The sequence below is a fragment of the Mangifera indica genome, chromosome 2 (assembly GCF_011075055.1).
Source record: "Mangifera indica cultivar Alphonso chromosome 2, CATAS_Mindica_2.1, whole genome shotgun sequence".
Lineage (NCBI taxonomy): Eukaryota > Viridiplantae > Streptophyta > Magnoliopsida > Sapindales > Anacardiaceae > Mangifera > Mangifera indica.
Window position 1 is genome coordinate 12,699,559 of NC_058138.1, and position 70,331 is coordinate 12,769,889.

Sequence of the window (70,331 nt, forward strand, 5' to 3'; positions counted from 1 at the left end):
ATTTCTAATAGTTGACTTCCTAGAATCCTTTTCTCTGGCTGAAGCATATCAATGTTTGCCTAAAATCATTGAACGAAGACAAATTGTCTTCCTCTAACAAAAAGACATAGACAATTCATCTTCGTTCGAAAAAAATACATGTCGTTGCTTGATCTTTGGTGGGAGAGGAAAATACGATGAAGGTCGGTTGTCGACTAAGATGGAGGTTGTCATTGAAGAAGGGAAAAAAAAACCCTAGAGAGAATTCAGTCACTTTTCAAATCTTGGATTTGGAGAAATTTGTTAGATTTTTAAACATAAACGAAAATATAATAAATTTTTAGTTTTTAAATAGTCTTGTTAAATGATATTTTTACCCCTAACCCTAATAATGAATTTTAATAGAAAGGTGAGTATTTATGTTTTTTAAAATTAATATAGTCATTTAGCCTAATTTTAATGACAACTTCCACTATTAAAGAGTTAAATGAGGTTAGTCCCATGATTTATCAAAGAATAACAAATTTTTATCCAAATTTCAAAAGGCCAAATGACTATATCCCACCCAAGGTTTGATGAAATGACAATTTTTATTCTGTTAGATTTAAAAAGTTAAATTTTCACTCATTTGTCAAAACTAATAGTTAATTTTAACAATAAAACGGTATTTATGTTATTTTATTTAAATATTATAATAGATATATATTGTGAGGTATCAATGTTCTTGTTTAAAAACTTATTAAGGGTAAATATATATTCTTTCTATCTTATTTAGAAAATTATCATATTTACTTAATATATTTTGAAAATAAATATAGTATCAAAAGTTTGTAATATGACATTTATATCTCTTATTTATATGTATTTTGGGAGTGTGATTGTCAATTTTGAAACTATTAAAAAAATATTGAAAATTTTAAAAAGTTTAAAAACACCCCAAACCTTTTTCAAATTTCAAAGAAACCCCTTAAAAATTCATTGACACTGCTTAAAAATTCATTAACACTCCTGATATTTTCAAAAATTATAATCTACCTCAAAAATATGATTAAACATCATTGACACACTTATAAAAAAAAAATTATTGAAACATTAATCTAGATTTGTATTATATTTTTTTATTATTTTTAATTTAAATTTATGTAAATTATGGTATAAAATTATTTAATAAAATTTTGAGAGTAAAATGTTATTTAGCTAGAGGGTTTTTTGTCTTTTCAGTAATTTTATAAAAAAAATTAACATAATTTATTAAAAAATTTAACATATGGTTGGATAATTGATTTTTCCAAACTTAATCATGGGAATTTGTTATTTCACTAAACCTTGGGTGGGAAATAGTCATTTGGTCTTTCAAAAATAATTAAAATGTTTATATTTTATAGGTAAATTAGTTATATTTATTCACGTATAATAACTTAAATTTTAACTACTCACTCATAATTTATTAATAGGTTATTTCAAAAATCTCAAAATAATTTTTATTATTATAAAAGTAATTAGGAATGGTAACTCAATCTCCAAGCCCGATTCTCAACCTGCCTCTTCCTTAATAGAAAGAAGATTTTCATATAGGAATGAAGACAGGGATAAGACAATTAAAATTTTAGCAATCAGGGACATAATAAGGATGGGGATAAATATATACCCAACAGATTCTCTCCTTGGCCCTCCCCCTCCCCTACCTATCCCCCTAAACCCTTAAATATTAAACTACCTTTAAAAGTTTTAAATTACTACAAATATAATATAATAGTTAATAAATTTTCACTATTTTTCTATCAGGAGATGGAAAGGAGAAAATGCGGTGAATTTTTCCCGTGAAAATGGCACATAAGGTGAGTACCAAACCAAATATTTACAGTTTTTTGCTCAGTTTCAGATTATCAAACTTTTGGTTGATTTGAGTTTTCTAAGATTTGATTTTATTATATTGAAATAATATTTTGGTAGGTTGAAAATTGTTTATGATGTATGATTTGGTTGACTTGTTAATGAAAATCTTAGTTTTTCCGATTACTTTTGTAATGGTTGGGTTGCTCGGGTGATTAGCTAGGCTAGCCAACCACTTTTTTTTGGTAGAAAATAGTTGTTGACCAGTTACCTTTTTTTTTAAATAAATTGTCTTGCCTAGCTGACCAAACACTTAGCCAATCATTTTTTTTTTTTTAAGAAATTGTTTTAGTTGGTCAAGCTAAGCACTCGACTATTCACTTTTTTTTTTGATATTTTGCCTTGGCTGGCTAGATAAGCATCTGACCAATCACATTTTTCATAAAATGTCTTGGCTAGTCAGTTAAGCACCGAGTCAATCATTTAGAAATTTCAAAAATTCAAAACATGAATGAAATTATTCAAAACGTCACATTAATTTTTCAAAAAGCAATGGATTACATAAATTATAATGAAAAGAAAACATAAATTAATGATTTTACAAAGAAAATCAAGAAATTTGTTTGTTTACTAACTTAGTTGTTCTTTTTGTGGTTTATTTCAAAGATTAACAAGATGGTGAGTCTAGGTTCCATGTTGCCCATAGATTTTAGGGTCATGTGACTGTCAGAACATACTTAGATGCATTTAAGAGAGTTCGCTCTAACATAGATATAACTCAGAGAAAATGGTCAAAGCAACAAGTTTTAGGATTAAGCATGGAAGAACATTGAAAGAACTTTATACTCATGCACTTGGCACTATTCCATCTTATTAACCATGTGGATTCTATAAGAGAGTTGTGGTTTATAGTAATTGGTGTTGATGTTTGTTTTAGCCCGATAGAGTTTACCTTGGTGACAAGGCTAATTTTTGGCAATGATACTGAAGTGTCATCATATGTAGTGATTTCAAAGGTCCCTTAATTGGAGCGACAATACTTTCCTACCACTGCATCTATTAATTATAGTGATATGTAAACACCGATTAAGTCACATTGTTAGGGTGATTATGATGAAGATACGATGAAACTAGTTGTCCTTTATTTTTTGCATAATGTATTTATGGGGGTGGATAATGAGAAGGTCATCCAAGATAGGCTCATACATTTAGCTGACGACCTTAACGCATTTAGTCGGTACCTGTAGGGTTCCTTTATATGGAATGCAATGACCGAATTGTAACATCTATAGGTAAAACCAATGACATTGTGGCATTTTTTCTTACATTTAATTGAGTTTAATAATGAGATTTTAGTAGGTGCATGTTTGTGTATGTTGGTATACACAACCATGCATTGTCAATAAACTTTGAATTTAAGATAAAATAAGAATTGCGATAAATTCAAAAACCGCCTTTGTTGTATCACACCATACGCATTTGTGTATATCACATGCAAGCTCGTGTATTGTGTTCAGTAGTAAAAATAAAAATGGGTGTTTAACCTAATTTTTGTTATTTTTATACAACCCAACCATACTCCAAAATAGAAAGGAGAGAGAGGAGATCCTTGGTTGTCAGAGAGGTATTTGGATCATTAGAAATCATTAGCCATACGAAGATTTTTAATTGAATGCCAAAAGACAAGTAAGTTAGTGTTTTCCTTTGGACAATCAAGGTTGATTTTTGAGGAGTTTGCAAGTTAAGGCATTAAATCATGATCATTGTAAAATTTTATGGGCCAAAGGACTATTTCCCACCCAAGGTATGTTGTATTCCCAAGTTTCTCCCTTTAACTTTGATAATTCCAAATACCCACATATGAACAGTTAAAATTAACAGAACTTTAATCCCTTAAAATTTTATCTCTTTTTGTCCCTCTAAACTTTAAAAACTAAAAGTTTCCCCCAACCTAAGTTTAAAAAAATGACAATTTTCCCCTAAGGTTTCATTTCAAGATCTTCGACGCCATCTTCGGCTCCATTGCCAACAACCTCTTCCTCTCGAAGCTTCATCTCCCTTCGACGGTCTTTCTCCACCTATTTGGATACCCGATCAACGTCGGAGGAGTCGTGAAAGACGAAGTTCTTTATCCTCCCAGATGAAGATCAAGTTGTCATCTTCATTAGGGAAGACGAAGTCTGGGAAGACGAAGAGCTTCATCTTCCCCAACGAAGCTCTTCGTGTTCCATGGATCCTCTGACACTTATCAGACATCCAAATAGGAGGAGAGAGACTGCTAGAGAGAGAGTAAGCTTTGAGAGGGAGAGATCGCTGGCAATGGCACTACAGATAACATTAATGATCTTGAAACGAAACCCTAGGGAGAAACTATCATTTTTTAAAACTTACGCTAGGGAAAACTTTTAGTTTTTAAAGTTTAGGGAGGCAAAAAGAGATTATATTTTAGTTTATTTTTAATATTATAGATAAAATGATGATTTTACCCTTACTACCATTAAGTTTAATTACTTATGAGTGGGTATTTGGGATTATCAAAGTTAAAAGGAGAAAACTTGAGAATACAACATACTTTGGGTGGGAAATAGTCCTTTGGCCAATTTTATGAGTTATTGATGATTCTATTACTAAATATATGCATACAAATATGTTGAATCATGTGTGTGTGTTCCGTGAGTAAAATGATGAGATGAATTTGATAGTTGATAATGATGATGATTAGAATATGTTATGTTGGGCATGTTTTATGTTTGTATATATGATATCTTGACTTAGGATGTTTAAAAACATATTTTGAGACCTATGTATATGTTTGATTGTCGAAAGTTAGTCAAAATTCATAGAAACTCGTAAGGGATGAAGTGCAGAATGTGAGACATAACTGTGTATGGTAGCCTACATGTTTGTTTATCTCCAACATGTAAAAGGAAAGTTTCATCTTTTACATGTTCATCTTGAGGAGAGGTACACATGATTGTATGGTATAGAACACACACCCAAATATGGCTTTCCAAAAGTGGACATTGTGTATAAAAATTAACTCACCCATGTATAGGTGTTAGCAAACACATGGGGGTGCAACCAGTGCCACACACCTCCCGTGTATGTATATATAAAGGAACACAAGGATGTAACTTCCATACACGCCTTTATAGGTAATAAAAAATAAAAAGAACATTTTACCCCTAGGCTAAGTGTGAGGAGGCAGAAAAGGAAAGAAAGAGAATAACATACCTTAATAAGACAAGATAAGAAAGTTAGCTATAGGAAAAATCAAGAAAATTAAAGAAAGTAGTACACACTTAGATAACCACCAATTGTGTATGTAAGTGGTGAGATATGTTAAAACAATAGAACTTTATAAGAGATCAATACCCATTAGATTCATCACACACTTGATGTCAAGGTGCAATAGCTATATAGTTCAATTTCGATTAGATATGCATCATATATGTACTTATGGTAAAGGGCTATACGAGGATGATTTTCAAATAGTAATCTCGCAGTTTAGCATATATGGTAAGAAAGGGATTGTGATCAAATTTCCTATGTGACCAGGGTATCAAAATTAGCTAAACCAATATGTCGTATGACACGTGTGCAAGGCATGATAGTGTGTAAACACGCAAGGTGTCATTTGTTTTCACTAAGACATCAAATATGTTGAAATCAACTTAGGTTTTGGTAACCTTTGTTGATGGCCTATATTAAGGCAAAAAGGTGTCGAATTATGACCACACTAAGATTCACTAGTGGGATGTCAGGTTTTCTAGTTTTATGCTTTGTACCAGGTGCTAAGATTTTACCTTTGTGGATGGCCTGTGCTAGGGCACATGTGTTAGACTTAGACATGCAAGTCTAATATGTCTAGGTTCTTAACATTAGTTCCAAATACGTTCTTGAGTTTTTTGACCCTATGATGGTCTTCTATGGTGGTTGAATGGTCAACTTGATCATCTTTGTTCCATTGTAAACAGGTGAATTTCACAAAGATTATCAAGATGAACCCAAGTGAACTGATTACCAAGTAGATTCACATCTTTGCTATACAATACCCTTAAATATTCAATGGAGTAGTACCTGTTCACCCATTGATAACAATTTGACAGGTTGTTGAATCGTGCAACTGTTGCAACATGTGTACAAGGAATGCTTGACAATTAAAATTTTTCACAATAGCACGAACGCTCCATGAGATCAACAGTGTAAGACTTTTGTCGCATGTTATAGACTTTGTATCAATAGACATTGATAGATTTGACAATCATGTTTGTTGATTTACAAACATGTCTAACAATCTTATCATCGACCCATGGTGTTAACAGGTGAGTACGCCTATCTGCCAAAAAAAATAACATCAATAAATACTTATTAATTAATAAGAAAACATAATTTTTTTGTTTAATATTAATTTAATCTATCAAGTTTCATATATTGTAAAATCATTGTTATAGTTAGCTATAAATAAATTCAATAAGGATGGTGATTGACAAACTACGAACAGTTCGTGCCAAAGTGTTGAATAACTCAATAATATTAGTAGTCATAATGTTGTATCGAAACATGCCGAAATGAGCTCGTGCCCATTTATTATACGTAATACCAACCAAATAGGTAGTTACATCGAGATTTACCCTATAAATAATTCTCATGCCAGTATCGAAATTAAAGGTACAATATGTATTTACAACCCTCCAAAATAATTCTTCAATTGCTTGTATTTTTTTTTTTTTTGTAGTGAGCACACATGTTACCTTTTATATGATAATTGCAATATTCGTGATGAACCTTAGGTAATACATTTGCCATTTACGCAATTACTAAAGGATGTCAATCTAAAATAATTACCAAGTTTGAGATGTCACCAATACACCTATATAAGTATTTAAGGAAGATTATCCACGTCTCTATTTCCTCTTATCCCCCAATACAAAATGTCAGTAGATAAATTTGGTTATTACTATCTTTCCCAATAGTAATAAACAGTCTCCTGAGGTAACTCCCTTTCAAATGTAAAATGTCAATACAAATGATTGGATGACAAAACAGTTGAAATACCTATAGGCAGCACCTCAATGCCATAAAAAAAAACTTAAATTAGTTGGTCGCATTAGTATCAATATGTGTTATTATGCTAAGGTTCCATAACACAAGATTATGACAATACTTTGGTAAAAGCATGAAAGAATCCTCGGGTAATCCTTTTAATGCAGTTCATGTCCATGTCTTAGAATGTCACGCTTGTTTGTATGATATGTAAATTTTGTATCTATCTACTATATCAACAATGATTTCTTTTGGTTGGTAGATACGATCAACCATAAACATTGATTTAAGAATCTTTCCAACACATGAATACTTGTCTATCTATGATAAAACAATATTTGATCTCTTCGACATGTGTGGATTTCATCCATACGATGTATTACCATAATTGAGTGTCATCTTTCTTTCTTGCCTATTTCTGCCATTATCATTGTTGGTGTACATATCTAATATCTTATCGTATCATGATAGACCGACCTACTTTATATTGAAAACCTGTTTCTAAAGCAAGCCTTGCAAATAGATCTTGCAATTTTTCCTTACTATTATAATAACCAATTAATTTGATCATCGCATTAGGGCATCTTTCAAGATTACTAATAATATCGTTCTCAACATCCATAACTGCCGATAGAACCCATTGAAATGAATTAAAGACATTAATATTTACTAGAGATTCTTCATGATCAACCGAACCATGATAGGTTGTGCTATACTCAACCCCAACATTATGAAAATTACTTAAACTTCTCTCAACATCTTCTCTTCCATCTAACTCAGACTCTTTGATTGGTATATCATATAACTCGTCAACATCTATAAACCTAGCAAATTGTTGCTCAAAAGCCTTATCCTCATCATCATCATCATTGAGAATATCCCATTCATCATTATTTGGGAAACTTTGTGGTTATGCCCAATCGTATGTTAGATTATCCTCTAATTGTTCTTCTTTAACTTACTCTTCATCGAGATTATCTCTTTCTTCAATTTGACTCTCTATAATATAAAGACGTGTTGATAGTAATTTTTTTCCCACTAACAACATAAAAAATTCAACATCATCATCTCGAAGCTCATGTGGGTTTCCAAGTAATGATAAATCATTATCCATATATATACGAACATTTAATCTCCTTCGATTAATTCTGAGACGATAGTAGATTTTCTCGACCAACCTTTTGAAATCAGCTCTTATGTCAATCATTAACATTTTTTTGTCTCCACCAACATATCTCATAATATTGTCACTTTTGGTAACTTAATGCCCTTCAAACTTAGTCATTAATGCAACTTTAGTCATTTTGAAATGAAAATAATACCTGCAATACAACACAAATGAAAATATAATATAATAAAAATAAATATTTGATATAACAAAATTAAAAATTCAAATGAATCATTCCATCCAAACTTGCCTAGTCAACCAACCTATTTGACCAAGCCCAAAAACCCATATCACAACAGTTACATTTCTCCCAACAATTTTATCTCAAAAACATGTATTCTACTTAATCTATTGAAATTTTTTAGTAAATTAATCAATACTTCAGCTAATTTAACTTTGAAATAACAACTTTTTAGCAAGCAATCATGAATTACTAGACAAAATCATATTATATATGTTATGTGAATTTCAAATATCTAAAAAAATAAATACGATTATAAGGGTTTAAATCTATATTTACTCGAAACTTTCTGAGTTTGATTGAAGATTTCAACGATTTTACTTTTGTGTTTTTGAAAGAAAGTTGTTGAAGTTGGAGTGATTAGTGTAACCCATTGAAGATATCGTCTTTAAAGGAACTCAAACCAAAATATGACTATAAATGTATAATGACAAAAATGGTGGCTAGATATGTATAGACTGCACAAAAAAATAGCTAAAACAATTAATATCCCATTAGATTTTGTCAATAAAATTAATTAAAAAAACTTTGTGTTTGAATTAAAGTAATAAATGAATATATTGTGAAAGAAGTAGAAAATAGTATTATGGAAGTTGCATCATGATTTATTTTACATTGATTTGTTTTATTTCATATGAGTATTAAAAAAATAGATTTAAAAAGACATAATTTATGCATGCAGTTATGAAAAAGGGATTATTCTCTGCGAGTAAGGAACGATAAATTCTTATATCATCCTCATAACGAAAACAAACTGAGGATAAAGAATAATATCTCCTATAGGGGTGAAGACCTAGAATGCCCTTGCCCTGATATCATCCCTAATAAAATTTAGTTTTATATATTTTATTAAGTAACATGTGGTTAGTTTGTATGATAGAGTTTGTTAATATTTAGTGCACAAATTCCAAGATTTCATGAATTAGTTATCTAACTTAGTTGTTATTTTATTGTTTATTTTACAACATATTTGAATTGATGTCTTTAATATAATTAAGTAATATAATTGATTGTTTTATTTTTAATTTAAAATTAATTATCATATTAAAATATATAAATTTATATGAATAAATTAATAAAAATAATTAAAAAATAAAATTACTACATCATAATTAACTTAAACTAATTCAAAATTATTTTTATCATTAAAATTTTTCTTCTTCAAAGTTATTGGAATTAGCATGGACTTCCATCATAAAATGGGAATGATATTTGTTCCTCCCTTTGTCTTTATAAATAATCAAAATAAGTTTCATATGAAATTGTAATTCATGGAGGACTAAAAATTAGTTTCTCAAATTAACTTATAAATTTAAGTGACTATGGTTTGACCTAAATTTCAATTAATTAAAATAAAAATAATAACATAATAGGCTGTGTAAGCATGACTATCTCCATTTTCATCCCTCACTCTTAATTACTAAAACTGATTAAATTAAACAATAAAACTATAATAAAATTATATGTACATACTGTTATTATATAATTTGTGTATACAAATTATATATTATCATATGATATATTATATAATTTTGAATTAAATATAAAATCACACTCAATCACATAATAACATATTATTTGTATACTTAAATTATGCATATATAACATTGCTCATAAAACTATGTGCATTTATAGTGAATACTAATTTAGGTACTAATAATAATATATAGTTATATAATTTACTATTTTTGAATTAAAGATAAAATATTAATCAATTACATGATGACATGTTATTACTAATATATAAATTAATACTCATTATAAATAGGCCAAACGACTATTTCCCACCCAAGGTTTGATGTTTTCTCAAGTTTCCACCCTTTAACTATAGAAATACCAAACACCCACCCATGACCGGTTAACTTTAACCAAACTCTAACGGTGATAAGGGTAAAATCGTTATTTTCTCTATAATATTAAAAATAAACTAAAATAGAATCAAATTTTGCCCTCCTAAACTTTAAAAACTAAAATTTTTCCTCCAGCCTAAATTTTAAAAAATGGCAATTTCACCCTAGGGTTTGGTTTTGAAATCTCCGGCGACCTCTCCAGCTCCGTTGCCGACGACGTCTCCCTCCCGAAGCATTCTCTCCTTCCGGCGATCTCTTTCCTCCCATTTGGAGGTCTGGTCGATGTCGAAAACGTCTGGGAAGACGAAGAACTTCATCTTCCCCGACGAAGTTCTTCGTCTCTCAAGACATTTTCGACATCGATCGGACCTCCAAATGGGAGGAAAGGGATCGCCGAAAGGAGAGAATGCTTCGGGAGGGAGATGCCATCGGCAACGGAGCCAGAGAGGTCGTCAGAGATTTCAAAACCAAACCCTAGGGTGAAATTGCCATTTTTTAAAACTTAGGCTGAGGAAAAATTTTAGTTTTTAAAGTTTAGGGGGGCAAAAAGAGATAAAATTTTTAGACATTAGGGTTTGGTTAAAGTTAACCGGCCATGAGTGGGTGTTTGGTGTTTCCATAGTTAAAAGGTGGAAACTTGAGAAAACATCAAACCTTGGGTGGGAAATAGTCGTTTGGCCTTGTAAATATATATAATATCATTTTAAATTAAAGGCCAAAGGACTATATCCCACCCAATGATTAGTGAAAAGACAAATTCTCGCATGTTAACTTTTAAAAACTCAAATATATGTTCATCTACTAAAATTCACTGTTATGGTTAAAGGTAAAATTATCATTTACCTAAAAATATTTAAAAAAACAAAAAGTTATCACATTTCTTCTTCTAGGTTTAAAAATCTAATAATTTTCTCCTATCTAAAGTTTAAAAAATTGCATTTCCCCCTTAAGGTTGATTTTTTTTCTAATAACCACTTTCTGGCAACCATTCTGGGAAGACTGTTCACCGACCTTCCTACCACCTCCCTTCCTGGTGGTTTTTTGATATAGAAACACCATAAATCCAATAGAAATAGTTGGACAATGTCACATAGATCTATGCATCATTTGACCACTTCGGTTTTGGCTAGATGATGCACAAATATATGCGTTGTCGTCTATGTATCATCTTACCAATGTTAAAGTGGTTGGACGATACACAAATCCGTGCAATGTCATGTAAATCTATGTGATGTTGTCTGACCATTTTGACTAGATTTTTGGTGGTTCCTATACTGAAAAGCCATCGAAAAGGGAGGTGGTGGGAAGGCCAACTGATGACCTTCCCAGAGTGGTCACTAAAAAATGGTTATTGAAAAAAATCAAACCCTAAGAGGAAAAATACAACTTTTCAAATCTTGGGTGGAAGAAAATTATTAGATTTTTAAACCTAGGAAGAAAAATGTGATAATTTGTTGGTTTTATTGATATCTTTAGCTAAATGATAATTTTACTCTTAATCCTAATAGTAAATTTTAATAGATAGATGAATATTTGAGTTTTTAAAAATTAATAGGTAGGAATTTGTCTTTTCACTTAACCTTGGGTGGAAAATAGTCTTTTGACCTAAATTAAATTATGGGTAAGGAAACATAACGATCTCTCATGAAAAAAGAGTAACATGAAAAATATAATATTATATATAAAATAATATTATGTATACCTATTCTAAATATATAAATATGAATACATTTATATAAATCATTACATAATTAAGTGTTATTATATTATTAATTTATAATTACTTAATCATATAATAACACATATAAATATTATATATTTATAACTGTAAAATGATTACGTATAGTTTTATCGTTAAATACCTAGAGTTTAACGGGTAACATAAATAATCTCACTTCTAAACACCATATCATAATAAATTCAATTTTGGTTCTTGAAAGAGGATAAATGTTTAGAGTTGATTTAAAAAATAAAATTATGGTATGGGCATTTGGAAAAGGGCATTTCAGTCATTATGGATTTTATCAAAGGGATAACGGCCTTTTGTTCCCACCCAATCCACCATCTGCCCTCCAACGAGACAGACGCCACTGTGAATTCACCCATAAAATATCTCACCAACAAAAGTAAGCTTCAAACCAGAGGCAGATTTAAGCAGCCATAAGGCTAAATGCAGACCCTTTCCCGATTTGGTTCCTTAACCAACAATACCCATTATTTTCACTTTCCGAGATTCCTTCCAATTTCTCACACCCAGAACCAACTTTTCAAGAAAACTTCAGAATCCTTTGCATTAAGAACAAGCGCTCCTTCAGGTTACCCATTTGCTCAATTTTTTTTTTTTTTCGCTCTGTGTAAAATCACGGCTTTTTTACTTTTTAGTAAATACCCATTACAACACTGTTGTCTTTCTTGAGTTTCAGTTAGCGAAGTTGCAGAAGATGACGTTTTGCAAATGTTCCTCAAGGAAAGAGAGTTGAATGGAGATTTTATTTCCAAAGTTTCTGATTTATTTTGGCAAAGAGGGGTTGCTAATGCCAAATATGTTGACGCTGATACAGTGTATGTCGCTGACACCCCGCAACAGGCTGAGCAGGTTTACTGAATTTCAAATCTTCTTAATTTTGGATTTATTATATGTTATATGGAATATTTTTCACTTGATTTATCAAATTCTTTATATGGGAATGTTATGGTTTTGGATTCAGGTGTGGCGTTTGTCTTGTTCTTTTTTCATTTTGGTTAAGATCTTTGTATGAATTAACAATTCTATTGTTTTAATTGCAAAACAAGATATTGACTCTGAGAATTTCACTATAATTTTCAATTTTCACTCTTAGAGACCATTTAACATATGGTTTGAGAAAGTCTGGGTACTAATGGCTAACAGTGGAGCACTGAGCTGTTTCAATAACAATCTTCCATAAATCTCGTTTGCTGAAAACAAAGTTATCAGACTGTATCTGAGTGTTTGAAGAAAGTTCTTCATTAAATATAACTTCAGACTTAGGCTGTGTGAACATTGCATAGCAAAAGATGAACCCATTATTCTTTGAATGGCGAAAAATTGTACTATTGAACCATTTGAAGAAGCGCGTACTTTTTTATTCATCCAATCTTGCAAATGTTTTTGCATTACACCATGGCATCAACTCCATTCTAGATGTATTTATAACTTCAGAGTACAGACCAATTTCTGCAGTATTTTGTGATAGACTCTCTTTGAAAGTTCATTAATTTATTTGTGAATATTGTTGTATATGTTTTTGCTCATTTTGTTCTGGATAATCAAGCTGATTTTATATGCTTGTAATTGTATTGATGGTCGTAATATATGTAGGTTGTGGAAACTGGTAATGATGATGGTTTTTTGAAACTGTCAAAAACCCGTGAATGGCTATTAGGTGACAACTCTGCTCCAATTAATAAAAAACCCAGCGCTAAGGTAAATGTATTTTGCTGGCTATCATTACATTATGATAGGCTCACTCTTAAAATTCCTCCATCTCACTTAAAAAGAGAAGGTTTGCTTCTGAGAAAAAAATCTCCTTTTTCTTGTTACTAATTTGTACATGTAAATACAGGCTCTCCGGGATGACAGAGAAAGAAGGAAGAAACTGAACCTTCTTGAATATGAAGCTGTATGATACTTAGCTTGAATTTTTTTTTCATGGTTTCCTGGTTATTGACATGAGTAAATTACTGAAGTTAGAATTTGTTTATTTAGTTGTAATTCCAATATTCTGTGATTTTTTTGCCTGCAAATCTTCTCTTTACATTGTAATTAGTTTCTATGTTCTACATATGATCAATAAGTTATATGACGTAAAATTGGTACAAATGATGTCAACTTTTTCCTTCTTTAGTTAGCATATATGAGTTTTTCGCCATACGTTTTGTACCTTCAATCTTGTAAGTTGAATGAGCATGAACATTAGGTGTGTGAACTATCTCCTAATAAAGGTTATTGCACATTTTTCTGTTGGCATATGATGTTTAGAGCATGTCTTCTATTTTTATTTTAAGATTCTAACATGGAAATCTTCTTGTTACTCTTAGAAATGTAACTGTTGTTTCGTGCCCATATGATGGTCATTGTCATAGAAAGTGGGATCAAGACAAAATGTAAAATTTTATCTTAGAGTAGGAATAATATAGTATTCCTAGGACTGCTAATATAGTATTTCCAATGGATTAGATAGTCATGAGCTGTGGACTTCCAGATACTGACTTCATTTCTGCTTTGTGCTTTTAAACTGTATACACCTAATTGTTTCCAGAGATTTTCTTATCAGAAAACAAGAAATTGTTTCCCTATTAACTGGAATAGACTTCTTAGATTGAGTTTAGTCTCATATTAAGTTTTTAATTGTTCTTAAACATAATGTTACTGACCAGGTTTTGCTTTCTATATGATTCTTTAAATACTGTTTTACCTTTTTAGTTAATATTTATTTTGCAGCTCAAAAGAGAACTTATGCTTTTATCAGTTGGCATTGGGACTGCATGTAGTGGGTATTGTTTGATAGCTTTATCAGTTCAGGTAAATAAATTTTGGGTATCAAATACTTTTGAGTACACAAGTGATGTGTTATCATGTGATTTGATGATTTTGAATTTATGATAAAATAATACTCAATCACATGATGATACATTATTTGTGTACACAATTGTGAACTAAAAAATGTGTACATATAGTATTACTCAACCTTTTATAGCTTCTGTATTGAGCGTTATGCCCCGTGCATTTGCTAAAAATATGAGAACAAAAATGGATATAAGGATTAATCCTTTCTGCTGTAAGATTCCTTTGTTTCTTAAACATATGACTGTGTTTATGGAAGCCGAACAGAGAATTTATTTTTCTTATTCCTACTTCACAAAATAGCGTTCATATATATATATTTTTTATAGAAGCAAATGATAGTGTTTAGGAAATATTGTCAGTTATCAACTAACAGAGAAATGACTGTATTGATTATACAGGCTGCTTTTAGCTATGCTGTTGGAGTATTTTTCAGGTAAGTTGATATATTTTTGGTAAAGTTATTTTCGTTGTGTGGGAAACCAGCAATAAATCCAATATAGTCACTGCATATTTATGGACTGTATTGGGTAAGCAGATCTACTCTATGGTTACATGAAGGAAAAGATAGGTAGAAGATAGAAGAGAGTGAACTGCATTGGGATGGGTTGCTTCCTATTCCCTTTGGTATTTATATACAACAAAATTTACGACTTTGGGAACCTCCTTTGATCTTAGGAATAGAATGTCAATGATTCTATTTCCCTTAGGGTCATGATTTACAAGAGATATCTATCTGTAATTTTCTGCCTAGGATTATAAAACATTGTCAAATCAATCAAATGAAACATTGCGGCGCTTTTATAGAATACATACCTCCAAAAATCTCTTATGTTAAAAATCTTTTTAAGTTTTTATTCAAACTCTATTTCAAGTCTCTCTATAATAAACTATTATTCACTTGGGTTTGTAATTACTGACATGCTATATCCTAGTGGAGAAAAATATATTGATACTAAATCCCAAAGGAAATATTAATTAATGAATTTTTTTTTTAATTTCTATCAAAATTTTTATGCTTTCAAACTTTGGGCTATTACAGCATCACTGCATTAGTTGTCCACCTAGGCCATTGGAATTTGGATGTTCTCATAAATTTCTCAATGTAGAGATATTGCCACTGGTAATATCTTCTGTTAAAACAATCAGAGCCTGGTCAAATATTTTTGACTTAGGTGACAGTTGTTGTTCTATTGGGACGATTATCTTGGGTCTAGGTGGTACTCAGAAGAGCTCAACGTACTCAGATGATGAATTTTGCCCATGTTCCGGTTTAGGAATGTGAAAATCAAAATATTTTTCATGACATTTGCTGTCCTTGTTACTGATGCTAATTCTGATGTTTTAACCAACTTCATTTCTAATGCAGTTGCTTATACCTTCAACTCTTATACCAACATGCAGACAGTCTGTCCAAGGAAATGGTTCCCCAGATTTTCTTGCAAAAGAAGTCCAAGAAGTATAGCTAAAATCTTCTGCCCTTATCAACTCTTTTGTTAAATAGTTCTGGACTCTCTCTTATGTAAGCAACATCACTGTCCTCTCTTAGAATTGGAATAAGAAGTGAGGACCTTCAAAACTTTGTCGAAAGATCGATTAAAGGAACTGGTGTCGCACTTTCATCTCCAAGGCTTGTGATCCCAGCTGCAATATATGGTTTATGGGTTCTGTCTCATCGGTATTTTGTAAATGACTTTTTTGATTTCCAGGTAGCAACTTTGTCACATCCTCAAACCTCGAGGGAAAAAACTTGGTGTTTATTCATTTTATCCATTGATTTCTGTCATTTGCAGCTTGTTCCTGCCATGGTTGGGATGTTTGTGTATAAGGCAGCTGCTCTCGTTCAAGTTTACAGAGACAATGAAGACTTGCAATTTGTCTTTCCAGAAAATGATGGCACAAGTGACTGAAGTTTTCCATATGGTTACCTAATGCTTATCAGTAAATGTTTTTAGATCAGAACTCGATGCTTCCCAAAGGCACTTACATATTCACCTTCCTTTTTCTTGGGATAGATCTATCATATTGATCAAAAAATTTCAAGTGAGAGAAGGATCCAAAATCTCAGTGGATTTCCCAGTTTCCTGATTGGCTCTAGACAAACTCAACCGGTTTAACTTCTGAGATCTATAGGCAACTATTAGGCATCTTATATGTTATTAGGAGCCGATGAGCATGCTTCCAATCTCCAATCATGTGTAAATTAATGTTCCTATTGCCATAAGATTATTGTTCGATAAAATGTTGTGAGGACCTTAAGAGCACAATCTATTAATAATTATGTTTTACCGTACAGTTTTGATGTATCATAAGAGCCTTGTAGCCCTTGTGAACATAGACTCCCCTCTTATGTTGTTTGGCTTGGTTAGGCTGCCATACTTTTGTGTCATTGACTCATTGACTCATTGTCATGTGGCCAAAGGACCATTTCACCCCCAAGTTTAAGTGTTATCCTAAAGTCAAATTAATAAGGTTTGAAAAACCCAAAATCTCATTCATCCGTTAAAAATCATAGTTATAGTTAGAGGTAAAATAGTCAATTAATAAAAAATTTAAAAATATAAAGTTTTGTTACATTTCCTCTCTCAGCTTGAAAATCTCATAATTCAGCCCCTACCTAAAGTTTGAAAAATTAAAAATTTTCCCCTAGGGTTTGCAAATCATGGTTGGAGTCATCGGAGATGGTCATCTCCAGTGGCGTTAACTCTCCCTCTCGACTTAACTCTCATAACCGATCACTTCCCAGCCACCGATGTAGGTTATTTCCTCTGACAAAACCGATCACTTCCCAACCACCGATGTCATCTCCGATGGCATTGGCTCTCCCTCTCGGCTTAACTCTCATAACCGATCACTTCCTAGCCACCGATGTAGGTTATTTTCTCCGACGAAGACGAAATCATCTTTGTCGGATTGTTTTCATCTCTGACGAAGATGATAGTCGATGGTTTCAAACGGCCTCATCGTCTCTATCTGAGACCTCCGATAGTCGTTTTCATCTGAGATAAAGACAATCTGACAAAGACAAAATCGTCTTCGTCAGAAGAAATAGCCTACACCGGTGGCTGGGAAGTAATTGATAGGGAGAGTTGTGCCTGGAGAGAGAGCCAACGCCACCGGAAACAATGGTCTTCGCTAACTTTGACCATGTTTTGCAAACCTTAGGGGGGAAATTTTGATTTTTCAAACTTCAAGTGGGGGTTGAATTATGAAATTTTCAAGCTGAGGGGGCCAAAGTAATAAAACTTTAGTTTTTTTTGTTAAAAGACAGTTTTACTCTTAACCCTAATTGAGATTTTTAATGGATGGATGTGATTTTGGGTTTTTCAAACCTCATGGGTGTGTTTGCAATAGCACTTAAACTTGGGTGGAAAATAGTCATTTGGCCTTGTCATGTTAGACTATCAATTCTTTTACGGTATGAATTTTACAACAATAAAATTATGTGTATATATATTAAATATATAAAATAAGATAATATGTGGTTATATAAATGAGTTATCTTTAATTCAAAATTAACTAATTATATGATGATATATCATTTATGTACTTAATTTGTATATGCAAAGTGTGTATTTATAGCATCGCTCAATCTTGCAAATCAAACTAGAACTCAAAATTTTTGGCAACATGGCTAGCAGTTAGAATGTATAATATATCGGCTCTAATAGTTTTACCCTCGCTGTTAGAATTTGTAACATTTATGTACCTAATTTATATACTCAAAGTGTGTATATGTAACATTGCTCAATCTTGGAAATTAGACTAAAACTCAAAATTTTTTGGCAACAGCACTAGCAATTGGAATGTGTAATATCTTTGGTCTAATAGCTTGACTTTAGTTGTTGGAATGTGTAAGACCTCTAGTTCAATAGTTTAACCCCAGTTGTTGGAGTGTGTAACATTTTTACTCCAATACCCTGTCTTAATAGTTGAAATGTGTAATATCTTTGGTCCAATAATCTAACCCTAGTAGTTGAAATGTATGACATCTCTAGTGTACGTAGTAATTTGACTTACTATCAAAATATTGTCTATTTTGAATACAAATTCATCACAGTTTTACTTTTTGATTTTATAACCTAAAATATCTTTGACAATTTAGAAAATTAATATAGTATTTAATCAGTCAAATTTTTTTATCTCTAACCGATATAGAATACATAAACAGATCTAATATCTCTTGTGTTTTATTAATATGAGATTTATCTAAGAGTATTATAAAATATCGTTCAAGCTTCAATTGAGCTACTGAATTTGAGACACTTACATAACTATATACAAAGAAAAAAGAGATTGAGGCAAGTTTACAATGAAAGATCTTCGAAAATATCAAAAAAAAAAAAAAAAATTCTGAAACGAAGTTTATGGCACCTGTAGTATGAGTCCAAGTATATTTGTTATGCAATTAGAAGAAAAGACAAAAAAAATAAAAAATATCTACAGACAGTTCAAATCAGGACGGCAGCTTTGAATATCCAACTTCAATGCAAAGTCTTTATTTGACGACCTTTGTGTTCATCAAAATTATATCAATTTCCTCCATGTTCGAAAAACAATGAATTTCCTGAATTAACAAATTTTAAAATCTGATTACTGTATTTGGTTGGTGATATAAATTAATAACATTTTCAGTGAGTGGTTAAAGACGTTTGGATCTAAAAGAAAAGGGAATCTAAAGACTGATCAAAGTAAAGTAAGCTGTTATCTCCACATCGTATTTATATTGATTCGTTAAATCAAAACCCTACATCCAACTCTTCGTCGATGCCTCCATCCGAAGCTCGTCGCCACTGCGACCTCTTCGATTCCGTCTACTCCATGCTCGCGCTAATTTTTATCCTGGTCGCTTGCGTCGAGCTCTGTGACGCCGCCACTGTCGTCGACGTCTACCGCCTCATTCAGTATGATATTTCCGGCGTTCCATTTGGATCTCGTTTGGCCGCTGTCAATCACCACGCCGGCTCTCTTCATTTCTCACCCGCCGCGGATCTCTCTCGGACCGTCGTCATGATGCCCGTCCGTGAATTGAACATCACCTTTCTTAAAGGTAACTGTCGGCTTTTGAAGTTTGTAAGTAGTTTTTGAGAATGGAAAGTGTTGATTTTTTTTTTTTTGTGTGTGTGTGTGTGTTTTGAAAATTTGTTGCAGAATTTATTTCTCAGCAGAAGACGCTTGGAGGATTGTTGTTTTTGCTTCCTGAGATGTTTAGAATTGAGAATGGAGATGTTGGAGGTAGTAGAGCTGATGTTAATGAAAAGGGGCTGGTGAAGAGTGTATTTGATGAACTTGAACGATTACTTATTCATGTCAAAATGCCGGTGAGTAACTTATATTAATTTCAATTTCTTTTACCCGAAATGTATTAGTCAACTTCTGTACTTCCATTTTTTATTATAGCTACAGCAATAGCATGACTGGTACTAGTGTTCGAATCTGAAGTTGCATAACTTCAAAGGATTTTCATCCAAGTCTTGCTAATGTTTAAGTATTGAATGTATCATGTCAATATTGCCCATTACTTGAACTATATCTTTTTTTTTTTTTTGTGTGTCTATAATCTGATTAGAAATCCAGATAATGTTATAGTTAGGGCTGGATTCGAGCCAAGCCGAGCTCGAGCTCGAGCTCGGCTCGGTTCATATATGGACGACTCGAGCTCGATTCGAGCCGAACTCGGCTCGGCTCAGCTCGTTTTTCGTTATCAAAACGACATTGTTTTTAATATATATTGATTAAAACGACGTCATTTTGTATAAAAAATTTTAAAAAAAAATCTACCGAGCCGAGCTCGAGCTGGGAGCCCGGCTCGTTTCGGGCTCGACCGAGCTAAGCTCGAGCTGGCTCGGCTCGAGTCCAGCCCTAGTTATAGTGGTATAGCTGCCCTGTAATTTTACTTATTACACAATATGTTGTGTGTTTTTCTTCTTGCCTTTTCAACTTTATAGAATTTCTTTGTTCTTCTTCTTAGGATGCCAATTTTTTTTAGTGCATACCTTAATGCCAGAATGTTTTAATACAGTATCCAGTGTATTTTGCATTTGAGAATGATGAAATTGAAGCCGTGTTGGAGGATGTCAAGAAGAATGATGAGACTGGTCAATCTGCCACTGCAACTACTGGAGGGTCAGTCGATAATTTTATAATAAATTTTAGAATATAAATGAATTTTTTATATCCTCTGGACATTCAAAGCTATTATAATATATGTTTATTTTTTTTTTTTCTTTTAATATATGTGGAAAATGCATTAATAAAAAGAGGTTTACAAAAGGGAGTCGGCTGTCCATGAAACAAGGGAAAATGTATAGTTTTTTGCTAGTCAACCCAATAAATTCAATTATTGAAAACTGTGAAATTTGGTAGGTCATTTGTTAAGATACAATTGACATTCTCCATAGGATTTTTGGGTTTTTTGACCATCCTTGTGATGTGCATCTTCCAAATATCTTCTGTTGTGGGTTCAGAGATATCTGACTTCATCCTCCCTAATTTCTGTATTGGGAGATATGTTTGAAGAACATATAAAAAGATGGAAAAGAGACAGAATTTGCTTTTCTAAATTTTAATAAAATCTATTTTGTTTCGTTATGGCAAAGGAACATAATTTTTCCTCGTATGCCATAGAATGGATTCATCTAGCTTAATATTTTACCTTTTTACATTCAAGAGAGCAAAAAGTCTGCCTAAGTGCTCTTTGCTCTGATATCTTTTTTCCTAATATAGGCATTTTATCAATACAAATAGTAAAAAGTGTCTCTTTTTGCCGTCAAAGCATTCTTCTCATGAATAATATTTCCTTGATAAAGGGAGTATTTATTCTTCTTTTTTCCTATGGTGTTGTTTTACATTTTGAAGAATATCACATATTCAACTAAGTATTAATATTGCATGTCATTTTCAATTTCTGATTTCATCTATGCTTGTGGATATTTTAGATACAAGCTTGTTGTCCCGACATCAGAGCCTAGGAAAATTGTGTCTCCCACTATCACAAACATTCAGGTATGAAGACAACTTTTCTCTTTTTTGGGCAATGGCTAAAGTAATGTAGAAGTGATATGTTGCATAGTAGATATTGTTTGATTGATTCCCTTAAATCCTGATGGGATCTTAGAATTTAAAATGCTAAACCCGTTTTTAGTTTCCCTTGTGAAACTTGATGGAAATTAGAATTGCTTTTAATAGTAAAGAAATTGGTATACCTTGCTAGGGAAACAAAATGATTCTTACCCTCACAGAAGCATTCTTTTGTGTATACTCGAAACAGTTAATGCACTTTCTTGAGATTTTGGAGACATACATTGTTATGTAGTCCCTAGTTTTGACAATTTATTGCATATAATTGGGTCACAGAATGTAAAATATGATGGCTGAGAGTGTGATACAGGCCTTCTATCCAGACTGTAGTTATAGCAGCCTGTAGCTTATTGGCATTTTTCTTTTGTGTCAAAGACAGTTGCCAGTAATTCAAGCTTGTCAACTGTTTTCATATATTGTACATCTAATCAAGAAAACATTTATTTTTGGTTCTTGAGCTTGCATATCCTGGTAATGGCACTTACTTCTGAAGAACTTGTTGTTATTGAGGTTTTTTTTTTTTTTGGTTGAGTGTGCAGGGATGGCTGCAAGGATTGAAAGCTGATGGTGATTCAAATCAGCTGCCAACCATTGCCATAGTAGCTTCATATGATACATTTGGGGCAGCTCCTGTATGTAATCCTCTTAAGTATCACGATGAAATCAATTTTTTTACCCATATGATTGTTTCATGATAGCTTACTCTTGTAGGCGTTATCTGTGGGAAGTGATAGCAATGGAAGTGGTGTTGTGGCACTTCTTGAAATAGCTAGGTTGTTCTCTCTTCTCTATTCAAACCCTAAGACTAGAGGAAGGTACAATATACTTTTTGGGCTGACATCTGGTGGACCGTATAATTACAATGGAACACATAAGGTGCTTAGCCCTCTTGCTTTATCATATTAATTTTATATTATTTTTCCTCCTTAATTTTTTCTTCATAATTAATTGTTATCTCTTTTCTTCATGAAGCTTAACTTTTGAGTATCTTCCTTTGCAGTGGCTTACAAGTTTTGATCAGCGATTGCGTGAGAGTATTGACTATGCTGTCTGCTTAAATAGTATTGGTTCATGGCATAATGAATTATATATTCATGTGTCTAAGCCTCCAGAAAATGCCTACATAAAACAAATTTTTGAAGTAAGCAACGAGCATATCACAAAATGAAATTTTGTTTTTCTTTGGTTTATACAGCTGATATTAATTATCTGATGGATTGGGTGTATAGGGTTTCACTAATGTAGCTGAAGAGCTGGATTTCAAAGTTGGTTTGAAGCATAAGAAAATAAATATATTAAATCCTCGAGTAAGTAGATATAGGTGGATGATTGTAATATATCTATGTCAACATGAAAATTTTTATATTTTATTTTTTTATTATCCTATGATACTGGTTTGAGAAAAACTGAAATGGGAAAAATGATGCGTAAACATTTATTATTTTAATTTCAATTGATGTTTCATGACATTCTTTTTCCCTTCCTGGAGTTCCTTCTCTCTTGTTATTGTTGTTGTTGTTATTATTTATTTATTTTTCTATAGAGACATTTCTGTTTATTCATGATTGTTCACATAGAAAATATTTTGCTTGAAAGCCTTCAGGTTCTATTTTTAGTTGGCATGTTTAATCGCCATTTCTAGGGTATTTTTTGGTATATGGCTATGGTGAAGTGTGTAAAAGAACTTCCAATTTTTCTTCTTATAGGCACTGACTGCTTTTTATTTTTCTTATTTTTGTTCTTCATTCTGCAAACAAAAGGAAATATGAGTTGAATGTTAACTTTATCCTCTATCTCCCTTCCCTTAATATCTAACTTTTTCTAGAGAGCTCTGCTTTTTCTTCTATATTTTCCATATTATACTTATTGGCTGAGGTGATAAAGGGGCTGTCTGCTGTAGGTAGCTTGGGAGCATGAACAGTTTTCAAGACTGAGAGTTACTGCTGCTACCCTTTCTGAGCTCTCGGCTGCACCTGAGCTTTTGGAAAGCACTGGAGGTTTAATGGATAGCAGGTTGTGTCTTCATAAATTTACATTATTATATTGACAGTTTTTATTTTAGATTGTTGTTATTCTGAGAGCTCTAATTTCACCAGGCATTTTGTTAATGAAGCTTCAATTATCAAAAGTGTCAAGCTAGTTGCTGAGAGTCTTGCGGTAAGTTGATTTGAAATTGTATCATTTTGATGCTTGTATCTGATTTACTTATATATTTAATTTTGCTGGTTCAGGGTTATGAAAATGAGTAGGTAGTCTATCAGTTCTTAAAAATCTGAAAACTTTATAATTATAAGAGAGATATGTTTGAAGACTACTACTAGATATCCAGCCAATATTCACCCAAAAATAGCAAGCAAAAACAACAAATAAAGAAAAATAAACTATGTTATTGATAAAGGGGGATTTATAGTGGATGAACCGGCAATTCAAGGAGTTGGGGCCACCAAATTCCTTCCATTTGAGGCTTTAGAGTTCTCCCATATTTGCCTAAAAGGTTGCCCACGACTTAAACAACCTAAACTCTGATTTTCTTCCTTTTCTCTTTTGTAACCGTAACTATCATTTATGTACTAAACCCTAACATCTAGAATCAAGACATGTGTCCCAAAAAACCATAAGTTTTAACATTATTCACCCCTTTGAGAATCATTTTATCCTTTAGGTGGAAAAATTGTGGTTTTGTTTTTTGGAAATAAAGAAAACAGACTATTTCAATTATTTGGCAAGTTTTTTTTTTTTTTGAACATGCCAATTGTCTAAGAATATATATACGTTCCTTGTTGTTTTGATTGGGGTTGGACACAAGCTAAGCTTGGCTTAAAAGAGCCTAAAATGAATTCGAGTCAATCAAGTTCAAGCTTAAGCCTGAGAGTTCAATATTTTTAAGCTTAAGCAAGACTTTGGCTCCTCTCAAACGTAGCCATAGTTTCGACTTCTCTCAGGCACCACTTCAACTTCTTCAGCTTTTCCTTTGACAAATCAACTCCTCAAGCAATTTTCGGCACATTTCCCCATTGATTACACATTCTCCTCCACTAATTTGCTTCACCCAATTGTTGTCACAATTGTTTGCCTACCTGTCGTCGATTCTCACTTTTTTGGCGATGGTTGGTCTTCCTCTTGGTTGGTTCGACTTCCCTTGCCACCTACCATGCCGATCCAACCCTTCCATGACCTCCTCCCTTGTCGATTTGTCTTTGTCACCATTTTCGATCACATCCATTGCATCAAAAACTTCATATCTCACGGGGCTAATACCAAAAACAACAAACAAGCACAATAATTAAAGAAACAAAAACTATTTCATTGATAAAGGGGGATTTACAGTGGATAAACCAACAATTTGAGGAGTTAAAGCCTTCCAGTTTTGACCATTCGAGGGTTTGAAACCCTCCTAAATTAACCTAAAAGGCTGTCCACAACCTAAACTATCCAAATCCTAGTTTTCTTCCTTTTTCATTTTAAAACCCTTACCATCATTTATATCCAAGTCCTAACATTACCCACACAAATGTTAGGACCTAGGGTTTTTGGGACACATTCCAATTCTAGAAGATGGGGTAAGTATATATATATGGGAGCTAGGATTGTAAAATAGGGTAGAGAAGAGACTAGGTTTTAGGCAATTTTTGATTGTGGGCATCCTTTGGCTTGAAGGAAGGTTTCAGATGCCTCAAATGGTTAGGATTAGTAGGTCCTGACTTCTCGAATTCAATAAAACTAAATGGTCAATTTATCCAATGTAAACCCCCAAATTCAATAAAAGTAACTTTTGTTCTCTTCACTTGATTTTGTTTTTCATTGTTTTGGTTGAATATTGGCTAAAATCCTATCAAAATGGTACGAGAGTTGAGTTTCAGAGTTTCTTATGGAAATGGTGATTGGTTGAGAAAGATGAATTGGCATCTGGGTGGTTGGTTGAAAGATGAAATGGCAAGGGAGGAGGTCGTGAAAGGTGGATTGGCAAGGGAGAAGGCAAATCATCGCTGGAAAAGGGAGATCGTCGACGTGAAGCTAAAACATCGCAGTGGAAGCTTGGGTGAAACAAGTAAGCCAAAGGAAAGTTGAATCAACTTGGGTGGAAGCTGAGGGAGACGGAAAGGCATTGGAATGGGTGTGGGGAGACAAAACAACATCGGAAAATGGTGAAGTTGTAGAGTTGCGGTGGTGGCTAATGGTAAGGTGAACTGTCATTGTGTCAACAAGTTATGGTGATCAGGGAGTGAATTGATGGCTTGAAATTGCATGGGGAGTTGATTTGTTGCCAGAAAGGAAAAAAAAAGGAAGATGTGGAGAAAGAAGCATAAGGGGAAGAGAAAAAAATAAGATAATATATTCTTGACAGCTAGTGGAAGGGTAAGGTAACAAGGGAAAGCGAAAAAAGAAAAAGATAATATATTATGAATAGTTGGCAGAAAGGGAAGATAAAAAATATAATATTTTTATATCGCTGGTAGGAAAAAAAAAAAAAAAATCTGGAAAGTTGAAAAAATAAACTTTTCAATTTTCTTGCCGTAAGGACAAGGTGATTCTCAAAGTGATAGGTAATGTTAGTACCTAAGGTTTCTTTAGGATGCATTTCCTAATTATAGATGGTAGGGTAAATATATATATATTCGGCAGCGAGGATTGTAAAATGGGGGAGGAGAAGAAATTAGAGTTTAGGCAGCTTTTGATTATGGGTAGCCTTTGCGCTGAAAGGAGGTTTCTGGTGCCTTAAATGGTCAGAATCAGGAGGTCTCAATTCCTCAAATTGCTAATTTATTCATTGTAATTCCCCAAAATCAATAAAAATAGTTTTTATTCTCTTCATTTGATTGTGTTTTTCGTTGGTTTGGTTGAATATTGGTTGGGATCCTTTCATCTACCTATTTGTATCTTGTTCACAATGGAGTTTGAATAATGTGATTGCTAGGATTGTAGGGTATCATCAACGTAACTGCCAATTGTTAAAAGGCCATTTATTGCTCAAGTTGCATTTAATTATGAGGGATGGTGATATTGTATGGTATCTCCATGAAACTTGGGACATTTGTGGGATACCAGAATTTTCAGTTGAATTAATTTATTATCATTATTTTTTTGTTGTTATGTTGCTTTGATTATACCAGAACAGAATATTCAAGAATAATTCTTGTTGTTTTTATAAAAATTTGAGTATCTAACTTTGTTTAAATGAGCACCAATACATCCTCTCAAGCTTTAAACAACATAGGTGAAGGTACCAATTTTTGTTGGGTGTACTTTCTGGTTGTGCATGGAGGAATATATATTGCCTGTGCCTAGGGTTATGAGCCTTTAACATGATGAATAAATTAAAAATGGGGAAAAAAAAGAAAAAGAAAACTGGGCATTACCAGCAAGATTTTTGGAATATTCATAATAAAAATTGAGTTCATTATTTCTATTATAAAATAAATAACCGGCTGAGCTAGTGCTGGATCAATTTATTTAGCTTCCTGGTGCTTTTTGCACTTATAGCGTAGCCTCTCTCTCTCCCCTATTTTTTGTAATAAAGTTGCATGAAAATAATTAAGATGTGATATTGGGACATGATGTTGAATTCTTTGTTAGTTTGAGTTGATTACAATCTAAGTTATCTGAAATGGCACTTTGTTATGCCAGTAAGATTTAAAAAACATTTACATTTTTTTTTCTGGAAAATAAAATTTCTTTGAATTTATTGATTTATATTAATACAAACTCTCACGATCTGTTAAGTCAGTTTACTGTTATTTTGATAGGAATTGTCCCTTAATTTACTGTTATGAGCATATATGGTTGATTGTCATAAACTTGTTTCAAAAACACATAAATTTCTCATTATCTTGAATGTAATAATTGAATTTATGACATTAGTTTTATGTTTCTGACGTTGTCTTTTCTGTTCTTTTGTAGAGGCATATTTATGGTTTCCAGGGAAAAAATATTAAAATTTTTGCAGATAATGGTAGTTTGGCTGTCAATCCTTCTTACATTAGGTCCTGGTTGGATCTGGTATCACAAACTCCTCGAGTGGCACCATTTCTCTCAAAGAATGACCCATTTATCTTGGCTCTGAAAAAGGTTTGATTTTTTCACCCTTTAATTTTCTGTCATGTACTCTGTTTCTTGGTTTATTGCTGTTGATTATCAGCTGGAATTCATTACATACAGTATAATGTATTTTTATTATTTTCTCTTATTCATGTTTTCCCTATAGATTAGATTACAGGGATTATATTTAATTTTTATTTATGTAATCCAATTATCCTTTCTGAAGTCATCGATCTTTTGATTCTAATGAAGTGGATGGCATTTCTTTGAATTGATATTACTTTTAGGGCATATCTGTGTTCTCTTTATTGACTCGATCTCAAGAACCTGTTGGAATTCTTTTCATGCTTTCCTTATAAAACAAATTTGCTTTTGTTTTGTTTCTAATGAGCGATAATAGAAGCCCACATGCAATGGGGATTTGAGATGCCTTTGGTCCAGTGGCATGTTGTGCCATGGTACACACAAATTTCTTGAGCCAATGCATAGATTGATGAAGCCTGTGGAGTTGGGTTTGTTTTTTAACTCCATGGGTCAAAACAGGGGAAGAATATCTAGGAACGGACACTTTATGCAAAATGCTAAAGGATTGGATGATATACAAAGATCTTTGCCATGACCCTACTTTACTGGTCAACACTAGATAATAACCTTTTCATAATCTTATTATATCCTTGTTCTTATTTGTTGGCAGGAATTGGCAGAGTATACCGATGAGGTGAATTTGCAACATGAGGTGCTTGAAGGGATGTTCACCTTCTATGATTCTACTAAAGCTCGGCTCAATATATATCAGGTACCTTTTTGTTGTGGGCTGCTAGATACTATGGTTATAAATATGTCATCTCTTTTTCTCTAGTAAACACAAGCACACATATGTGAACTGTTCTATGTATCTTCAGACCCTTATAGAAATGGGCCAGGGAAAATTTAAGAAGGCTTTTCCTCTGTTGAATACCAAATGCTACACTTGACAACCTATTTTCTTAGAGGAAAACTATGTATACTTATAATGAGTATCATTTTGGATATTAATAATGATATGTCAACGTGTGATTAGGTGATATTTTACTTTAATTTAAAAATATCCAATTATATAGTAACAAATCATTATTGGTATTTATTACAAGTATACATAATTTTATTGATTTTCTTAAATTAGCCCGGATATTAAATGATGATTCTCCTTTTTGCCTAGCATACCACTTTTTTTGGTTAAATACTTTTACTGCTATTCTTAGACAATTCTCCGAATAATTTTTCCCTGACGAATATGAAGGCCAAACTCTGAACATGGAAATGAGAGTCAGATTTAATACGTACATACATACATACATATATATATGCCTAATATTTTCTTATTTTCAGCTTCAATTGAGGGCAGTTACTTCAAATGTGTTTTACAGGTTGCCAGTGTTACATTTGACTTGCTGTTGCTTTTGGTGCTGGGATCGTATTTGATAGTTCTCTTCAGTTTTCTTGTCATCACAACTAGGGTATGACTTCCCTCTTTTTTAATATGAAGCTTGAAATTCCAAATATTTACCTTATCCTATAATTTTCCATTCTATTAACACAGATAAATCAGAAATATGAAAATTCTAAAATTCTAAAAGAATTCTTTGCAACAGGGTCTTGATGATCTAATCAGTTTATTTCGACGACCCCCCTCACGGAAGGCAAAAACAGCATGATCTCCTGTAACTTTGTTGAGGAAAGATTGCCTTGTATGTAGCCTAGAAAGATTTCTCCTGGGGGCAAGTTAACGGATGATGTCTACCAAAGTGTTGGTTTAGCCCAGTGACAGGAGGGAAAGTTTTAACTGATCATCCTAGGAAGATGTCTATAATTTGTTGTGCCAAAATGAGATTCAGGATTCGAAAAATTTTGCAGGGATTCATTTTTCAACTAAATTATCATTTGCCATCAATATTCTCTTCATAGAATGATAGAAATGTTTGGTATTGTCAAAACGCATTCATCATGGTAGAAATTTTTCTTCCAAAATAACCACCACAATTTGCCTCGCCATTTAAAGATGATTTACAGAACAAATAAACGGAATTGAAATAATTTAACAATTTGTTATTACTCGTCTCAGCTACAGAGAATTTCAGCAGAAAATAAAGATTTATCAATCCTCTCTTGGCCCTGGCCTTCTAGGTCTCACGTTGTCCACGAAGAGGACACGTCCCTCCAGAATCTGCAGGCAATTTAAGAGCGATTTATTTTGTTGTCCTAAAAAATGCAATCTCAACTTAATTTAAAAATAAAAAAACCCGGTTGCCAAATTGGTAGCGAAACAAGTTAAGATACAAAGTTTACATCTCAACTTTTTATACCTAGCATTATTGTTTTGGTTTTGGGTATGCAAATCAATGGAAGTTATGCAATCTCACCTTTCCATTCATATCTGACAAAGCCTTTTCGGCTTCATCCACTGAATTGAAGGTGACATATCCATAGCCTTTTGATCTGTTTGACGTTTTATTGAATATTATTTTAGCTGGCCAAAGTAAAACAATTAGATGTTAGACAATAATTAATAAGCAAACAAGTATCGAAGGACTCAAGTAAAACATACCCTCCACAACTTCACCAAATTGTGAAAAAGCATTAGCTAATGTGTCTTCCGTGGTCGAGAAAGATAATCCTGCAAAGGAGGACATTGAGATAGCAACAGCAAAAATGTCAATAAGATAGTAAACACTTCTGAAGTTGAGAATGGTACTCAATGTAGGTTAGTTGGAAAATGATGCAATCAAGAGTAATAAAAATAAACATTTAACATATATTGAAAAATGGAAATTGCACTAGTTTCCTCACAATTTCAATATGAATAATGCTATATCAGAAATTAACTTGAGAAATCAGTGACAAGTTCAAAATAGATAGTTCTTAGATTAGGCAGGGAAAATTGATGAGAGGAAACTTGGCAAAACCAGAAATCTGATGGAATTTAGATACTTGAGAAAAACATTGGTCACATCCAGCCAAAATAGAATTGATGCCACAGCAGCCATCACTGTTTGTAATATAAGGATTTTCATTATTAAGATGTTTCAATGATCTCACTGTATATTGAGACTTATTTCTCCTCATTCTTGTCCCAATAATTTAGTACATAATGTTTTGATGAACCAAACTCACAATTTAAGCAACCAATCATCTGATTGGCCAGAAGGTGAAGAAATCATTCAAACTCTGGAGAGAAATGAACTTTAGGCTCAGTGGTAACATCACCCAAATCCTTCAACACCAAATCAAAGAGTGGTTTAGGACAAATAGAAACTATAACATTCAGATGAAACGTATAATCAGCCAAACAGGGCCTTGTCAAGCAGACGGACTCTGAAATGATTTCTAACTTCTGGAATGAAGCAGAAAATATAAACAACTCCCTTGACCCAAAATTTTGTCTCTTATTGTACCATTAGGGATCCAAAAGTATTCATTAACTCAGAAAATTTTTAGCTGAGAACTTATTAACTAGTCAAATTTCTATTAAATTACAATGGTTCCCTTTTCTTTTTTTTTTTTAATGGGGTAACTTAAAGAATAATTTAACTCTTAGACTCATGGGAGGTAAAAACTTTTGGGACTGAAGGAGTACTACTTTCCTCAATTACAAACAGCATCTTATTGATTGATATCTTTTCACTACATTTATTATTCTTATCAATAATACATCCAGTAGCTTCTGATAAAATGAAGGCAGAGTCACATCAGTCAACCCTCTTCATTTTCTTCAACAACAAAATATAGAAAAAAACACTTCATTTATTTCTCTCTTATATTTCTTACCTTCTCATATGGTTCTACTTTATCATTAAGATGTAATACCACCTTTATGTAGAAAAAAGATACAAATTATCATTAACATGTAATACCACCTCTGTGTAGAAAAATGATACACATGACTTCTTTCTATTATTCTACTCTCACAATTTAAATTCCAACGGTCAAACTTTGATAATCAACAATACGTGGGAATGCCAAACTTAACTTTTACTGCAATTTTTTAAATCATGACACCATCCTTTGATCTTTTTCCCGGCTACAAATGACAAACTAAACACTCTGGTTCCAATCTACCTATACAACTATTTTTCGTTTCCTAGAAACAATATTCTTTCTTTCAGGCTTGAACTCATTGCCAAATGAAGACCTTGTTGATCTTCAAATCATTTGGCATTGAACAAAGAAAAAAAATCAATCACCAATTTATGAAAATTTGGATCAAACCAATACCTTCTCTAACATGAAAGACAACAAGTTAATATAAAGCTTGATAACTCACGATTACAAAGATAGAAAATTTAAATTTAAGTGGAAAAAAATTAAGTTCATAAAGAGTAAAGATTTCCATAAAGTTAGATAAAATTCGCAAGAAATTTGTAACTATCTATATCAGTTCAAAACAGTTACCAAGCTCTTAAGCAAATCTGTTCCACATCAATCTTGGTCACTCAACACGATATCTCTCTACTTGACAAACAGCTGACAAAGTAATTGCTAACTTATCAAATCCTCAAGAAATAAACCCTGAAACTCAATTTTACACACCAACTAAGAAATAAACCTTTATGAATATACCCTGAACCTCAATTTTACACACCAGAAAAGAAAAATCGATATCCTGTTACATCATAATATATGAAATTGTGTATGAATAAACTTATAAAAAACAGAGTGAGAGAGAAAAGAAAACCTTTAACGAAAAGCTTAGAAGTGATTCCTCTACAAAATAGTAGTTGGGCTGCTGAATTATTAGACTTTGAACGAGAGATGAATCTGAAAATGCTCGCCGACATTTGAAAAAGCTAAGTTGGATGGTGGAAGTGAAGGCTTATTGTGTTGGGCCAAATTTTGTTTATGATTTAAATTGTTTTAGGGTTTTTTATGAAAATAAACAAAATCTCAAGTGATTTAATAATAATATTTACATTATTGAAACTACAAAATTAATCCGTACTTCCCAATTTTTTGTATTTTTATGAATTAAAAGCCTGGATATCGATTTAATTTAAGTTATAAAAATGAGATTAATATTTTATCCCTAAAATTTGAATTTTTGCAGGCCTTGAGTGGTTACTCTAAACTAACGATATTATGTGTATATATTTTAAAAATATAATTTTATTAAATAAATAATATATTATTATAAATACAGTTTTTAAATATAATTTAAATACACAAACGATATTTTTTTATTGATTAAATATTATTTTATCTTTAATTCAAAATCCCCAATTATTACATATAAAAAATATCTAAATATAATTTTATTAATAATCAATGCGTAAAAAATGTCATTGTCCAAGGAATATGTTATAACTGGGTACTGAACTCATTTCTTTGTGAATAATATACCGCTGCCATTAGGAGTCGTCGTCGTCGTCGTCGTCAGAGACATGCCTACTAAAGTCTGATTTGTTGGACAGTTATTATTGCAACATAACATTTTTCTTTCTGACAAAATGTGAAACTTCTTGTTAATGTATACAATTATAAAACTTAAATAAATATAACCAGCAGAAAAACCTTTGTATAGTTAAACATTTAATATTAACTTGTTTGATGTGATAAAATTAACAACCTAAGTTATATAATATAATAAACAAGACAACTAGACTTTGCTCACTGTAATTGTTGATAAATCCAGACTGCAAACCTACAAAGTCATTGGCATAATGGGAATCAGAGGGCATAGGCAATTTAACTTAAACCCAAAAATAATAACAAGCAGGCAAACAGCCGTATTTCACGTGTTTACTGTAAAAAAAAAGGGTAAAAAAAGAAAACAACAAGAGCAATATATATACCAGAATCAGCATTTACTCCATCAAAACCACAGAGGCAGTGCAAAATGCTATACAAATTGGGTCTCACATACTTGTAGAGAGCTACACAATGAACAAAAATTCCCGCAACTACTACATTGCAATGCTGCTTTCAACCAGTCAAGAATGATGTGCATTCAGCAGAGCTCGATAGAACATGTCAATGAATTCATTGTCCTATTAAACATATCAATGCCAGTCAGATCAAACCAAAACAGTAACTGATAAAAGCATCAGAATTGATAAATCAATCCTAATTTTTATCCAGTCTATTATTTATCGGATGTTGTTGTTGCTGATTATTAATTAATCAGTTCATATGTTGATAAAAGGATAATTATCATTCTCTTTTTGACTTAATAATAAAATTATTACTAACTATAATTATAGGCAAGGGATGAAGGGTAAGGGTGTTTTAGTCTTCTTACAGAAGATTTCATGTTAATAGATTTTGCTAACTCAGATTATTTTACTAAGCTTTTAAAACATTGCCCTTGACAGTCACTGGACAACAAAAAACAGGGATGGCATTTTTTTATTCTACCCATGACAATATTCATGCGGTTCGTGTGAAAATTATTTTCTCTTAATCTACAAGCAAAATCAGCATGTGAAAGCTGTAACACCACATTTAAACACTTCAATAACAAGAACTGACCTGAACAAGTGCTAGTAGTGCATCTCGGACTTTTTCTTTGCTGATACCTGCTCCATAGTTTGGAGTAAGAACAGGAGTAAGAGATGGTGGTGGAGTTGGTGGAGGAAATGGTTGAAGCAATGGGGCACCATATGGGCGTTGCAGACTTGAGGGAGGATTCAGAGGTGGAGCTGTGGGGATAGATGATGAGACAGGGGGCATCATCCTGGCAGAAGCTGAAGGAGGAGGCACAAAGAATGACGAAGGCTTCACAAGATTAGCCGTGCGATTGCTGCTGCACTCAGGGTCAAGTAGCGGCATTAAGGGTACAGATGCTGACAGAGAAGGTGATGGTATTTGCAAGGTTGGCACAACAGGAGAGGCAACCGTGGCTGAATTGGAAGGTGGATGTATCAGTGTAGAAGATTGGTAAGGTTGGCCAGCAACTGTTGCATTTGAAGCACTCCCAACATTCATTGCTGTCTGCAATATTATGTAACTAAAAGACTCAGATTAGATCATACACAATGAGAATATGGAAGAAAATTCAAATGTAGAAGAAAAATAAAAAGTTGATAATTAAGTGTTAGCATGTGAACAGTAAGAACATCTTTTAATGAATCATTTGCCTGCTTTCCCAAAGCAGCAAAAGTGGGATTGGGGATACAAATAACAACTCTATACTACAAATATCTGGCAGGTAACGGATTTGCAACACAACATCTTACAATAGCATTGTTGTATATTAAATTCCTTCTCAGAATTCATTCCCTTTGGTTGAAATTCACACTAAGCAAACACTATTATATTCTTTCCAGTTTTACATGCATATCTATCATTCAAAAGGTTATCATTACACGCCAAAGAGACAAATTAACAAACATAATTTTAGAGCGGCACACTACAGAAGTTAAAATATTAAAGAAGGTACAACGAGAATAACAGAAAATGCTTAGTGTAAATTGTGAAAATGCCTCTAACAATCCAGTAGGAAAATGCTGGTTGGCTAAGAGATGCTTCAAGTACATTAAAAGTGCATTTCTTTCATATCATATCGTGATTAAGAATAATTTTATACCTAAGAAGTTTGCACTGTTTCCATTTCATTGCATATGTAATACCAGTGCTGCAGTAGATGCCAAGTATAAATGGCATAATCTTATCTCTTGATCATCTTAAAGGGGATCATACAAATATTCACATCCTGGAAAAGCCTACAGATTATACCCTATGATAATATAGCATCATATCAAAATTATGATGCTTGGTGGAGGGGAGAATGACAGAAAGTTAAAACTATTAAAGAAGGTAAGACAAGAATAACAGAAAATGCTTAGTGTAAACTGTGAGAATACCTCTAACAATCTGGTAGGAAAATGCTGGTTGGCTCAAAAATGTTTTAGAACATTAAAAGTTCATTTCTTTCATATCCTATCCTGATTAAGAATACTTTTATACCTAAAATGTTTCCACTGTTTCCATTTCATTGCATATGTAATACCAGTGCTGCAGTAGATTCCAAGTATAAATGGCATAATCCTATTTCTTGATCATCTTAGAGGGGAAGATACAAAAAATCACAGCCTGGAAAAGCCTACAGATTACACCCTATGATAATATAGCATCATATCAAAATTATAATGTTTACACAATATATAGGCAAAACTAAAAATGGAAGCCTCTCAGTATTATTGAAATACAAGAAATGTGGTATTAAAAAGAAAACATACACTGAAGAAGTTCACAAAAGCAGGATCATCAGGGGCGTCAGCAGCATTGGATGCAGTTGATGATGATGGCTCCAGAGGACCATCCATGACTGCCATAGTTGGAACAGCTTCCAATTCCTCAAACTCACTATATTCATAAGAAACAACAACTTTATAGCTTGTATTTTGCTCAAAACAAAATAAAATAGAATGTTTATAGAAATGTGATACATAGCTCTAAAATTCACAAGAAAAGAAACCCAGAAGGATTTAAAAGAATTCTTTTTCAAAGAATAATTTTGTAATCTTGTAAAAAATAATGCTTTTCTGAAAACACAACTTCATTAGGATAAATTGGATCAATCATTACCTTTTAGAAGATGATACCATTGACTTTTGAGGCACCTTGACATATGCATTAAGTATTCTGTATTTGAGAACAAAAAAAAGATTAAAAAAAATCAGAATGAAATCTCTGAAAAAAATTTGATATTCACAATTACAATTGATTAATAACAAATGCAATATACTCGAGCCAAGCGAACATCGGGTATCGAGGAGTCCTTTCAATAAAAGTCACAATGAACTAAATTATAATGCACTCTTCAAATCTCTAGCAACTTTTACAAATATAACACAATAAATTACATCAATGAACTCCTAGCTCTAACAAAAATATGCTGTTGCCGTTTTCTCATATATGATGAAATACTACTGGCATAATTATTGTTTCCTAGCAGTATTATTATTTTTTTTTTGGAAACATAAAAGTATTGTGCCAAAACAAATATGTTAAAACTGGACCAGCTGCCCGCTATTAGGGTGTTTATCCTGATATTATGGCAATTTCATACAAAACAGAAAAGAAAAGAATCATACAAAACACCATTCTTATTCTTAGAAATTAAAGAATAAAGATGCATCCTGTCTTTCGAAACTAAAGCCAAAGAGATTCAAATTTTTTGACTTTGTGCAATAGCATGCTGACTTCTTCCCCTCTCTTGCTTAAATAGTTCTGCTGTTCCTTCTTCCCACTTATGCTACATGCATTACTGCACAGTTTCAAAACTAGATTTGAGTCTATAATGGAAATGATTAGACAACATGCAATTATCTATTCTGTTCTCGTTACTCCAATTCTACATAATCAGCAGCTAGATTTCCCACCAAGAGCAATTTTCATTCACTGGCAAATTTATTAACAATTCATATGTGATGAACAAATTAGATATCTACTGCACCTTCTTATCAAGGTTGAGTGTATAGCATGATCAACCATCTAGTTCCTGTAGCCCTCCTGGTACCAATGTTAGAGTTACATTTTACATTAAAAGCCAAACATTTAAATGATCATGGTTTCGTAAAGAAAGTTTTGATTAAATTTTATACTTCAAGATTTCTCTTCCCAGCTCATTGTCCTATTCACTGTTATCCATAAAGAACTTTAACTTAGATTCAGCTTCCCCTCAAAACTTTAATTGAGTACAAACAAGATCTGTAGATAATGACTGAAACAGAATACAATATACACAAGGAGCAGGATTGGCAAAGTGAAAATCTTTAAAACATAAGACCAAAAAAAGAAGATTTTTATGACAGCAAGTTCAATAAAAGTAGGAAAAAACGCTTCTCTCAAAAGTGCAATTTTCATGCAGCTCTAAAAAAACAATCTTTTCTACTTGGAATCCCTACCAACAAACTCAAATATAACATTTCTTAATTATATTCCAAGAAAATAATATAAATGGTCATACTAACTGATTTGGAAGAACTTAGACATGTCATATATTTTACCATATTAATGTTACATTTACCAAGTAGGGATCCCAATTGATTTTGCAACACCACATTGATTGTAGGATGATGTGATAAGTGACATTACTTTCCTACAATTAATGTTATGTTGCCATAAACAATCACATCCTTACTTCATATACATGGCATTAAAGATTTAAACATATAAAACCCATTAGCACTGCTTGAAAGCCATATTCATAGGAAAAAAACAATGTCTTTATCCCTTTCAAGACAACAAAAAACATTCACATTCCTTTGATTCGTATATTTTCCAGATACATAAATCCAGCAGAATATGTCTGTGGTGTAGAAGCAGATTTTTAAAACTATAAAAGTGAAATAAGACGCATAATATGAGCTTTTACAAGATGCTAGCATACTAAGAATGAATTTTTTCTGGCCTATAGTTCATCAAAAAATAAATTAAAAGCTCTGTGAACTCCTCTCCTTGTCACATGTTCATGAGACCTATGGAAAATTCACAATCCCACTCAACTGGAGTGACCATAATCTATAAGTTGAAACTACAGTCCCCATGTAAAGCAAATTTGGTAGAGAACATACATATTATTGTGTTCAGTGTTAATTATTGACCCGAGAAAAACTTAACAACGTTTACCATCAATAAGAGAAAAAGTTCTTAATTGCAGATAAGTAACTATCGTAGTAAAACAACTAATACCTGTTAAAGAGATTTGCAACCTCTTCACATTCACGTGCATTGTAGAACCAAATACCATTTACTTCTTGAGATGCATTTCGATATAATAAATATGGGACCTGGACTTCATACTCAAAATCTCCCAAGAGATTTTCGACCAAATTATCTGCTTAAACCAACACATTGACATCACAATGGCATCATTGTAAGATATAGCTCTAAGAAGAAAAATGCTTCAAAATATAATAATTACACAAAAAACCATAGTTCAGAGAATATGGTATCCAAATAACACTATTAGCATCCATTCTATCTGTTATCATAAGATGGCAAACAACATGCCTTACAGACAAAGAGATCACTAGATGAAAGAAAAATCTATTAAGTACGACCTTGCTATTGTTAGATCAAATCGCTCAAGATAACAGTTGCGCCAGAGTATTGTAAAACAGAAAAAACGCATATATCAATGGGCATACTAATTTTGCCATCTGTCCAACCTCTTATATTAATTTTAAAACCCTTACTTAAGCTATAGAACTATAACAAACTAACATCATAGAATAAGAATAGCCGCGTTAATTTACTAACCCACATATCATCCCCTCAAAAACTACAAATTAGAAAATTAAGCAGTAACAACAAAAAATCAACCTGTATTACGTCGATTCATCACAACAAATTGAAACCGAGGTTGCGTATTCCTGACATCACGAATAAAAACTCTTAGAAATCCAGATTACAAATAAAAAATTAACAGTGCCCATGTAACAAAAAGGAAAATTTGACTCCCAACTATAACAAGCACTCGATCCAAAAGCAAAATCCAGAAGAGATTCTGACCTTTTGACAACAAACAGAGATCCTTCAACATCCTTGCGACTCTAAAAAAGCACAAACAAGAACAATCAACCAAAGCTTTTGAAGAACCAAAAAAAAAAAAAAAGATTAATAAAGAGAGAAAGGAAAGAGGGGGGCACCCATTGACTGAGGTCAATATTGAACTCGTAGAAGGTAACATGAGCAGCAGTGATGAGAATTTCTTCAATGAAAGGGTCGATTCGCTGAAGAACAGTGAGATTGAGGAGTTTGGTGCTTTGTTGATCAAGATTGGGCATCAATTTGGCGTTTTGAGACATTTTTCAATTGTCCTATTACGATCTAACCGAACCCTAGAGTTTCAAGTGTCAAGTAATTTGAAGAAAATGAATGGATCGAATTCGAGACTCGAAATTGATCAATTGATACTTCACCTTCCCCAAAATGAAGCTGAAGATCAACACTTTAATTTACCAAAATGACCTTCAATAATTATATTATATTTCATCAAGTAATTTACAAGGAAAAGCTAAACCAAACACCACCACAACTATCATATATTTAAGGCCAAATTATCATTCCCACCAAAGGTTTGGTGAAATTACAAACCTATACTCTTAAGTTTGAAAAGTCCACTTTTGTTAGTGAATTATATGGGAAGGTCAAAATGTCATTTTAATACAAAATTCGAAAAAACAATAATTCAAAAAATATTTACACATTTATTCTCTCCATTTATTTTCTCATTAAAGTATCTTCCCTCTTCTTCTTCAATTTTTTTCTTCAATAAATGTTAATCTATTTATTTCTTTTCTTTTTCTCACTCATTTCTTTTTCATAAATGTCTATTTATATTTTTTTTTCACTCATTTCTTTTTCATAAATATTAATTTATCTCTTTTTTTTTCTTTCTCTGATTCATTTCTTTTCAATTCAAGTAAATATAAATTTAAGATTCTTACCAAATTTTCTTAGGAAATTATAGCGGGTAAAGAAAGATGGCTACTAGTGGTATTATGGGTGAAAAATGAAGAGTGGAGAAAGACAGTTATCAACGATTGGTGGTAAAAATGAGATGACATGAGAAGAAGGATTAAGAAAAAGGAAAAATATTAAGTAAATTATAATTATACAAAAATAAATTGGTAAATTAAATATTATTGAAAATATGTCGGCTAATTTATTTATTATTTTTATAATAATTTTAATAAAATTAAAAATATATTGATAATTGAAATTTGTATTATTTAATGAAGACACTTTTGTTATTATATTAACAATGAATAAAATATTATTTTACATTGAAATCAAATAAAAATCATTAACAAAAATAAATAATAAATGAAAAATTAGACCATTGAAATTTAAAAAATAAATATTTATAATTTTATCAAACTTTATGTGGGAAATGGTGAAAATAGTCATTTGATCTATATTTTTTTATTCGATGACCTCAAACCCAACCATATTTATATTATTAACTTACATTCATCAATGATTTCCTTCCAATAGGAAGGTTAAAGGGATTTGCATCCTCCATCAACTTAATTAATAGCTCTTATCATTATAAGGTCGATGTGCATATCTCACCCAAACTTTGATAAAATAATTTTTACCTTTTAAGTTTGAAAAGTGTAATTTTTCACCTATCATCCAATTTTATTAACAAATTTTGTTTTTTATTTTTTTGCTAAAATTAAAAAATAACTTTTGTTAAACTTCTAAGTGCTTTGGTAATGATAAAAGTCTAAGTTAAAATGTCCAAAGAATGTGTTAAAATATTACCAAATGAGCGCAATTTGAAAAATGCAGGAATTAGAAATGAAACCTCGTGTGTTTAAAGATGGATGTCTATGTATCTTTATTTATAAGCCGGTCACAAGACAAAGTCATCATGCATGCTTCCTCGTTTGAAATAAAGCTAAGTTAACATTGTCAAGAGTCAAGCATAAATGAACCGAGTATGTGTTAGAAAGACACAAGCTCGTGTATCATCACCAAGAAAAATTGCAATGAGCTTTTCTTGTTCACAAATCATCATAAATCATGAAGAATTCAAAAGCAAAGAAAATGGATGCCCATTCATACACAAAGTTTCATCTGTTCAAGTCCTCGTTCATGCTTAACATTCACGATTTTGAAATTTTGGAGAATGAAGCATGTAAAGTTATGAACAACCATTCATTGGAAATGGATGTCTGTTCAGGTATGTGGCACGAGAAGAAAAATCAATCGTTGGAGGTCTGACTGAGGTTGACTTTGTCTAAAAAGAAGAACTGTTGGTCAAGAATGCCTGTTCATCCAAAATGTACACCCATTCATACAATACATTCTCAAGAGAAAAATATCCCTATCAAAGTTCAGTGGAAACAAATCTCTATCCATCAGTTATATCAACATTTCTAATGATCTAAGCCTATAAATTGAAACATCCTTGAGTTGAAAAATGTTAAAGAACATTAATTCTAAAATTGTATACTCTTCTTCTCATCCAAACTTCTCTCCAAAGCTTACAACTTACATGTAACATCCCTCCCTAGTAGTACTACCCACTGAAGGAGAAATGTTACGAATTAATATTCGTAGCGTCTATTTTTTTTTTCTTTTTAAAAATACTTTACAATAAACGCATCATTAAAAGTGTTTAGGAAGTATTCCAAGAAAACTAAAAATCTGGAAGCGAACAAAAGATGTATATACTCATATGAAGACTCATCTGAAAGTATCTGAAAACAGGGAGTAATCATATGTAACTGTACCATAATCTCAAAAAGTCAAAAGTCGATAAAAACATGCCACTGTATGCATGTAATATAAACCAGAGATAACCTGCTCCTGTCGGATCTACCTACGCTGACCTGACCCTACCTCGCAGCTACCTCGATCACCTGTACCTGCAATCAGGAAAGAAAAGGGAGTGAGTGATAAGAACACTCAGTAAGGGGAAAGAATCAAGTAAACTATCCTCTTTTTTTTTTTTTTTCCTGTTCTATCTCACTTTTGGGACTCAACCTCACATCTTAACCTCTACAAGAGATTGAAGGGATAATTTAATTCACTCTTTACTATTTGGGTCATACTTTGTCCATCTGGTGTCTATTTAATACTTTCTGGAAGCTAACTATAGGGATTTGACACTTTTCTAAGCTCAAGCTCTTTTTCTTTCACTACACTATTTCTGAATCTGAATTGAGCTCTACTACGAGCGGACCCTACTAGGGGTCTATGTCCTACTACGGACGTGTCCTACTGCGGACATGCCCTACTGTGGGCGGTGTAGTGTAAAGTGCCCCCTCATAGTTTATAGCATGCATGCGGGTCTTATATCTTACTAATTTTGCTTCCATTTAAATTTATTCATAACTCACCAAACATTACTCTTGGGACGACCCCTAAATCTTGAGCCCCAAATTCTTTTTCTTACTTTTCTTTCTTTTTCTTTTCTTCTTTTCTTTCCTTTCCTTTCCTTTCCTTTCCTTTCTTTTCTTTCTTCTTCCTTTTCTTTCTTTCTTTCTTGCCCAGAAACACTGTTCACAGAACAGTCATTTAGCAGGGCAGCCTTATTTTTCATACCATTTAACATCCCAAACGGTTTCTAATTCATACAAGCTATATATCGTTGAAAAGAGGATTCAAAGATCTTTCCAACGAGCTATAATAGTACTCATAATTCAATAGATAAGACAGTCAAAACGTAAGCTAAATTCATTGATAAAATTACGAAATACTGTTCACAGAACAGACATTTGGCAGGGCAGCCTTCTTTTCATACAATTTAACCGCCCAAACGGTTTCTAATTCATACAAGCTATATATCATTGGAAAGAGGATTCAAATAGCTTTCCAACAAGATATAATAGCGCTCATAATTCAATAGATAAGACAGCCAAAACATGGGACGAACTCAGTGGCAAAAACTGTAAATATCATGCAACTTTCTGCCTTAAACCAAATCACACACATAGACATCCCAGATGGCAAAACAACATTCCTCAACTTCAAAATCACCATTTATAACATAGATCCGAGGAATCAAAAGCTTAAAACATGCAACATATTAATAATGATTCCCCTTACCTTGTTTCAAGTCAGATCTTTGCAAATTGGTTTCCTTCTCTTTGTTTTGCTTCCTTTATCATCAAGACTACTTTAAATCAATACCAAAACACACTAGCATAATCACATAACATGCATATAAACATAGATAAAAGGGAAAAGAAGGAGATTTTTGGTTACCAAAGCTTTCAAGTGCTTCCTTTTCTTTTTCTTTCCTTATATATCTTCCAAAAGCCTTCCAAATTACTCACTGTGCAGCAAAGAAAGGAAGAAGATTGTCTTCTTCTCTAGAAGAGACGAAAGAACGATGGAAAAAGGAAAAGGAAAGCAAAAGGTAAAGGGAGCAGGTTATTGACTTTTCTCCTCCTTTTCTTTTTTTCAATATATTATTATTATATTATTATTTTACTTTTATATATATCTCAAAACACACATATAATTGGAAATATCTCCAAACAGGGTTAAAAGACGTAATTATCCCTGAAACATATCTGAGGGTATTACATTACACATTTGAGATAAACATTTGTGCTCAATATTTGTATCAACCTTTGTAGAGGCATTTGCACTCAATTTTTTGTATTCAAACTTTATTGGGTGTAATCTCGAATCAATTATTGTACTTAGATAAAATTTCATAGAACTATTGTAAAAAGAGGATTTTTTTATAAGTGTAACTTCAAACGGGTTGTTTGGAAAAGTGGACATAGAAGGTTTAAAAGAGAAAACTCAGAATCACTAAAATCTTAAACATTTCTTTTCTTTTCTTTATATTGTATGTGCTCTTGATTAATTGTTCAGGTGAAATTTTTATTTGTTTAAAATTTAAATAATCTTATTCACCCTCTTAAAATTATTAGCCATTAGGATGTTTTCAACATTAATATTTAATATAAATATTAATAGTCAATATGCCTTTATTTTGATTAGAATTATAAAAATACTTTAAACTAGTTATAATTATAATTATAACTCATTTCTCTCCTCTTGTCTTCACCACACACACTAGCAAAAACCACAGCTCCAATAATGTTTTGAAACTTGATCTTGTCATCGATTTGGATGGAATGTGGTGAGAATGTGTTGGTGAGAATGTGTTGGTGGTGACTTGCTCGAGTAAAATTTTTTTTTTTTTTACTCGGGGGAACTCTTGTAATAAACCCTGGGGGCTGGTAGCCAACTAAACCCGTAACTATGGACTAGATAAATCAGAGATAAATTTTATTATAATACATCACGTTAGAGTTACTTGAACTCTGGACGTTTATAAATGACCTTTGACCTTTGACCATTTAAACCAACCCCGGGGTCAATGAATACTCATTGTTGATTGCATACCGATGGCTCAATATTCTTTAGTTAATAAAGATATTAGTCGCCATTAAAGCTTAATGATGGTGTGGTTTGCGATGGTGGGATTTGAATAAGGGTCTTGCCAACCTTGCTCTGTTGAGTGTAGGGAATAATCTTTTTTTAATTAAAGTCCATTTCCTATGGAGTTCCTTAAGTTTGAGAAGTTGTATTGACTTTACCTCACAAATTGTAGCATAAGCAGAGAGATTCCTACTCACATTGAGAATTTGACTCCCTTGTAAAATCTTCAACTTTTTTACAATCATATGTCAAGTGAAATCTTGACAGGAATTACAAAGCTAAAGAAACTTAGGCAACTTGAGCTTTACAACAATTTGTTTGCATGAAAATTTTTAGTAGGATTTGGAAATCTAACAAATCTTAAGTACTTGGATGCATCTTAAAATAGGCTCGAAGGTGAAATTTTAAAGTTGAGATTCGTGAACCCTCTCGAATTATTGTAGCAGCTTGAAAACTAATTCTCAATGGGAGATTCCGATAGAGTTTGGTGACTCTCTACAAAAACTAGTTCGTAGGTTTACTTCCTCGAAAGATTGGTCTAAGGAAAGATTTTGAATACATTGATGTTTTCTACAATTTCTTGACGAAAATTAAAAAAACTACCTCCATACCCTTATGTGTAATAGAATTCACTAATAAAAGTGAATGGTAAGTGTTTAAATGATAGGTGTATTAATGGATTTTAAAAACCAAAAGTGTGAGAATTTGTCATTTCATCAAACTTCGGGTGGAAAATAGTCCTTTGGCCTCGCTATAATTGACATAACAAACTTATTTGACAAGGTAGTTAGGGTTTTGTTTGTTTGTTATTTAGGGGAGGTTGATTAAAATTGAATTAAGCTTAAACAAAGTCTTACTTAAATTTGATTTGAATCTAAAATGATAATTTAAATTGGTAAGCAATAACACTAGAGAAGAATTAGATTCACTGAAGCAAAAGAATAATAAAAAAAACTATCGTTAAAAAAAAAAAATTGTTAATAATGAGACAAGCTCCAACGCTAATTTTGTTATAAACAACCCAACAGATATTGTCCGCTTTGGGCTTCAGGCCTGCACGGTTTTGTTCCTAAAATGCGTCCGTTGAGTGAAGGGCTTCTAGCCCCTGCCTATATACACGCTCAATGGACTGCACGGGAGCGATGTGGGACTTCAGGTCATAACACACCCCCCCTCCCATCGCGAATCGTGTTGATAATGTGTTATAAACAACCCAACAGATATTGTCTGCTTTGGGCTTTAGGCCCGTACGGTTTTGTTCCTAAAACGCGTCCGTTGAGTGAAGAGCTTCTAACCCCTACCTATACACACGCTCAGTGGACTGCACGGGAGCGATGTGGGACTTCAGGTCATAACACACCCCCCCCCCCCCATCGCGAATCGTGCTGATAATGTGTTATAAATAACCCAACAAATATTGTCTACTTTGGGCTTCAGGCCCGCACGGTTTTGTTCCTAAAATGCGTCAGTTGAGTGAAGGGCTTCTGGCCACTGCCTATATACACGCTCAGTGGACTGTACGGAAGCGATGTGGAACTTCAGGTCACAACACACCCCCCATCGTGAATCGTGCTGATAACATGTTATAAACAGCCCAACAGATATTGTCCGCTTTGGGCTTCAGGCCCGCACGATTTTGTTCTTAAAACGTGTCCGTTGAGTGAAGGGCTTCTAGCCCTTGCCTATATACACGTTCAGTGGATTGCACGGGAGCGATGTGAGACTTCAGGTCATAACACACCCTCTCATCGTGAATCGTGCTGATAACGTGTTATAAACAGCCCAACAGATATTGTCCGCTTTGGGCTTCAGGCCTGCACAGTTTTGTTCCTAAAACGTGTCTATTGAGTGAAAGACTTCTAGCCCCTGTCTATATACACGCTCAGTGGACTGCACGGGAGCGATGTGAGACTTCAGGTCACAATACACCCCCCCATCGCGAATCGTGCTGATAACGTGTTATAAACAGTCTAACAGATATTGTCCGCTTTGGTCTTCAGGCCCTTACGATTTTGTTCCTAAAACGCATCCGTTGAGTAAAGGGCTTTTGACCCCTGCCTATATACACACTCAGTGGACTGTACGGAAGCGATGTGGGACTTCAGATCATAACACACCCCTTCATCGTGAATCGTGCTGATAACGTGTTATAAATAACCCAATAGATATTATCCGTTTTGGGCTTCAGACCCGTACGGTTTTGTTCCTAAAACATGTTCGTTGAGTGAAAGGCTTCTGACCCTTGCCTATATACATGCTCAGTGGACTGCACAGGAGTGTTATGGGACTTCAGGTCACAATACACCCCCCTTCGCGAATCGTGCTGATAACGTGTTATAAACAGTCTAACAGATATTGTCTGCTTTGGGCTTCAGGCCTGTACGGTTTTGTTCCTAAAACGCGTTCGTTTAGTGAAGGGCTTCTGGCCCCTGCCTATATACACGCTCAGTGGACTGTACAGGAGCGATGTGGGACTTCAGATCATAACACACCCCCCCATCGTGAATTGTACTGATGACGTGTTATAAACAGCCCAACAGATATTGTCTGTTTTGGGCTTCAGGCCTGCACGGTTTTGTTCCTAAAACGCGTCCATTGAGTGAAAAGCTTCTGGCCCCTGCCTATATACACGCTCAGTGGACTGCACAGGAACGATGTGGGACTTCAAGTCACAACACACCCCCCATCGCGAATCATGTTGATAACGTGTTATAAACAACCCAACAGATATTGTCCGCTTTGGGCTTTAGACCCGTATATATGTTCTTACGATTTTACAAGCTTCAGGTTGTAAATCGGATATAAATAAAAATAAAGATTCAAATAAATAAATATTCAAATAAATGGAATACAATAAAAATAAACATTTAAATAATATCAGGACTTCTGGTCAAGATTCTTGGTTTTTGTAAGCTTCAGGTTACAAATAATAGTTACGACTTTAGGTTCTGATTTATAGTATTCCAGACTTCAGGTCTAGATTTACAATTTTGTAAACTTCAGGTTACAAATATTGTATGATTATAAATAAAAATTAAGCAGAAATATAACAGAAATTGAAAGGCAATTAGAATATCATAACTGGGATATTTGTATTTATAATATTTAAACAACATAACAGCATAATAGAAAGATATAATATACCTGAGCTGATGGTGCATGTTTTCAGAAAATAGTGCTGATAACGTGTTATGAATTTAATACACAAGTATACAAAGATAACTGATTAAAGAAGAATTCAGAAGAAAAGAGAGAAAACAATTAAGAGAATAATTTTATAAATGAACCGGATGAAATGAAGAGAAGAGAAGAATGTTGTAATTTAATTGAGTACAAACCTTTTGAATTGACACTTTTTGCTTCAGGCAATTTGTATCCTTCAGGGAGTTTCATATAAATTTCAGTATCCAAATTTCCATATAAATAAGCAGTAACTATCTCCATTGGACGCATATCCAGTCCTTCAGAAACTGTTAAACTGATTAAATATCTTAATGTGATTATATCCATCATAGGTGCATATGTTTCATCAAAGTCTATACTAGACTTTTGGGAAAAGCCTTGGGCTACAAGCCTGGCTTTATATCTAGCAATTTCATTTTTCTCGTTTCTTTTTCTCACAAATACTCATTTATATCCAACGGGTTGTACGTCTTGAGGTATTGAAACTATAGGCCCAAACACTTGACGTTTTGCTAGAGAAGCTAATTCTGCTTGAATTGCTTCTTCCCATTTAGGCCAATCATGTCTTTGTTTGCACTCAGCCATAGTATGTGGCTCAAAATCATCATCATTCAGAATTTCAGTAGCTACTGCAAATGAGAATATATCATCAACTATAATTGTTTCACGATTCCATATTTCTTGTGTATGAACATAATTAAAAGATATTTCAATATTCTCATTTTCCTGTTATTCAGGATTTTGTACCACTTTAGGGGCTTGTGCCACTTCAGGGGCTTGAGTCTTTTCAGGGACCATAACCTCTTCTGGAGGAATATTTATTTGATTATTTGTCTTTCTTTTTTGAGGAACAGTGTCCTTTGATCCAATAGGTCTACCACGCTTTTGGCGTGAGGTAGATAGATCAGTCACGGCTCGAATGGATTGTTCAGCAGTCACATTAATTCTTGCTGGTGCATTATCAGGTACCTGGAACCATTAACAGGTGATCTTTTTACTGCACAATTTACAAATTATCACTTTGATGAGACAACTTTCCCATCTTTAGGGGAAAAAAATGTCTCATGAAGTTAGACATGAACTTACTTGGTATGTACCTACCATGTCTCATTTAGATCCTCGTATATCCCAAAGTGAAATTAATGTAAAAGTGAGAAGAGATGAGAAGAAGAGCAGAAGCTATTAGCAGTAGAACGAGACAAAGGCAGAAAAAGAAGAAGAAGATATATAAGAAGAAAAGCAATCTGCAATTAATTGAGAGAAAAATATATGTACAAATGAGATGAGAGGGCTTTACATAGAAAACCTGCTGCCCCCCTTTCTTGACTTTAATGCATGCTTATATTCTTGCATTCACATTAAATTGTCAATCTTGCCTACGTGGTGGAAAATCCACCATATATAACACTCCCCCTTGGATTTTCACCACTTACAGATAATTATATTAATCTTGCTAAGGAAAAATCGAGTAGGATAAAAACCAAAGTAAAGGAACATAATTATTAAATGTCCTGTAAGTTAGCGTTGGACGTGCTTAAACTGCCTCATTAAAAACCTTATTAGGAAAATCCAGTGAGACAAAACCTAGTGAAGGAAAAAAGAGTACAGTGCACATTTTGTCCAATATTTGATAAACTTCATACTTGTGCCTGATGAATGCTCCCCCTGATGAACGTTCCCCCTCTTTATAGTAGGGTTAACTTGGTTGCTTGTTGAGCTGTCGCATACCGATGTTATACACTAACTTCTCAAATATTGATGTCGGTAGTGTCTTAGTAAACAAATCTACAAGATTCTCACTAGATCTGATTTGCTTGACATCAATCTTTTTACTCTGCTGGAGCTCATGAGTGTAAAAGAACTTCGGTGACATATGTTTGATTCTGTCTCCTTTGATATACCCACCTCTAATTTGGGTTATACATGCTACATTATCTTCATATAATATAGAAGGAATGTCTGTTGTAGAAGGAAGACTACATGCATTCTGGATATGATGGATAACAGACCGTAACCATATACATTCTCGGCTGGCTTCATGGAGAGCTAAAATTTCTGAATGATTTGAAGAAGTTACAACCAAGGTTTGCTTGGTGGAGCGTCATGATATAGCTGTGTCATTATAAGTAAAAACATATGTCGTTTGTGAACGGGCCTTATGGAGGTTAGAAAGATAACCAGCATCTACATATCCAATCAAACTAGGATTTTTAGGGGATTTGACATAATAGAATAATCTCAAATCTCTAGTTTCACATAAGTAACGAAGTATATGTTTGATTCCATTCTAGTGGCAACAGGTTGGTGTAGAGCTAAATCGGGCCAATAAATTGACTACGAAGGATATATCCGGTCTCGTGCATCGGGCCAAATATAATAAGGCTCCAATGACATTAAGATATGATACTTCAGGACCAAGTATCTTTTTATCTTCTTTTTTAGGACGAAATGAATCCTTTTTTGGATCAAGAGACCGAACAACCATTGGGGTGTGCAAAGGATAAGCCTTATCCATATTAAAGCGTTTTAATAATTTTTCAATATATGTTGATTGATGGATAAGTATTCCATTTGAATTATGCTCGATCTGCAGGCCAAGACAATATTTTGTTTTCCCCAAATCCTTCATTTCAAATTCTTTTTTCAGATATTCAACAGTTTTTGAGAGCTCTTCAGGAGTCTCAATTAAATTCATGCCATCAACATAAGCTGCTACAATAGCAAATCTCGATTTTGACCTTCTGATAAAGACACATGGGCATATAGGGTCATTCACATAGCCCTATTTTTTCAAATAATCACTGTGGCGATTGTACCACATACGTTTGTATTGTTTTAATCCGTACAATGATCGTTGTGATTTAATTGAGTACAAGCCTCTTGAATTGACCTTTTTTGCTTCAGGCAATTTGTATCCTTCAGAGAGTTTCATATAAATTTCAGCGTCTAAATTTTCATATAAATAAGCAGTAACTACGTCCATTAGACGCATATCCAGTCCTTCAGAGACTGTTAAACTGATTAAATATCTGAATGTGATTATATCCATCACAGGTGCATATGTTTCATCAAAGTCTATACCGGGCCTTTGGGAAAAGCCTTGGGCTACAAGCCTGGCTTTATATCTAGCAATTTCATTTTTCTCATTTTTTTTTCTCACAAATACCCATTTATATCCAACGGGTTGTACGTCTTGAGGTGTTGAAACTACAGACCCAAACACTTGACATTTTGCTAGGGAAGCTAATTCTACTTGAATTGCTTCTTCCCATTTAGGTCAATCATGTCTTTGTTTGCACTCAGCCACAGTACGTGGTTCAAAATCATCATCATTCAGAATTTTAGTAGCTACTGCAAATGAGAATATATCATCAATTATAATTGTTTCACGATTCCACATTTCTTGTGTATGAACATAATTTAAAGATATTTCAATATTCTCATTTTCCTATTCTTTAGGATTTTGTACCATTTTAGGGGTTTGTGCCACTTCAGGGGCTTGAGTCTTTTCAGGGACCATAACCTCTTCTGGAGGAATATTTGTCTTTCTTTTTCGAGGAACAGTGTCCTTCGATCCAACAGGTCTACCACGCTTCTGACGTGAGGTAAATGGATCAGTCACAGCTCGAATAGACTGTTCAGCAGTCACATTAATTCTTGCTAGTGTATTAGCAGCTGGAACATATGATCTTGTCACTTTTGTCGTATCAACAAATGCATCAGACATTTGGTTGGCAATAATTTGTAATCGCACTATCCTTTGCACTTCAGTTTCACTTTAGAATGTGCGAGGATCTAAATGAGACATGGTAGGTACATACCAAGTAAGTTCACACCTAACTTCAGGAGGTATTTTCTTTTCCCCTAAAGATGGGAAAGTTGTCTCATCAAAGTGACAATTTGTAAAATCGTGAGAAAATCATATATATGGGCCCGAAGTTCCGAGTTTTATGATTTACAACTTGAAGTTTGTAAAATCATGAGAATACATATATATGGGCCGGAAGTCTCCAGTTTTATATATATGGGTCGGAAGTCCCCAGTTTCATCAAAGTCTTTATTTTAATAATGATATCACATTTACAACCTGAAATTTGCATAAAGTGTGAAAAATATGGACTTGCAGTCCAAAACATAATCAGAATACGTATTATAATATTCTGAATATTAATTACAAAACCAGAAGTTTTGTAGATATGAGATAATATATGGACCTGAAGCTTCCAAAATTAATTTCAATATTTCTCCTATAAAATCAGTTATTTTGTACATATGAGATAATATTTGAACCTGAAGTTTCAAAGATTAACTCATATTTATTGTCTACAAAACCAGAAGTTTTGTAAATATGACAATAATTGAACCCGAAGTTCTTAAAATTAAATGGATAATATTAAATGGGCTTTTTGCATGAGTCTCCACCTAGAATTTGTGAGCCTTGAAAGACTAACTAAATAAAATATCCCAGAAGGACAAATACAAACTATTATCTTTTGACATCATATCCCTGAAGGATTGCATGTCGAAATATGAATACAATGACTCTATATTTAGTATAAATTTGTAATATTCAGAATCTTTTCTTGAATGTGGAAAATAAAATATTCCCCACATTTTATTTTTGCTCCTGTAGTAGCAATATCAGAAAAAAAAATTTGAATTAATATTTTTTTCGTTATACATCGTTCTCTGAAGTGAACGCAACTACCAAAAGTAGTTATTATGAGTATGAAATGCCCAAAAATTTTTATAATTAAATCCATCATATATATTTATTTTGGAGTCATACATATTATTTTGTATTTTATTGTCATGTTCTCTTCCTTTCAATATTTTGTGTATGTTATAACTAACGTAATTTTTAAATAAAAGGAAATGGACTCCAAAATTGAAGCGTTGACTTCAAAAGCTGATGTGGGAGACATATGTTTGGTGGATAGTGCAACAACGCACACAATTCTTAAGGAAAAGAAATTTTTCTTATCTTTAGCATTAATTGAAGCTAAAGTAACTACCATATCAGGATCAATTGATCTGATAGAAGTCTCCAGAAGAGCCACAATTATGTTAAACAATGAGACCAAATTAAGCATCAATGATGTATTATATTCAAGTAGATCCAGAAGAAATCTACTAAATTTTAAAGATATAAGAAATAATGATTATCATCTTGAAACCATGAGTGAAAATGGTACAAAATTCATCTGTATAACTAATAATGCCTCCGAAAGAAGGCTTATACTAGAAAAATTGTCTGTTTTATCATCTGGATTGTATTATACAATCATAAAGGTAATTGAAACTTACGCAATATCGAACCAGAAGTTCGTTGATCCAAAAACATTTATGCTTTGGCATGATCGTTTAGGCCACCTAGGATCTATAATGATGCATAGAATTATTGAAAATTCAAATGGAATACTTATCCATCAATCAACGTATATTGAAAAATTATTAAAACACTTTAATATGGATAAGACTTATCCTTTGAGCACCCTTATGGTTGTTCGGTCTCTTGATCCAAAAAAAGATTCATTTCGTCCTAAAGAAGAAGATGAAAAGATACTTGGTCTTGAAGTACCATATCTTAATGCCATTGGAGCCTTTTTATATTTGACCCAATGCACGAGACCGGATATATCCTTTGCAGTTAATTTATTGGCTTGATTTAGCTTTATACCAACCCGTCGCCACTGGAACGGAATCAAACATATACTTCGTTACCTATGTGGAACTAGAGTTTTGAGATTATTCTATTATGTCAAATCCCTTAAAAATCCTAGTTTGATTGAATATACAGATGTTGGTTATCTTTCTGACCCCTATAAGGCCCGTTCACAGACGGGGTATGTTTTCACTTATAAGGACACAGCTATATCATGGCGTTCCACCAAGCAGACCTTGGTTGCAACTTCTTCAAATCATTCAGAAATTTTAGCTCTCCATGAAGCCAGTCGAGAATGTATATGGTTACGGTCTGTCATCCATCATATTCAGAATGCATGCAATCTTTCTTCTACAACAAACACTCATTCTATATTGTATGAAGGCAATACAGCATGTATAGCCCAGATTAAAGGTGGATACATCAAAGGAGACAGAACCAAACATATCTCACCGAAGTTCTTTTACAATCATGAACTCTAGCAGAGTAAAAAGATTGATGTCAAGCAAATCAGATCCAGTGAGAATCTTGCAGATTTGTTCACTAAGACACTATCGACATCAACATTTGAGAAGTTAGTGTATAACATCGGTATGTGGCAGCTCAACACGCAACCAAGTTAATCCTACTACAAAGAGGGGGAGCGTTCATCAGGAGGAGCATTCATCAGGCAAAATTTTGAAGTATTGGACAACAGGTGCACTGTACTCTTTTTCCCTTCACTAGGTTTTGTCCTATTGGGTTTTCCTAGTAAGGTTTTTAATGAGGCAGTTTAAACACGTCCAACGCCAACTTACAGGCATTTAATAATTATGTTTCTTTGCTTTGCTTTTTATCCCACTAGGTTTTTCCTTAGCAAGGTTAATATAATTATCTGCAAGTGGTGGAAATCCAAGGGGGAGTATTATGCATGGTGAATTTTTCCACCCCACATTTTTGACTTTGGCCAGAAGAGATGGGAAGACATTAAATGCCTTAGAAACTTAGCTTGGAAGAAACTATTTTTACTGGCTGGAGGGGCGGCAATTTTCCTATAAATACCCCCCCTCTCTTCATGTAATACACACACATTTCTTGTTTTATCTTCTTGCTTCTTCTTGATTCTTTCTTACTTCTGCCGTGGCTTTGCCTTAATAAAATCATAACTTTCTTTCGGCAATTCAATCATTTTCCCATTTATTTCATTATATTTATAACAAATTTCAATTTGTTTGAATCCAACCTTTTTTTCAAGCAATTGTATATTGTGCCCCCCGCATAGAGTTTATTGAAGGTCTCAAAAACTAGCTTCACTACATAAATAATATTCATCCAACTATATAATTGATCGATCAATGTTTTTATTGTTATTCTATTTACCTTCAATTGGAGCTTATTCAAATTTGAGCTTGAATAAGCTTGTTGCAACCCTATTTTCAAACTCAAGTTTCAAGAGTATTTGACTTATCAAACTCACAAATTTAAAAAATTCAATACAAAATAATTAAAATAATATTATTTTAACTAATACACATTTAAACGATATTGTTTTATTACCGAACTGAACTCAATACTCAATTCAAACTTAGACTCAAACTCAACCCCTCTCAAACGAACTACGTTTTAACACTTTTGAGGCGAACTCAAGCTTAACTTTATTTAAGTTGAGACAAACTCAAACTCAGTTCAAATCCAACCATACTGTAAACCACATAATTCAGTTTCTTGCTGTATTTTCACTTGACAGATACAAGATTTGAGAAGTGGAAAAAATTACGCTGGTAGAAAATTTTCATTTTTAGGCTTTAACGACTATGCCAAGAATTAGTCCTATTTTATTAATCTTAAGTAATATAATAAAAAGGTTCTTAGCAGTGTTCTCTTTAAATGGTAAACTGTAAGCAGCTACAATGTCAACAAGTAGACACCAGCATGGATTTCCTATATTTGCGATCTGCGTTCTGGTCTAACCAAGCAGCACTTATAGTTACTCAGTTGCTTTGCCTTTTCTTCTGCTGCTACTCCCAGTTTCTACCAGGTAACACACCATAGACTCTACGTTGTCGCCAAATATGCTGTAAGCTTCTATCACTTGCGAATAACTAAACCCCATTGAGAGTACCATCTGCATACCGCTGCTCAGAACTGTATCCCGTACATTGCTCTCTCTCCTACCTTCTGCCTTGCTCTCACTACATGATGACCCTGCATGGAAGGTAACCATATTTATCAACATCGATGTATCATAATGCAACAGATAAAAATAATGTAACCATCTAATAGTCCCAAATCTCCTGTACAATAATCCCAACATGATAGAATGACCATCCAGTAGATAAACAACTTGTTTCTATATGCATATAGCCATAAAATCGAAACATTGTCCTCAATTGTGTGATGGGGATAAACAGAAACATAGACCATACAGGTTTTACTCCATGTGCTCTATTCCTAACAGTTTCAATCACATTAGTTGTCATCACTTGCATCCACCAATTGGGAAACTGCATAATTGACAAATATATACTCACTAGCTCCAGAGGATGAAGGCTCAGCCCCTGAAGTAGAAGACTCTTTATGGGCAAGTTGCCGCTTCAGTTTTTCATTAGCAAGATATTCAGCCCGGGAAACTTCCATCACCATACGCTCAATTTCTTTTTCAGTAAGCTCCAAATCAGAGTAAAACCGCCCCTCAGCTAGAAGTGCCTGTTAAAGTGAAATATGGAGCATCCTGTTAATAACAAATAAATTTAAATATTATATTGGACTATTATGCATGACACTAACAAAAAAAGGCACATGCATTATCAATCTGTTGGTCTTGTTGAGCCTTGATGGCAGCCTTGACTTGATCTTTGTCAACATTTGTCTGCAAAAAAACAACCATGATATAGTCAGCTAACATGAAGCTTTTTGCAATTCAAAAGCATTTAAAACCATCTACTCAGTTAAATCACCATGATCAACAAACCCAAAGAAACAGTCAGCAATTCTTCAACATAATTGAAATTGGCTAGCCAATGTTAACAGTATGGTTTTCATTCAAGCACTAAAAGAAGGTTCATATTTGTTCCCAATAATAACTATGATGAGAAAAGAAACTGACCCATTCAAACTACAACCAAAGGAGAAACATGGTTATGTGCATAATAAGCAGGTTATCCCATGAAATTATGAGCACCTGAATTTCTCCTATCGTGATCCTTCCCCTATCCATCTCTCACATCTTTAATGTAAGTAAACCTAATATAGCTCCAAGGGGCATTTCTAAACATTAAGTTTTCTCAATATGAAATAACCCAATCCAATAAGTTGCAAGAAAAAAATAATTACAAGAAAATGGACTAAATTATGGAGATGAAAATCCCAAACAGATAGACATACCCCTCGAAGACAACTGAACCCAAGTCCTGCACCCACTGTCTTGCGCCGTGGGTCAACAAGGGAGTTGTAGTGATTCCCATGATGATAACTTAGCCGTAAGGGAGGAGTGTCGGTGTTGTAGCATCCATGAAATATGTTGATGGGTTCTGCATTGATATCTTTTGTCAGAAAGATGTATAACAGACAGCAAAACTCATCTAGGCATGTTTATATCATTATTCACCACCACTAAAAACAGTACCTGTACTGTAGGAATAAATATGAATAGGTCGATTATACATCTCAGATAAGGCTTGAATCTCCACATTGTTTCCATAGACCTGGACCCAGGAGAAAAGATATACTTTCACATAGTGTAATGAAACAGGAATTAAAACTGAACCTAGGCCATATCATGAATGGGCTACCACAACTCAATTAAAAAACTTTATAAATAACAACAAATGCTAAACTAAGACCAAACAATAAACTTGGATCTGCATATTTGGAAAAAGATTACAAGGCCTGAACACACAAATGTAAGAAGATGCAAGCCTAAGGTGCTAAATTTAAAACAGTAATCCTGTTTATGATATGCAAGCACATTAATTTCTGCATCAATGTCATAAAATTGGCATAGATTCTGTCAACTGGTGAGCAAAAAGCCAATGACAAAGGCACCCAATATTAAGGAATATCATAAAACTTTATCCCAGGAATCATAAAATAAGGAAATTGGTGGGAAAGCTCAGCAATTTATCTGCCCATTGCATAACTATAACCAGTTCCGTTGCTACCGAATTAATCCATAACAGCATTATCAATCGCTTCTTCAGAAAGCATTGCATAATTTTTTTTATCTAAAAGACCTCTATATATTTCACTGACAATAGACAGACATGATAGCAATATTGGTTAATTAAAAGTGCTTTTAACAACGTCAAAAGCACCCTTAAATTCACCAACAATGTGCAAAAGTGAAGAGAAAAAGATAGAATTGGTAATAAAATTTAGAATTCTGTTACATATCATTAAAAACTGCACAATAAATCATGTCACTTCTTTTCTTTGATATTTTATCAAGCCAAGAGAATTGGTATCCTTGGGCTAGGCCCAAAGTATTTCTTGAGGATTCAAACACCATTGCACTCTATTACCAATGTAAACTACAAATTTGATCAAGATTTAAACAAGGACAGGAGAAGATAAATTAAATTTCAAAAAAAATATATGTCTGTAAACGGCAAAGTAAATTAATAATTTAAAACTGATTGATTGAAGGGTTAACAATTAACATGAATTAAAGCTTCACATACCTTGTCTCTTCTCTTCCTCTTGCAGTAAGATGTAAAACCTTCGGTTATAAATTGAGAAAAGTGATCCCTCTCTCGCTCCTAATTGGTAAAAGACAATTTATAGTTTATAGAAATAAAAGATAAAGCAAGTCAAGTAATAACACCAAGACTGAATACAATAAAGAGAAATTATTGATAGAACATATTTATGACAAATGTGTGAAAACAAAAAGCATCCCACTTCAGAGTAGACGCACAGCTCTTATTGGAATGCAACAGTAAACTCTAACGAGTCCACAAAAGCAAAACTGGATAATAAAAGGAACTTTGATCAATCTCAACATGCTACAGACATGACAACAGGCATAGCCCTTAGTTTGAATCTTTAATATCTTCTCCTAGTCAGATAAAACCCCCCATATTCATCCCAATAGAGGGTCTGACTATGTCATCAACATATTGAGGCCCACTGACAGCTTAATTCAGAAAATATCTCATACCCAGTATCCCCACACCACCAGATAAGACATTTAAGGCAAAAATATTAATTTCTTCTATGCTATTTTTTCAGCCATGGTTTGAAATTCCTATTACAATCATATATACTTTTTTGGGAAAGCAAACCAGACCTCCTGCCAGCATGGAAATTACATCTGACAAACAGCAGTCAGCAAGACCAAGACAGAACCAATATAACACAATATGCACACAGTTAAATATTACAAGTATTATCAAGAATTACCGATGTTGTGCAAGATTCTTAGCTAAACCACAGGATGCAACTTGCAAGCTTAGGTCAGAAAATAAAAAAGGAAACACAAATTTTTTAACCTTAAATTTCGAAAAATTCTCCATTTTTATCAATAATTCCAATGATAAATCTAACAACATTCATTGACCCTTTTTGAAATTTAGTTGCATCAAATGACTGAAAAAAGGAATAATATCAAGGCAACAGAAACTCAACCGTATGATAATAACCAATGTAATTCAAGAAAAATAGGAAAAAAAGGGTTTACCATATAATCTATGCACATTTGCCTTGCCATATCATACAATTCAGAGTCCCCATAAACCTGATCTGCGACAGCACGGAACAGACAATTCCCATCCCCTAGCATTCGCTTGACTTCAAGACCTCTTGCCCGCCTGATATCAATCTCAAACTGACGTTCTCTTTCCTAAAAAAATGTAATATGACACTGTTATAATAGTGAAACAAACAATTGGAGCTGCAGTATCCAAACAATAAACAAAAGCATTGTCCCACAAAGTGAATTACTTGAAAACATGCAGAACTGAAGAAAAGATTTTTTAAAAAAGCTATACAACAAAATCTGTGTTGCTTTTCACATGTTTAAAGTTTATTTCAATTGCAAAAAAAAAAAAAAAAAAGCCATGAATCGACAATAGTATTGTATGACAAGTTCATTTTAATTAAATAATATCATAAACTTACCAAGTCATCATAGGAGGATACAAATCCAGGACTCTGCTCATCAGCACTATTATACCCCTCACTTTCGACATGGGACCTGGGAGATGAAGGCCTTGATTCAGATGGTGAAGTCCTTGTGGAAACAACAGGCCAGGCAACTGCTCTTCTCGATGGTCCAATACGCCCAACATTTGAGCTTCCTGAGACAGATCTTCTTGAATTCGAGTTTGATGCCAAAGGTTTTGGAGGTGGAACAGGAGGTGGGGGCGGTTGTGGATTTCCACTACTCATTTGTGGAGACTCACCACTTGAACCTTCACTCTCAACTGAAACTCTCTCTGACATTCTCAACCCACCTAAACTCTTCATTAATTCCCCTGAACCCATATTCCCCTCATTATTCAATTTCTCATTCTCACCATTTTTTTCACTTGAACTATCATTGTGATCATTATTGACAGTTTCACCAAAAAAATCATCACTCTTCACAATTTCATTATCACAAGTTCCACAGTTATCCAAAAGCTCATCCCCAACAACTTGTTCCAACACTTGCTCTACAATTTCATCATCTTTCACAGAAGAAAGAACCTGAGAAGTGCTAACCTGTGGCTCTCCTTGAGCTGAAGAGGGCCCAGCACGGTTTTGATTTGAAGAAGAGCCACCTGCAGAACCTCGCTGAACCAAAATTCGAGTCATTGAATTCAATGTTTATAATCTCTAATTATTTTGTTCAGATACACCCTTTAAGAACCCGTGTTTAGAGAACCAAAACCATAGTAATCATGGGTTTTTCACGCGTTTTGGCCTTGGGTACGGTGATGCCAATTCCTTGGTTGAAGGATTTTTTCCAGCCCAGCACTGTGCCCTTGTTCTGCTCCTCAGAAAACGATCTCTGCATTCCCCTAACAATTCTCATGAGACCTAGACCGCCAATTATAAACAATAAAACCCTCTTTCTAAGTAGTGGAATTTTACCCGAAAAAAGCAGTCTCAACGAAATTCACCTTCAACAAGGCCAAGCTGCAATAAAAAGAAAACATTTCCACAAAGGAAATCAACAAAAGAATCTTAATTTTGTCAAACTAATCCCTAATCCTCTAATTGATTCCAACAAATTTCAAGCAGATTAAAGTTTCAAACCCAAATTTAATATGAAAGTTCGCCTATAGAACTAGTTGACAGTCATAAACTGATTATTTTCATCAATTTGCAAGACAAAAATAAATTACAAAACTGCTTTCAAATCATCTGACGTAAAAAGAAATTCAAAAGAATGTACCTAATTCAATTAATTCACTCTCTTTAGCTCAGATTCTCATATTTCCAGCACACATTAAAACAATAACACAAATTCCAAACTCCACAAATTTTGTTCTTTTCTCACCCCTTCTCTTACCATTTCGCAGCAACCAAACAACGGCTAACTCAATACAATAAAAATTCCCCAAAAATTAAAAAAAAAAAAGAAAATGAAAAAAACCTAAAGAATCTCTTTTGTTATCTTCGATCAACGATCACCATATATTCAACAAAATAAAAAACCCTAGAGTTGACTGAGAACCAACTTATGCGACTCACCAGAAAGAAAAAACAGAGCCACAGGTAGAGAAAAATCTTGAAACCGTGGTGAAGATATCTGCAAAATGATATGAATTTTAGGTTTTTTTAATTAATTAATTAATGTTTTTTTTTCAATGAAGAAAAGAAAAAAAGAAGGGATATTAACCGTACTTGCGAAGTAAAGAAGAAAATGAAGAAGGAATGGGATGGTAGTGTAGTGTGGGAGGCTGGCTTTTAACGGTGAGGGATGGTCAGTAGTGACGTGGAATTTAATCGAAGCGACGACGAGTGTCTCAGAACGTTCACGTGGCTCGTTCAGATGTGATTGAATCACGCGGCTTCCACTCGTGTGAAGTAGCTGTCGTAGAAATAAAAAGTAGATTTAATTCTTGATCAGGACACCAAGTTGGTGGACGTTCCGAAAAGAGATTGGGACACGTGTAGCTTTTTTACTTCTTGTTAGAGAGAGAAAGAGATCAATTCATTATTCTCCTCCGTTTTTATTTTTAATAACGAATTCTTTCTCCGAAAACGAGTTCACACTTTTTATAATTTAATCACTTTTATCATTTTATATATTAAAATATTAAAATTATTTTTATTTTTAATCCCACACAAATTTATATTTATGATTTTATATAAAATATAATTTATTATTATTTAATATTATAATATTATATTATTACATAATTTAATATTATAAATTTATATTGTTATATTATTTAATATTATTATAATATAGTTAAAGTATTGAAGATTAAAATTAGAAATTAGTTGATAAAGATTTGTGTCTGAATAAAAACATATAAAGAATAGATTGATATTAACGTCAACGTTTGGTGTTCTTACCAACTTCTTTTTCGTATGTTTTTTTGTCCAGATTTAAATTTTCGTTAACTCATTTCTAATTTTAACCGTCAATACTTCAATTATATTATAATAATATTAAATAATATAACAACATAAAATTTTAATATTAAACAATAGTAAATTATATTTCATATAAAATAATAAATATGAATATTTATAAAGTTAAAGATAATGATAATTTATGTATTCTAACAAATAAAATAGTAAAAATGTTTAGATTATAAAAAATATGATATGAATATATAGGTGGGTCATTTTTGGGCAAAAAAATTCAATATCCCCTTTTTTTTTTTTACATAGTATTGCAAGATGTATCAAAATAATATAATATTATTATATGATATGATATATATTTTATGATATGATATATATTATTGATACAAATTGATACATAATATATATTATTGATGTAAATCAATATGTCTTTTAAAAAAAAATGATAACATAATAGACATAAGAAAAATTTAAAAATTTTAAGAGTGTTTATAGATGTATCAATTAAAATTTTTTATTATTTTATTAATATTTTATATTTAAAAATATATTATACGATACGATACAATATACGTTATAAAATATTATATTTTTTAATATTAATTTTATGATTATATATTGGTTTAAATGTATTTTTTTTTTTTAATTTTTAAGATTCTTTTAAGATAAGGTTTTAGGTTTACATATTAAATTGTTGAATTTTGTTGGTGTTTGTTGTTTAATGTTGTTAAAGTTGTTTGAGACAGAAGGAAATTAAAATTGTCAAACACAATTCTTACAACTATATATATCCATTAAATAGTATTATATATGTAAATAATAAATAAAAAATTGTATATAAATAATGATATATTATTATGTAATTAGATATAACGTTATTTTTAATTCAAAACCACTAAATTATATTATAACATATCATTGTTTATACATAAAATTTTATTGATATCGAGTAATGTTATATGCATAACTTTTATACACAATTAATGATGTGTCATTATATAATTAGATAATTTAAAATTAAAGATAAATTAATATTTAATCATATGGTGATACGTCATTAGTTGTCTGTACAATTTTATTGTAAAATTTTTTATGCATCAATGGCATTGTTTGCAATAAAAACTGAAACAATAAACAAGATGGCAATGTAGAGGTAGGCTCCCTTCATTGCTTTAAAATGAAAGTATAATTTGGGTGGGTTTGCAAAAGAATATTCTAGAAGGTTTAATTAGGGTTAGATTCGAATCGAGTTTAATTTGAACGAGTCTAAACGAGTTTAAGTTCAAGTTTGAGAGTTGAATATATTCATTGGGGTAAATCCAATTTTATTGTTAGTATTATGAATTGTACTTAATCAGATGCAACTCTTGCACAGGCAACTTTAATCACTTAAAACCATATACAAACACAAAATGAGAGAGCCTCCTGCTTTTATGCAGGGGAATTATATTGCAGCATTCATACAACACATTACATTTAATTAAATCCAATGAGAAATTGAACTTCCCTCTTCTCTAGTTTCTTCCAAGAGCAATACCCGATAACATAATGAGGCACATCAGTATGAATGCTGCAATGAAAGATCCCACCACAGCCCCACTAGTACCTTTGCAGAAGTCACCATACTGCTGACAAATAGCAAGCCAATTGGCGCTTGGATTCCCATAATGAGCCAAATACACTATGGATGCAGCAGCAGCCGCAGCCCCAATGGTGAGACCGGTAATCACCTGAACCATAAAGTATAAGTACACTTTTACCATGAAGATAAGCTGATCTCAAGATATATACTATTGAGCTTACTGTGTCACAGATGAGAAGGAGAAGCCGAGGCCCAGCTGCATGAGGCCTAATGATGCAAACGATGGCGACGGGTAAGGAGAGGACAAGGTATGCACTTGTGATGGCGTTTGCAATGACGAAAAACCTGCATACATTTAAAACTAGTAAATATATGTGGGCGTTGAAGGTACAAGTAACAAGAAATAATATGCATACACGAAAACTGGGAAATCATCATATTCAGCTTGGAACTGGAAGAACTGAGTGACGAAAGGCAGAGTTTGGTCAGTTGTGCCCATAGCGGCAGTGGCACCTAGAGCTGCTCCAATAGCACCGAGTCTCAAAACAAAGTCGAAAATGGCAACACCCTTTTTCCACCTTCCCGGTGGGGGTGGTGCAGCTTTGCTAGTGGTCAAGACAACTGCAGGAGCCTTTCCTTTACCAGTGGACTTCGACTCAGGCATAGTTATCACTGTTGAATCTCCACTGCGCCCTGAATCCATTTGGGTATTTTGTGGAGAGATGAAGCTTAAGTAATTAGCTTGAAGGGAATTGAGCTTGGTATGAAATGGCACGCAGTGAAGTGTTTTATATAGTAAAGTAGAGTTGGGAAATGGGTTAGTTCTGTTTGAAATATAGCATAAAGGGAAGTTAGGTGCTTTATGGAGGAGTTGTTAGAGGCTAACTTGCTCCACTTCATACAAATTCATGCGTGTATAGGGATTATAACAATTTTAAGTCCAACTTTTTAACTGGTATGAAGAAGAAGAATCATCCTTAAATCACAACCACAACAAAGATTGGAGATCAACCAATCAGCAGACTTGAATAGCTAGCTCTTCTATTGATTATTATGCACTGGTCAAAGATGCATTACATCATCAAACCACACCTACTTAATATTCTTTCTTTAGCACTAGCAGTAGCAGGGTCAACATCTATTCTTACAAACCAATTTTCCGAAAGAAAACTGTTCATGTACAATTTATTTCGCAGCATATTTATGGGATCACTGAGCTATCCTAATTCCATCTTGAAATATTCTGGCTACCAGAGGATGGCAGCGAAGAATTCTGCTTTACTTGCCTGCTTCCTTTTTGTTTGTTTCAAATATACCAAAGCAAATAAATAGAGGAAGGGAAAGAAATCGGTAGCTATCTGAATTGCATTTCCTTTGACCATATCAGAATTGTTCTTCTGGTGTCATCAAACTCGTGTAATTCAGTAAAACAGTTGCATTTACATAAACAAACACTTCGGTATAACAAAAACACTGTCAAACCCAAACTTTGGAAGGTCTTTCAGTACAGCTGGAAAAATATGCCAGCCCCTCTTCTTTATACAAGCCGCAGTAGAAGCTACTCTTTATTCTACATGTGCCATGTCTGAAAACCCTGGGGGGGTAAAGAATACAATCTGACAGCTATTGATGCTTGCAGTCGGTATTCCTATATGTGCTGTAACAAAACAAATTTTCAAAGGAATGTCCTCTCTAACAGAATCTGATTCCACTGTGTGACTATATCTTGTAAACAGATATTCCTTATGGTCGTAATCTCCAACCCCGCTCTGCAAGTGCTTCATGCACCCGATTAGCTGCTTCTGCAGTGTCATTAAGGGGAGGATAGCTCCAGCTTTCTGACATCTGAAAGATATAAATAAACATAAACACTCAGGTACCTGGAAAATTAAACATCAGAACTACATCTACTCTGTTATAGGGAATAACTGAACTTTGGTTTAGCTTCGCCATGTAATTCACAATTTACTTACATCCTCAGATCCTGTAAAAGGCCGAACCACTCCTCGCTCCCTCAAAGACTTGTGGAAGTCTGCAAACTTCCATGTACAGCGCTCAGCTCCCATAACATACACAGGTTTCCTGCAAATAAGTCATTGAAAATATAAACTAGTATTCAAATCATTATAAGAACAGGACAAAATTGCCTGGTACATACCCAGTGCTGCAAGCTTCACTTATCATACTGATTGAATCCGCGGTGATGACAAAAGCATCAGCCCAAGCTAAATTTCCCATGTGTGGATTTGGCTCTGCAATCCATAACATTAAATAACCATTCCACTTCATTATATGTTTTAGAGTAACATTACACACAATCTATACATCCAAGTGAGTTTACAATAGTAATTTATTGTCACACTATTCATTCTTATCAATTGCATTGACTATTTTACTTCCACATTTTAATTCATTATGTGCTACATCCATCTGTATACAAAAATTTGCAGAAAAGGAGTGCAAATGCAGTATTATTCTAGATTTTATCACAAGAAAAATTTCAAACAATTGAAGGTACCTCGGCCATCCCAGACGTAAACTTTTGGATCATTTCCAAGTTCTTTGATAATGATCTTTGATACCTGTGACAATGATTGCCGAAGAACACTAATAAGCACTATCTCTTATAAAAGTTAATGACAAAATTAACATATATATTGCATTGAAACCTTTTCAGGTGTTCTATTAGAGAAGGATATTCTGATGCTCCCACAGCTCACAAAGACACTGAGAAGACTGGACGTTAACTGCTTTGCAAGATCTGAACCATATCGACAATGGCCTGTGAAAAATTTTGGGCACTAAATCAGATAAACATACAGAATTCTCATATGATAGTTCCACAAGAAGAGCAACATCAAGCCAATCATACCATGTGAGATATCTTAAGGACAAGTTTCAGCACATACATTTTTATTTTACTTGGTTAAAAGAATGCCAGCCAAATGAGGATAGGCTAGTATAATGTCCATGCCAATGACTTGATGTACTAACACTTTTTATATTGCATGGTAAAATAATGGCCTCCAAATGACGATAGGGTAGTAAAACATCCATACTAACGGTTTTATATATTGTTTATTAGTTTTCATGTGTTTCAGCATGTCTTAGCATCATTATACACCATAAAAGGGAAGCTAGACATTGGACTGTGGAGGAGATGCAATGTAAGCATAGTAAATTATGGCTGAAATTGACTTTATGCATTGCCAATATACAAGTATGTACCACAGCTTGTCCATAACAACGATCTTAACTTTTTGGGTCAACTCTTAATATATCAAACCCAAAGATCTTAAGTTCACATCCCTCATGTCATACACAGAATTGTTGACACAGAATTATTATTTGGTACTTGATGTTGGAATTCTTCTGTCTAAACTTAGGTTTGATCACAATTATACACTTTTGATCGGAGGCTTATTATTGTTTACAATAAAACTATGTGCACACATTTTTGAGTACACAGCTGATGTATCATTATATCACTAGGTGAATTTGAATTAGGGATAAAATAACACTCAATCATATAATGACACATCAACTATCTATCCAATTGTATACTCGACAATGTGTACATATAACATTGTTTTATAGTTTCTTTATGCTTTATTTGAATGCTTAAGATTTTGTATTGTGTCAAGCCCAATGTCTGAATGAATATTCATTTTTTTAATTTTAAAAAGGAAAACAGAAGAAAAGAAAGGACAATACCTTATATAGTTTTCTCCATTTTTCTGTATTTTATTTTTCAAAATAAAAAAACACATGCCACTGATTGAATTCTCATAAACTTTTACAAGTAATTTCAATTTGATTTCTAAATATATGAAGAAGAATTTTTATATATTAAAAATATAGAATTTCAACTTCATAAAACTCAACTGAACACGTTTCATTGTTCTCATTTCCAGAATGTTATATTCAAAAAAGTAAACATAAAGCATTCTTTTTTGCGAAGAAACAAAGAAAATATATAATTTATTGATAAAATAATTACAGATAAGTGAACAAACTATCCTCAAAAGTCACATCAAACAGCTTCTCTAAACTTAAAAACAGAATATTCAATTTCTTACTTCAAAATTTCAAATTAATATTACCAAAATAATTTTGTAATATAATACCACACTGCGACTAAGATTTCAGAGTAAATACCGGTCAGTTCATGTAACATAAAAGAATTAAAGCATCAAGAAATTACCAGTAGGCCCCCCAATATTGACCACAACTAAGGGCTTTGGCAAAGGTGCAAATTCGTCATGCCATGCACTTGCTGCACTGCGTAATGCAGCAAAATCAATATGATGTAAAGCTCCTGTAGTAAGGACCTGAATTCAAAAGTCCACAGCAGGGGCCAAAAACTTCAGTGCTAGGAAGAAGCTATAGTTCCTCATAAAAGGACCATATACAACAATGATACATACCACATTCTTCTCAGGAGGCTCACGTGGAGTTATCCAACTCCGGAGAAATCGTGGAATTTTCTCTTGTGCTTCAGGACTCAAAGGATAATAATCATGACGAGGGGTGACCACCAAGTCAAATCTATTCAAATGTACCCTAGGATGTTGTATCTGCAAATAGAATAATTAAATAAATAAATTAAGTAGTGACGATAGAAATATAAAGACAAAACTTGAATATTTTTATTTTCAATGAAAATTTGAGAGTTTATATACTCATTAGGGCAGACATATTGTCGTATATTGTACTACCAAATCTCCTATAAGTGGCAGCAATACTATAAAATGTTATTTACAGAACTGAGTGGATGTAAAGTATTTTTGAATAATAGATGCACTCTTTTCCATAGGGAAACTCACTATAAAAGGAGAAAAGACAAAAGAACCAATAGAACCAAGAAGTTACTTGTAAACCCTACAACTGACTAGCCCTAAAGATGACGCATCCATTTGATCAATAGAATAAAAAATGTGTCTCATTCAATGGTGAATAGTTTTCATGCATGAATGAATAATCTCCAGACAGTTGTATTTATGACTGTTTCTTCAGTGATTGTGCTGAGTCCCCTAGGTTCTGTTGGGAAGCCATTGTTAGTAGTGTAAGACTTTTTTTATATAATTGTGCTTTTGTAAGACAATTTTGTACCACATTATTAATATAAAATTTACGACTGTGATTGATGTAGGACAGACACGAGGGATCCTTAGTGACCTCTAAGATTTGTTTTTAGATTCTTCCTAGTTTAAATTAAAGAAAACTTCTTCAGATTGATCTTATTTCCTATCAGGGAGAGAATTTATTTCCTCCTATATAGTTATGTTATTTTCTAAGTATTTGTTTCTGTAATTTATTTATGAATTGGCTCACTAAAAGAATGCCAAATTTATTATTGTGGGATTACTCAAAAATACAAATTGATAATAAAGATGCTTTCTTTCCCTTTCTATTCTTTTATCACTTCTCCACTTTTTTCTTTTCTCTCCTCAAGTCTATCATTTCTATTCTTGTATTATATCTCCTCTTTCTTGCTTCCTCTCCTCAAGTCTATCATTTCTATCCATCTATAATTTCTACCATTTCTTGCTTCCTCTCCCTTTCCTGATCCCCATCAGTTCAATTAACAAAGAAAATTCATTAATGAACTTGCTTTCCTAACCAAAACATTATAAGATACGGCCTAATCTAAGCATAACAAAAATAACTGTGGCATTGATTAATTAATCATGCATAAGAATCAATATCTTCTTGGATAAACACCTAAAATTGAAGCACTTAAAAAACTATTTCAAAAAAATTCAAACTAAGATATAATCCAACCATATGAGTTTTATTCTCAATATATTTAATATTAGATTTCGTTAATGTAATAGTTTCAGAACTAAATAGAAAACAAAGAAAACCACTTCTTTCTGTTTTCAGACTTAACACAGTTTTTTAAATTGTATCCAGACACTGTTTCAAAAATGTTGTCATAAATGCATTTCCTCAAAATTTGTTGTATACCTCGTTTTCAGAACAAATATGTATCCAAATCCTTACCAAACAGACCTTTAATTTTTAATGAAGTAGAATACTTGGTCAACCACAAAACAGAAACAATAATAAGGCCCACTAACAAACCTGAACAACAAATACGTTCTCAGATGCTAAACGTTTTATAGAGCTTGCAATAGAAATGGTATCTCTGCCAGATGCAACTACCAGTAAAGGGCCATCCCTGGAAAAATTAACTGAAAACATTATTATGCTTGACCAAGGATGTAAAGGCATATTCCAGAATCTTAACTTGATAAATGCCAGATTTGGCTAATAAAAGAAAAAGTTCCATAAAATTAATTTGGTAGCCTTAAAACAAATATGCCACAGACATTCTGGGGTACATTTGATTGTCTTGTTAAAGAGTATGAAGGGCACGAAGAGTTTGGGGGTTTCCCACTCTAAAATGTGTATATATGTTATGGAAGACTACCATTAGGAAAATTAATGGCCTATGGTTTCCCGCAGTCAAAAACAATTTTTCCTTCTCAAAAACATTTTTCGCTTTGCAGATGAAAGAACTTGATTGCCTAGCCATTTTCTTCTTACTTCTAAAGCCCATACTAATTGTATATACTTTGTTATATGAACCTGAAATCCTCAATTCTCTGTTTCTTTGGGAGTGTTCTTCCAACAAATAAAAACAGAAAATGTATTAAAAGCATCTATTAGAAATATCTTT

The 70,331-nt window shown here is 33.1% G+C and overlaps 7 protein-coding genes across 13 annotated transcripts in view; 2 read left to right on the forward strand and 5 right to left on the reverse strand.

Annotated features, from left to right (window-relative positions):
* Positions 1 to 12,172: 12,172 nt before the first annotated feature.
* Positions 12,173 to 16,997, forward strand: LOC123209800. 2 transcript variants are annotated; one of them, XM_044627942.1, is made up of 9 exons: positions 12,174 to 12,432; positions 12,541 to 12,713; positions 13,458 to 13,562; positions 13,702 to 13,758; positions 14,580 to 14,660; positions 15,104 to 15,138; positions 16,072 to 16,161; positions 16,252 to 16,411; positions 16,496 to 16,997. In XM_044627942.1, exons 1-9 carry the CDS (start codon positions 12,288 to 12,290, stop codon positions 16,610 to 16,612), a joined length of 963 nt encoding a protein of 320 aa, XP_044483877.1. In that variant the 5' UTR covers positions 12,174 to 12,287; the 3' UTR covers positions 16,613 to 16,997. The 2 variants fall into 2 exon arrangements, with proteins under 2 accessions (XP_044483878.1, XP_044483877.1); XM_044627943.1 differs by lacking the exon at positions 14,580 to 14,660 and having other exon boundaries at positions 12,173 to 12,432.
* A 2,186-nt stretch (positions 16,998 to 19,183) lies between these two features.
* LOC123207767 (nicalin-like) lies at positions 19,184 to 29,748 on the forward strand. Of its 2 annotated transcripts, XM_044625237.1 has the most exons (14): positions 19,185 to 19,752; positions 19,854 to 20,023; positions 20,725 to 20,828; positions 21,641 to 21,707; positions 22,322 to 22,414; positions 22,494 to 22,658; positions 22,783 to 22,923; positions 23,012 to 23,089; positions 23,683 to 23,795; positions 23,879 to 23,939; positions 27,681 to 27,848; positions 28,513 to 28,614; positions 29,225 to 29,314; positions 29,450 to 29,748. In XM_044625237.1, the coding sequence occupies exons 1-14, from the start codon at positions 19,470 to 19,472 to the stop codon at positions 29,510 to 29,512; spliced, it is 1,698 nt and encodes a 565-aa protein (XP_044481172.1). In that variant the 5' UTR covers positions 19,185 to 19,469; the 3' UTR covers positions 29,513 to 29,748. The 2 variants fall into 2 exon arrangements, with proteins under 2 accessions (XP_044481180.1, XP_044481172.1); XM_044625245.1 differs by lacking the exon at positions 23,012 to 23,089 and having other exon boundaries at positions 19,184 to 19,752.
* LOC123207781 (small RNA-binding protein 11, chloroplastic-like) lies at positions 29,695 to 32,719 on the reverse strand. Its single transcript, XM_044625255.1, has 4 exons — positions 32,530 to 32,719; positions 30,403 to 30,471; positions 30,218 to 30,324; positions 29,695 to 30,021 (listed from the first exon to the last, which is right to left on the reverse strand). Exons 1-4 carry the CDS (start codon positions 32,630 to 32,632, stop codon positions 29,953 to 29,955), a joined length of 348 nt encoding a protein of 115 aa, XP_044481190.1. The 5' UTR covers positions 32,633 to 32,719; the 3' UTR covers positions 29,695 to 29,952.
* Positions 32,720 to 33,319: 600 nt separating this feature from the next.
* Positions 33,320 to 39,771, reverse strand: LOC123209165 (mRNA-decapping enzyme-like protein). Of its 2 annotated transcripts, XR_006500980.1 has the most exons (9): positions 39,446 to 39,771; positions 39,309 to 39,349; positions 39,120 to 39,169; positions 38,487 to 38,631; positions 36,378 to 36,434; positions 36,029 to 36,155; positions 34,320 to 34,781; positions 33,644 to 33,838; positions 33,320 to 33,492 (listed from the first exon to the last, which is right to left on the reverse strand). XR_006500980.1 is itself a non-coding variant. In XM_044626980.1 (8 exons), exons 1-8 carry the CDS (start codon positions 39,602 to 39,604, stop codon positions 33,782 to 33,784), a joined length of 1,098 nt encoding a protein of 365 aa, XP_044482915.1. In that variant the 5' UTR covers positions 39,605 to 39,771; the 3' UTR covers positions 33,504 to 33,781. The 2 variants fall into 2 exon arrangements, 1 of the variants encoding a protein (XP_044482915.1); XM_044626980.1 differs by lacking the exon at positions 33,320 to 33,492 and having other exon boundaries at positions 33,504 to 33,838.
* Positions 39,772 to 55,354: 15,583 nt separating this feature from the next.
* Positions 55,355 to 61,445, reverse strand: LOC123208825 (OVARIAN TUMOR DOMAIN-containing deubiquitinating enzyme 6-like). Of its 4 annotated transcripts, XM_044626398.1 has the most exons (11): positions 61,372 to 61,445; positions 61,219 to 61,276; positions 60,616 to 60,660; positions 59,659 to 60,532; positions 59,219 to 59,380; positions 58,221 to 58,298; positions 57,167 to 57,245; positions 56,926 to 57,071; positions 56,345 to 56,410; positions 56,073 to 56,247; positions 55,355 to 55,746 (listed from the first exon to the last, which is right to left on the reverse strand). In XM_044626398.1, the coding sequence occupies exons 4-11, from the start codon at positions 60,334 to 60,336 to the stop codon at positions 55,529 to 55,531; spliced, it is 1,602 nt and encodes a 533-aa protein (XP_044482333.1). In that variant the 5' UTR covers positions 60,337 to 60,532; positions 60,616 to 60,660; positions 61,219 to 61,276; positions 61,372 to 61,445; the 3' UTR covers positions 55,355 to 55,528. The 4 variants fall into 4 exon arrangements, with proteins under 4 accessions (XP_044482333.1, XP_044482332.1, XP_044482335.1 ...); XM_044626397.1 differs by having other exon boundaries at positions 59,659 to 60,660; XM_044626400.1 differs by lacking the exon at positions 61,372 to 61,445 and having other exon boundaries at positions 61,219 to 61,350.
* A 2,021-nt stretch (positions 61,446 to 63,466) lies between these two features.
* On the reverse strand, positions 63,467 to 64,846 carry LOC123209404 (casparian strip membrane protein 2-like). Its single transcript, XM_044627462.1, has 3 exons — positions 64,063 to 64,846; positions 63,868 to 63,991; positions 63,467 to 63,794 (listed from the first exon to the last, which is right to left on the reverse strand). The coding sequence occupies exons 1-3, from the start codon at positions 64,347 to 64,349 to the stop codon at positions 63,579 to 63,581; spliced, it is 627 nt and encodes a 208-aa protein (XP_044483397.1). The 5' UTR covers positions 64,350 to 64,846; the 3' UTR covers positions 63,467 to 63,578.
* Positions 64,847 to 64,985: 139 nt separating this feature from the next.
* LOC123209402 (mitochondrial fission protein ELM1) overlaps positions 64,986 to 70,331 on the reverse strand; it is a 7,745-nt gene continuing 2,399 nt past the window's right edge. The window contains exons 3-10 of the mRNA XM_044627460.1: positions 69,734 to 69,830; positions 68,074 to 68,223; positions 67,851 to 67,977; positions 66,316 to 66,428; positions 66,165 to 66,228; positions 65,805 to 65,898; positions 65,620 to 65,728; positions 64,986 to 65,491 (exon numbers count right to left, since the gene is read on the reverse strand). Coding sequence (XP_044483395.1) covers positions 65,390 to 65,491; positions 65,620 to 65,728; positions 65,805 to 65,898; positions 66,165 to 66,228; positions 66,316 to 66,428; positions 67,851 to 67,977; positions 68,074 to 68,223; positions 69,734 to 69,830 — 856 coding nt within the window. The 3' untranslated portion in view covers positions 64,986 to 65,389. The remainder of the gene's footprint in view (positions 65,492 to 65,619; positions 65,729 to 65,804; positions 65,899 to 66,164; positions 66,229 to 66,315; positions 66,429 to 67,850; positions 67,978 to 68,073; positions 68,224 to 69,733; positions 69,831 to 70,331) is intronic.

What these genes read in the sequence shown, in the direction of transcription:
- LOC123209800 (XM_044627942.1), top strand. Translation starts at nt 12,288, where the DNA reads ATGCAGACCCTTTCCCGATTTGGTTCCTTAACCAACAATACCCATTAT. An exon ending in CCCCGCAACAGGCTGAGCAG is followed by an intron (nt 12,714 to 13,457) that starts GTTTACTGAATT and finishes TAATATATGTAG; the next exon opens with GTTGTGGAAACTGGTAATGA. An exon ending in GCTGTTGGAGTATTTTTCAG is followed by an intron (nt 15,139 to 16,071) that starts GTAAGTTGATAT and finishes TTTCTAATGCAG; the next exon opens with TTGCTTATACCTTCAACTCT.
- LOC123207767 (XM_044625237.1), top strand. Translation starts at nt 19,470, where the DNA reads ATGCCTCCATCCGAAGCTCGTCGCCACTGCGACCTCTTCGATTCCGTC. An exon ending in GGAGGTTTAATGGATAGCAG is followed by an intron (nt 23,796 to 23,878) that starts GTTGTGTCTTCA and finishes TAATTTCACCAG; the next exon opens with GCATTTTGTTAATGAAGCTT. An exon ending in TAGTTGCTGAGAGTCTTGCG is followed by an intron (nt 23,940 to 27,680) that starts GTAAGTTGATTT and finishes GTTCTTTTGTAG; the next exon opens with AGGCATATTTATGGTTTCCA.
- LOC123207781 (XM_044625255.1), bottom strand. Translation starts at nt 32,632, where the DNA reads ATGTCGGCGAGCATTTTCAGATTCATCTCTCGTTCAAAGTCTAATAAT. An exon ending in ATTTGGTGAAGTTGTGGAGG is followed by an intron (nt 30,325 to 30,402) that starts GTATGTTTTACT and finishes TACTTTGGCCAG; the next exon opens with CTAAAATAATATTCAATAAA. An exon ending in TGTCAGATATGAATGGAAAG is followed by an intron (nt 30,022 to 30,217) that starts GTGAGATTGCAT and finishes AATTGCCTGCAG; the next exon opens with ATTCTGGAGGGACGTGTCCT.
- LOC123209165 (XM_044626980.1), bottom strand. Translation starts at nt 39,604, where the DNA reads ATGTCTCAAAACGCCAAATTGATGCCCAATCTTGATCAACAAAGCACC. An exon ending in GTTGCAAATCTCTTTAACAG is followed by an intron (nt 36,435 to 38,486) that starts GTATTAGTTGTT and finishes TCTCAAATACAG; the next exon opens with AATACTTAATGCATATGTCA. An exon ending in CTTTTGTGAACTTCTTCAGT is followed by an intron (nt 34,782 to 36,028) that starts GTATGTTTTCTT and finishes ATAATATTGCAG; the next exon opens with ACAGCAATGAATGTTGGGAG.
- LOC123208825 (XM_044626398.1), bottom strand. Translation starts at nt 60,336, where the DNA reads ATGACTCGAATTTTGGTTCAGCGAGGTTCTGCAGGTGGCTCTTCTTCA. An exon ending in TATCCTCCTATGATGACTTG is followed by an intron (nt 59,381 to 59,658) that starts GTAAGTTTATGA and finishes ACATTTTTTTAG; the next exon opens with GAAAGAGAACGTCAGTTTGA. An exon ending in GGTTCAGTTGTCTTCGAGGG is followed by an intron (nt 56,411 to 56,925) that starts GTATGTCTATCT and finishes GTTTTTTTGCAG; the next exon opens with ACAAATGTTGACAAAGATCA.
- LOC123209404 (XM_044627462.1), bottom strand. Translation starts at nt 64,349, where the DNA reads ATGGATTCAGGGCGCAGTGGAGATTCAACAGTGATAACTATGCCTGAG. An exon ending in GATGATTTCCCAGTTTTCGT is followed by an intron (nt 63,992 to 64,062) that starts GTATGCATATTA and finishes AAATGTATGCAG; the next exon opens with GTTTTTCGTCATTGCAAACG. An exon ending in TCCTTCTCATCTGTGACACA is followed by an intron (nt 63,795 to 63,867) that starts GTAAGCTCAATA and finishes TTTATGGTTCAG; the next exon opens with GTGATTACCGGTCTCACCAT.